The sequence below is a fragment of the Sciurus carolinensis genome, chromosome 10 (genome assembly GCF_902686445.1).
Source record: "Sciurus carolinensis chromosome 10, mSciCar1.2, whole genome shotgun sequence".
Classification (NCBI taxonomy): Eukaryota; Metazoa; Chordata; class Mammalia; order Rodentia; family Sciuridae; genus Sciurus; species Sciurus carolinensis.
The window spans coordinates 8,349,460-8,421,548 of record NC_062222.1 but is presented as its reverse complement, the minus strand read 5'-3'; positions in this window follow the sequence as shown (position 1 = coordinate 8,421,548).

The following is a 72,089-nucleotide window of genomic DNA, read 5'->3' as shown; positions in this document are numbered from 1 at the left end:
GGATGAAGATTATAATCTAGTGGTGACAAATGAGGGACATTTAGCAGATCTCCTCTGTGACTGTGCCCCAGGCTCAGGGAGGATACCTCTCACATGAGAATCTTAAGACTTTCTTCAGGGGAAGGTAGAAAATCCTTCCTATGCTTTAAAGACCTGCTTCCAGGGAGAAGGTGAGAATGGTTTCCTGCCTCTGTTGTTTTCCCAGACACCCAAGCACCATATTTGGAGATAGCATGTACCAAACCCCAGCATAAGTCATAAATATGATTTAAAACTTACTCATAGCCACAGTGATAAAAAGAAACAAGTAGAATTAATTTCAAGGACATAGTATTTAAACTACATATTCAAAATATTTTTAACATCTATTAAATATAAAGATAGTAATTTAAATTCTTTTTTATCCTAAGCTCTTGACATTGGATGTGTGTTTTATACTTACCATAAATGTGAGTTATGAACAGTCAGCTTTCAGGTACTCAGTACCCACATATGGCTAACGGATACCAGAATAGTGTGGGATTAGGGAAGAAGCAGTCCTGTCCGGGAGTGGTGTCCCCAGAAAGGCCATCAGAAGGCTGCATAGAGCAGCCCTAACTCTCATGACTGTCAGGTGGGGGCACGATATCCTTGCCAATCTCCCCCTGGCCATATAAAAGAAGAGTATAGGTTTTCTGGTTCCTAAATGACCACCTGAGGTATATCTGAGCTACATGCCAATTTTACAGTAGCACCAAGCAGAGGAAGAAGTGAATAGAGGGAAGTAGTGCAGGAAAGACTTCCAGGCAGCGAAGAGGCCTGGTCACTCCTCCTGGAAAGCCTAGTCCCCACAGGTACCAGCAAGGCTGAGATTGGCCCAGCAGGGCAGGTTGTATGCGGTCACTAGACTGGCTGAAGAAAGAGGCTCACATGTCAAAGGAATGTGTTGTGATGATTTCAGCAGCTGGAGGAGGTCAGCTAGAAAGTTTGGCCAACCATTCCAAGGAACTGCACAGACAGAGGAACTCGTCTGAGAGAAACCACCTGCCCTCAGGAATCCCACAGATAGAGCCACACAGGAGAAACCAAAAACTTCCCCAAGTCTGTAAAAGAATATCTTTCTTTTCTCTCTTATTCTTCCACCCCACATTGGAGGAGCCAGGAATGGGGGCGGCGGAGTGGGGAGACAGGGTGTTTAGGAAAAGCAGACCCCAAAACCAATCCTCATTCCTGCTTCAAGTCAGCAGAGCTGAGGTTCTGTCCTATGCTAGAAGGATGAAATAACATGAATCAGGATTAAATCTTACAATTAAATTGGACTTTTAAAAAACTAAAATTACCTCAAGATTCAGATGTTGTCTGGTATCATTGAAAGAAGTGACACCCTAGAACAAGGATGGTCTAGTAGAGAAATATTGAGAACAGCACTAGGGGATAAATAAAGCCATTTTATGAGCATATCCCAATGGTTTGTGATTCTCAATCAACTAGTCAAGTATTTTATCCAAAAAGTATCATGGATAAAATGTGTAAAATATAACATGTGTATAAAAGTTGGAGATGAGACCCAGGGTTTGGAAAATGGAGTGGGAGAAAGTCCTAACTGGACATGTGAAGACTCCACATAACAACTCGGCCACCAGAAAGGAGGAACTTTCACTCAAAAAGTGGGCCAAAGTTTTGATCAAGAAAGTGACAGGATTGGTTCCTTTGGGAAGACTGAAATTTTGGAGTTATTTTACAGTTTAAATGGAAGTAGGGGAATGTTGGAGGCAGGAAGATCAATTACCCAGAATATTGGAGGCAGAAAGATCAATTACTCAGAAGTTATATACGATGGGTAATGGATAAAATGAGTGGAAAGGAGAAGGCAGATCTGAGAAATGTTTCTGGCAGGGACTTTTCAAGGCACGATGACTGACTGTGAGTCGTACTCTCCTAGGAGACAGAGGACATCAAAAGAGCTCTCCAATATCAGGTTGAATGGGGCCGGCAAGGCTGATCATCAGGAAGCAAAGGTGAAGACTAGTGGCCTGGCCACAGGATGGCAGCTGAGTCTGAGAGGCCTGAGGGACACCAAGAACTGAGCCTGGAACCAAAGACCTAAGACAGGAGAGAGGTGGGCCACAGAGACTAGTGTCCTGCAGTCAGCCACAGGTCAGGAGAGTGGACAGGATGCAATGAATGAGACCTCACACGGGGAGCCTGAAGAAGCAGTCTTCCCTGCTGGCAGGGAAGCCAGTGTCCCTGAGGCCCCAGGAGGGGGAACAAGAGGAAGAGGGCAGTCCGGAGTCTCAGAGGGCGCAGAGACAACGGAGGGTAATGATCAGGAATAAGCCATTGGTTTTAGCAAATAGGAAGTGATCTGTGGCCTAAAGAAACAGTGTCAAAGATAATGGAAGAGATTAGGATGTGAACAGGATAAGAAGTGAAGGTGTTGGTGACAGAGAAGTTCAGGCAGCTGTAACTGTCCCAAGCAGGTAGCAGAGGCTACTCCTGAAGCTCCCAGGAGATGGAGCAGGGCCCCAGCAGAAGCTATGGACTCTAGAGTAAAGCTCTCCTTCAATCCAGGCTAGCCAGATATAAACAGGCCTAGAAGTGAGAACACATAGCTTTTGCTCCTCTTTCTAAAGTAGAGGAAATTCCATCTCATGCTCAGGCAAACTTTGTTACCACAGAAGCTGCCTTAAAAAAGAAGGAGAATATCAGATTGTATCAGGATCTGCAAATATTAAAATCTTGAGAACAATTTAAATGTCTTCCAGATTCACTAAATAGATGGGAAAAGTGTTTTACTCTAAGTATATTTCAAAAATTAAAACTTCCCTTTTATTCTGCTCAGATAATTTTAGATACTTGGTGCATATCAGGCTCTATAACCAAAGTTAAAAAATACGATGCTGGAAATTTAAAGAATTCAAAACAGCTTTTCCTTGGGTTAGAACAATTTGAGAGAAAGACTTTGTGTTGGTCATCTTTTTATCACTATGACCAATATACATGACAAGAGCAAATTAGAGGAGGGAAAGTTTGTTTGGGCTCATGGTTTCAGAGTTCTCAGTACGTGGTGGGCTGATTCCATTGCTCTGGACTCAAGGTGAGGCAGCACATCATGGCAGAAGGGCATGGTGGAGGAAAGTTCATCAACTCCTGGCAGTCAGGAAGGAACAGAGGGGAGGTGGTCTCAAGGAAGAGGCCTCCAGGACATGCGCCAAGTGACTCACCTCCTCCAGCCACACATCACCTGCCTGCAGTTACCACATCAAACTACCATGGACTAATTAGGTTGCGGCTCACTTGTGAATATTTCTGCATTACCAGTAGCTCTGGGGGGCACAGAGCATATCCAAACCATAACAGAGGTGAATCATGGATTATTTAATCCTTTACATTTTGACTGATATTAAAATATGCCTGTTTGAATATTTCAAAGGATCATAGATTTTAAATTTCATTTCTAGAAGGAAATGTTGTGACCAATATTTAAGTTTTTAAATATTAGAAATTACATTAGTTTTATATTCTTTATAATTTCTGTATGAGTTTACTTTTCAGAAGAATAATGTGACTGTAAATTGAAACCTAAGTAACATTTTAATGTATTTTTGCCTTCTGAAAAGCTAAAAGAATTAACAGATGGTTTAATCTTGTTAGGAGATACCTGCATTTGTATAAACTATGGCCATCCTTCTAAAACCATCCCATAGCAAAAGAGAATCAGTGCAAAGAAAGAAAATCCATCAGACATGTGAACTCATTTTTTAAATCCCTTACTTCTTATAATATTTAATGTTATTATTTCACCAGAGCTCATCTTAATATTCTTTGCAAAGAGATTTTATAAGGTGTAACTAGTTGTTCAAAGTGGAAAAAAAAAATAGAGCAAAGTCCAGTTCATTAGTAAGTGTGATACTTGCAGCTAAAAGATAACAGTGCACAAAAATGGGTAATTGCCATCTGTCTCATAAAAACACAGAAGCCTACGCAATGCCAACCAATATGTTCTGTCAAAGAAGTGACTTAAAATATGTTCTGCTAACACTAAAATGGCAATAAGCAATTTGAAGGGAAACTTACACTTGACCAAATTGTCCCTCACAGCCCATAAACACCTCCGTTTTTGCCCTTGGAGTTTATCAGGGCTGTGGTAGACATTTATTGACTTTTACTTGATCTCCTATTGCCAAAACACACCAAGGTTAACACGGTTACTCAACACCTTTGATGCAGCCAGGAAAATGTTTGACTGAAAAATGTGTGCAATTTAACAAAGCAAGCAGCAACTGCCTACAGGAACTTCCACAACCACATCATTTCAAAGTGTCACTGTTGACCCGGTGCTGTGACAGCTGGCTCTGTGAGCACACCCGAGATGTCTATTAAGGAGAGTCAGGTCGGATTTTAAGCAGAAGTTTATTTTCGGGCTGGGGTTGTGGCTCAGTAGTAGAGTGCTCGCCTAGCATGTGTGAGGCACTGGGTTCCATCCTCAGCACCACATTAAAAATAAACAAAACAAAGGCATTGTGTCCATCTACAACTAAAAAAAAAATTTAAAAAAAAAAGGAGTTTATTTTCACTCCTGAGTTATCCCTGGAATTTGGATCAAATATTTTTTGTAGAGAGCCTTGGAATCAAACGTGTTGGAAAGATAACACATGCATCTAATTCCTTCTCTCGGATACCTAAATAATTTGGAAAGTTTCCAAATGCTGTAGAATAATTCCTACAGCACTCTCCTTCTGACCTAAGAGGAATATACATGAAACCAACTCAAAACATGAGTCAGATACACACCAGAAGTCTGCTAAAACGGAGCATTTGCTTGCATGTTTGGTGTCTGCCAATCTTCAGCAAGTGACTTGTACTCATAACATAAACACACTGCCACCTTTTCATAGCTAATTAAGAAATCACAGAATTATTATTGTAAATTAATAACTTGAGAGAAAGAAAGAGAGAGCAAAGTTCAGGGGCAGAAGCAACAACAACAAAGATCTCAGAAGCTAAGAATTTGAAACCTTTGTTTTATTAACGTAATAAATTATCTGGGGTAAATCACCCTAAATTGTACTTCCAGGCAATACCCATAACTCAACATGATGTTGGGGTACAGTATTTCCACACTGTTAAATGTGCTCTTTTGTTGCTCAGAAAACCATTAGTGAACAATTTAGTTTACCAGTAATTAAGGTTGATTTAAATATTAAATGACCCTATGCCAGTCAATGAGAGGTAGTTTTCCTCTATCTGTGGTCATTTATTGCTATATCACATTATAAGCAGTTATTCCAATTTGACTGAAGAAATTTTAGTCTTTTTGAGTTATAGATTCTTTGGGGTAATGCGAGAAAACTGGCAAAATTGATATGATATGCATAGCGATCACTCCTCCTTCCAGCCTCACTTCCCATTAAAGCTTGACTTTGCAAAGAAGACCAATTTCTAAAGTAAATATTATCTTTGTATAATGAATAACGTAATCCACTACACACTAATTCCAACAAATATTGATAAAAATTCCTTTACCAGTTTTAGATGAAAGATGCTTCTACTAAGCCATTTCCTCTATTTGCTGATGCACTCAAAGTAAAAACACTTAAGTTCATTCCAAAGTGGGTATTTGATAACTCTGAGGTCAAACCCTGGCAGCATACCTCCTGAACATATTGGGTCAGGTTGAAATCAGTAAAAAATAATATATTCTGTTACTATATCAAAAGGTAACTGGCATAAGGAAAGTATTAATTAGGGGACTCATGTAAATAAAGTGTTATGAGAAAATTTAAATACTTATTTTTAGGCCTGGTCACAAATGTTAAAGACCTCATTTTAACTGACTTTTATCTGAACTCCTATTAGTCAATCACATAGTATGAAATAAAAAACAAAGAAAGAAGCACCAAAACAATGGAGGATTTTGTGTCTTCTCTATCCAAATGCGTATCTTTGATCCTGCTGTATTAATATAGAGTTGAGTTCCTTGGTTATTTTTCTTGGTTCTAAACAGAGTACAGAGAAATAAAATATAAAAGGAGGATGGTTTCAAAGTCAAATGAAATACATTATGATATATAAATACTTCAATATATTTTTATTTTAAAAGTACCTTCTCAGCTAGATCGTTTTCTAAAATGGCAATATACTCCCCACACAAAAATGCACACTCTGGACTTGGGTCTAGGAGATGTTTTAGCTCCACCTTGTACACTTCTTCCTAAAACTTGCAAAGTTGGACTCTAGAATAAAATAGGATTGATGCTGAGTTTCCCATTGCCTAATGCAAAGATAACATATTGGATAAACAAATGAATAACTTTAAAAAACTGACAAAAATTCTTCCGTAGCCAGCAAACAAGCTCGTCTCACAGGTAGGAAGAAAAGCGAAGCTGAACAGCACAGCACATGTGACTAGAAGCAGGTCAGGTAGCACGCATGGCTTCAGCCCCTCCCCGGAGTCCGCCACTAGCAGAGGAGTGTCTTGAATGGTTTAAGGATTTGTACTCATATCTTCCAATTTGACAATAAGCACATTAATCCATGATCAAGCATCCTTGGGAAAAGTCAGGAAAATTCTCAAAAGTCCCTAAATACCAAGGCAAGACCACTTCATGAACACAGACCAGAAGGGGGCCACCAAGAACAGCCATCTTAAGGCTCGGTGTCACAATGGGAAAGCCATCAAAGCTGGAGGAGTGGAGTGTGTTCCTGATCTAGGACATCTACTGGGATCCAAACACAGCCGAGTACCTCGTCCATGGAGATCCATCCCAGCTTCAGTCTGTTCTCTTCCCCACTTTTACAGTCAGAGGCCTCAGAAGAGAAGACTGGAAGCATGCAGTGGGAGAGGGAAAAACCAACTGGTTCCAAATAAAATAGATGACTTAGCCAGCTTTTCAATGGTAATGCTAAATAGCAGCAGGTGATTGAAAATGACCTTGATCCTTGCCACTCAAGGATCAAAAAAATGGCTGTGACTCTCCTGGGCCCAGCCAAGAGTCTCAGGTTGGTTCAAGGATGAGGACTGAGGCCAGCTCCACTCCCCACTCCGTATATTCTCCATTCTGGGACATTCGCCGCTCAGAGCAGATCCCTGTGATGGCAGAAAGGTGAAGTCCAACTTCATGTTCCAACGGCCACTGAATGTGAAGCCCAAAATCAATGTCACAACATGAACTCCAAAATCACTAAGGTAGGAAGTTGGGCAGAAAGGGAATATTTGATGAAATGTCAGAAGGACCTCAGGTATGAAAGATTGGCTCACACTTCCTTACGACAGAATCTGAATGGAGCTACTTACATTCATCATGAGCAGATTAAAAGAAGTGGCATAAAACCTGCACAAGTATACAAGGAAAAAAATATTTCAATAAAACACATTACCCAAGACGCACTGACTGAGTTTATGCCAATGTTTTGCTCTGTTAAAGATCTCAATAAAGAAATTCAATTAAGTTTTTGAAGGAAAAGGGGAATGTGATCGCTCAAATTTCAAATAATAGAACAACAAAACAAAAGACAGGGGTTATGTCAGAGCTAAGAAAATAAATTGGGAACCAAACACAATTTCTGATACAACAGGCAAACTAAATAAATAGCAGGAATCAGGACAGACATGGCTAAAATGAAATAAAATTAATGTTGTCTACAAAGCTCAAGGCAACCAACATGATCACAGAGAGAGAATGAGATTAAAACAACTGAGCTATGATGATGGATATGAAGGGTAACTAAGGAATAAACAGCATAAAGGTAATTTGTGTTACTTAAGCAAAGACACCTGACAGACAGACAGACAGACAGACAAACAAAAAGAATATGTATAATAGGGAAATGACGCTGATGGGCAAACTGAAAGAAACGTTTATCTGGAAAATTTGACGTGGAGTGATGGAGAGGAAAACAAATCACAATCTAATAGAGAAATTCAAGAATAAAGAAAGAAATCTTCCACCATTCAACTAAAGACAGAAGTTATCTATAAGAGGGGGAAATTAAATCAGCCTCAAACCTCTTTAATAGTATTCAATTCAGGTAGGAATTAAAGTACTATTTATGAAGTTTCAAGAAAAAGAGAAGTGGGAAGGGAGTGGGGATAGGAATGGAAAAGACAGTGGAATGAATCTGACTAAATTCCCATGTACACACATGAATCACAGTGAATCTCAACACCATATATCTACGAGACTGAGATCCTAACTAGAATATGATATATTCTATGCTTGTATAGAATAAATATATCTACTTATATAAATATATCTATGCTTGTATAAATATATCGAAATAGATTCAACTGTCATGTATAACTAAAAGGAACAAATTTTTAAAAGTAGTGAAAAAGTGTGCCAAATCAAAGTATTTTGTTAAATAAAATTTACAAGAGGTCATCATTTCAAACTCAGTTCCTACACTAGGCTGCATAGACCAGACCAGACCAGATTGGAATGACTCATGCCATGTGACCAAACTGAACTTAAAAACAGGTCAGTTTTCCAAACACCAGAAAATTCACAGCAACCAATCCAAAAGGCCCCGTCAACCCAGACCAGCAATATATGGAAGCGTCTGTCTTAACCGTATAGAAAAGTAACCCAAAGTAACTTGATGCTAAGCAATTGCTTTTGCACTTTGTGAATTCCTTGGTCCTGCTTAAGTTACCTTACAAAACTGACAGTTCTGTCCCTCCTGGAATAGTGCCTTCTGATGTCATAGATGGGATGCTGCCTGATTTATGAATCACTAAGAAAAGTCAGTTAGATCTTGGGCTCAATTTGTTGAAAATTTGTTTTTTTATAATATCTGGTTGTCATTTAATTATACAACTGGGGACATGTAATCTCTACAATGACTCACATAAAAATATAACACTGTGTGCCCACTTGGATAAAAATAGTACTCAATAAGGACATGGAACTAATCAAAAATGTACTGATAAATAAGTCAGAACTGGAGGATATTGGGAAGGCGAAGTTGGTGAGCAGTGAGGCATCCAGTGTAGAAACGAAAACAAAACCACAGGGACTGTGGTACGGAAAAGGATATAAATATTGTGGAGCTTTTCAAAATTAAAAAAATATAAGGAGACAAGAAGAAAGTGAACAATGCTAATTGGCTCCAAATTATGGCATTAATCTCTAAAATCGAAATCTTTAATTAGAATAAAACACAGAGTCTAAACTCTTCACTATTTTTCATGATTCTTCCAGATTTAGGGATATTTTTTAATAACTTTAATAGTTGCAGATGGTAAATTTTTTCCTGAAATTTAGGTCCCTTTCAAGTTCTTTAACTTTTCAGAGATAAATTGAAAGAGAACATAATATTAAATATATCATCTTTAATAGCATAAATATAATAATGTCATTATTTAAAAAATATTTGTTTGCAGGAACAACTCCCTTGTTTTAGAATTGCCTGTGCTGCATTCTGATACCAACTTTGTCCTGAGACCAGCAGTACTTGCATTGACAAGATGGCAGCAGTTTTGTTATAATCTGGATTACTGGGTGTGGCAGGCTCAGTGGACACTTCAAAAGTGGTGGGTGGCATCATTCATGATGTAGCCAATCTGTGATGGTTACATGACACTGGACCTATGCATTCCTTCATCACATTCAAAGATGGGGAAACCATATTTGTCTCTCATACCTAAAGAACACAAGTACATATTAATGGATCCATCCTTGGATGTAGAATTTAGCTAGGAGACCACCTTTTACTCTTTGGCTTAGTACCAAGCATGTCCATGATTGAACTAATTGCTATGTCCAAAGGCATGGGATTACCAATCAGGACTAAGCTAATTTTGCCCAAATTGTATATCAGTTACACACTGGCAGTAGACAGTAACAACTTTCATTGCCATAACTCAAAAGTGCAAAGGGGATAAAACAGATGTTTGGAAGATAATCAGTTTTCTACTACAGAGGAATTTCTAGGTAGGTTTACCATCTAACAAAAATCTAGTGATTTATTTCTTTCCTACATTGAAGTTATACTTTGTGACCAAAATACCTTTAAATCAAATTACTAGATATCTGTAACATATACTTTCTGAGATTATCAGTGCCTATAAAAATGCACAAATGTTTATAAACAATCTAAGAATCACCCAACACAATAATTTACCACCAAAGACATTATGAACATAGTCTTAAAAGTATTGACTCATTGTAAATAATGTTCCAAAAAGGGTTGATGTTTTCAAAGCTGAGTTTGAAAGCATAGTTCAAAGTTATAGTCTTCCCTCAATGCAGCTGCTTTTATGAATAGGAGATGTTTTCTAACACAATCGTGGGAAGGTGAACCCCATGAATAAAGTCCTGCTGAAAAACCACAGCCAGTCTATATGCAGGTCAGCTGAGAAGCAAACGGAAACAAACACACTTTTGACCTAAAATAAGAGACATTTTCAAGAACAGGCACACATGTCCCAGCAGGGATGGAAGGCGAGCTCCTAAATGACAGTGATAAATGCTGGAAATATGGTGGACCAAGTGGCCATATACAACATCCCCTTTGGGAAGATGAAGTTTTCAGAAATGGAAAAAAGACTTATTAGATGGTTCTGCTGTTCTTCCCCAGAATAAAGTGATTCGAACTTCATCATCTGTCTTCTGAGGTCTTTGAAGAGGAAAATCAACTGGGTGCAAAGAAGACCTTAAATTACCCCAGGATCTACAACTTCTTCGTTTAAAATAAGATAATAGAGGTGAAAGAAAGCAAAGAACAAGTTTTAAGAACTAAATAAAAATGCATTGTTGTATTTTAAGAATGACATTTAGGATTTTCTGCCAAAACTGTATTAGGAGCTGATAAATGACTCATTTTGCAAGAACAGAGATTCTCTACTTGGCTAAGTTAACAAGGGACACTGCCACCCAACTATGGAGTTGGGAAGGAATTTTACATTATGAGTGACCAGTTGGTGTATTTCAAGACAGATGGTTAGTGCTTCTGAGAACTGACGCTCTCCTCCTATGGAACAATGAGTGGCCTCATCACGGACGGCAGAGCTGCCAGCAGATCCCTCAGGAAAATTCTGGAAGCATCCATCCCCATGGCAGTTTTCACCTTATTACTCCATAGACACCATTTACCATTATTATTTCTTTCTGATTTGAAATTTAGGAAAATGATTAGGACTTGTTTGGTGTGAGAGTCTGTAGTTAATTAATTTCTAGGCCTCCATTTGTTTTTCCTTTATCATTTGAAAGGAAAGAGAAATGTCGAAAATGACTTAAAGCAAGGATTAAATTACCTTTTTTTAATAGTTCTGATTGTTAACCTTGATTTATAAGCTTTCAGAACATCTTCTTCTAGATGTTAAAAGGGGTCACAGAGAAACAGTTTTCAATTTAAACAGATTGAAAGCCAAGCGTACACTTAGAAGCTGGTTAATTCTTGGAATGCATTTTTCCATAGAAACTGCATAATAAGAATGTGCTTTGAGGGCTGGGGAGATATCTCAGTTGGTAGAGTGCTTGCCTCGCAAGCACAAGGCCCTGAGTTCGATCCCCAGTACCACACTAAAAAGACAAGTCTCAGAGACTCTTCCCTCCGATGTCAGCTCTTTTGGTTTTAGTTTTTTGCCAATGAAAACTCAGTGGTTTCACCTTGCAATGAAAACTACCTTGGCCATGAATTTCTGCTACATGAAAACCTTGTACCTACAACAGTGTCCTGTGTACAACAGATACTCAGAACATATTTCTGAATAGAAATATACTACTAAAGGGAGGACCGCATCACAGCTCTGGTGACATCAGTTTGCCTTTTATTCAGATTGTTAAACAGAGCATCAGTTGAACATAGGAGTGGGCAACATACCACCACAAACGTCCCTGAAAAGAAATGAAATGACTGTCTATTGAGAGAAGACACAAAGGCAGTGTGGCCTATCAATTTTGTGGGGAATACAATGATTAAAAATAAATGAAATTGAAAACATGAGGCTGAATAGAGTAAGCATGATCCTAAGAGTATTCAAGTTCAGATTAATACTATTTTGAAGCATATGTAATTAGTTTTACTGCTCATTTTACCAGCATTGATATAAATTCTAAAATCCTATTTCTTCTTTAACCAAAAGCTAAAGAAAGATCAAATGCCCCTTGTTTCTGCAATGATTGGTGATTAGAGAAGATTCATTGTATGACCTGCGCTGAATTATTCAGTCATTGCCTATAGTTTAACAGGCAGAGATCTTAAACTTCAAAGTCAAGGGTTGGTGCTCCCGCTACCTTTGTTGCCAGACCCTAAGGTGCTTGTGCTGGAGCTGGACGCATGGTAGCAATACCCTGTAATCAAGTGCTGGCAGGACACCGGTGACACACACACACGGCCAAAGAGACTTCAGTGAGGAATCAGTTAGCACAGGCTTCGGGAAAAACTCACCAGGATGGTTGACTCCCCACACAGGCAACAGCTTCTTTCTCTGAGCTTGAAGGAATAAAGGATAGTTCCCAGGAACCAGGAAAACTTGTAGCTCCAGGAGAGAGCTTCTAGAAAAAGCTCTGACTCTGTGGAGAGAAACAAGCAGAGGAATAAATACTCTAAACTTTCTGACCATCCCAATGGGAAGGAAGTCTATAAAGCCTCTCAAGATGCAAAGCAAGATGGTGCCACTTCACGGATGCACACAAGGCTAGTAGTTGAACTTAGTCATCCTGGTAGTTGAACTCAGTCATGGAATGAATGCAACTGGGGTAAAGCCAATCCGATCCCTGTTCCACTCCTAGGGCACTCAGGTAAGATGTTCCAGCACAGTGGACTTAGGGGTAGAGATCTAGAGTGACAGGAAACTGGCCTGCTAAAGGAAGTTGATCAAGGTAAAATTATATGAAATCAGGAAGCACATGGGCTTGGAGTGGCTCAGTGGGTATTGGACGAGTTGCTGGTGAATGGAAATGCCTAAACACGACCTGCCTTAACCAAAATAGTTCCAGATCCTATTCCAAATGCAACCTGCAGGTGGAAGAACTCAGCATCTTAGCAAGAATGAGAGGCTGGCAGCAAAGCAATCCAGACAGCAATAATTTTATGATGTGGGATTTATTTTTTTAATTACTAAAGTAATACATGAATACTTCTTACAATAAAATATATACATATAGAACTAGGTAGAGTAAAAAGTGAAATTTCCCTTCATCACCACATCCAGTAGAAAGGTTATAGCTTATGTTATAGCTTAACATTCTTTATTTATGAAATATTTGATATTTATGCAGTTGACACTGTCAAAACTTGCTTTTTTCACTTACCAAATAACATATCAGAGAATTTTTGACCAAGATACAAAAGCAAAACAAAAAACAAACTCCAAAACAACAGCAAATAAAAACCTTTGCCTGGATTATATTTAGCAAATGGTAATTCTTCCAGAAATACTCATCTTTTATATTTTGATGCCGTTTATTTAAAGCAATTTTAAACTTTTATACAGACAGCCATATCAGTAATTTCCTTGACAATTTAATTACGAAATACTTCCTCTCCTCTATCCTTGTTTATAAAAATTATTTTCTTGTACTTTTTTGCTTTTAAATTTTTACACACTTTAATATGCAATCAACATTCAATTTTTTATATATGGTACTAAGCCGGGGATACAACTTTAGACAGAAGTATTTCACAGACTGGTTCTCTAGTTTAAATCACTGCAATTATGGACAAAGTTCCCACATACTATGGATCTGTTTATCAACTCAAATCTGCTTCCTTAATCAATGTGCCTCCTTTGGACTCAGCATCGCTATCATTTAGTCCCTTCTTTCCCCACATCCACTATGTGTATAAGAGTTACAAAATTCCTATGAACTGAGCTGCTTATGATTTCCATATATCTCTGTATACCAAAGCAGTCATCAAAACACAGAAAATTTCCCCTCTTGACTATAGTGTGTAGGACAACATTGACAAAATAATGGAAAATTTGTAAAGCAATTTTTCCCATAATGTTCTTTTTCAATTTTAGGTTCTCTGGCTAAAATTATTCTTCTAAATGAATTTTAAAATCATGTTTCAGAAGAGCTAGCATTGGGATTTTCAATAGGACACCCATTGAATGTATAGTCTGATTTTTGGAAACTTTGATCTTCCTATTCAATAACTCAGTGTTCTTGCCACCAACTCGGTTTCCTTTCAGCCAAGAGCACAGAATGTATTTCCATTAACTGCATCCTTTTTAGTTCTTCAATAAACTTGATTCTTTCAGGCCCGTATATATGTTTCTCTTACCTTCTACCCAGTGGTGGGCAGGAATAGTTCACACTGGCTAGCGAAAAACAGTTGTTAAATTTCCAGAAATTTTGCAAACCAATCATTAAACACAACTATTAATAGAAATTATATAAAATTATAATTAAATACATGGCATTAAAAATGAAAATTAGAAAAAAAATACCCAAGACTCACTACTTGCCAATAATTTCACCACTTTGCTATTATCTATGGATTGGAGATTATTTGCATCTGTTAACTGGAAATATTCTACATTGGTGCTCCATGGCACGTCTCTTTCCCAGTTCTTCATCCACACAGTGACATCCCCTTGGCAGCTTGGCATCAACAATGAAGTCAACAGATACCACAAAGGAGGGCTTGGCTTATTGTCTATTAACTGGCTACATTTAAAAAGTGAAATAGAAAATATTAATAATCAGATTAAATTTAAGTATTCATTACATAGTGCATTTTCCAAAAAAATAAATAAACAAGGAAATATTCCTCCAGGATTTGAAAACCGTATTCTGTTTCAGCAAAGAAATCACTCATATCATTGACCAAAGAGTCATTTTCAACATATGTCTTTGTTGTTTCACATTCATATTTCTTGTTACTGTAAACAAATTATCAATCAACATGCATGTCAGAAGTACACTCATTCATCAGTTGCCATAAGGATTGGCCATGAATGCAAGAGTTTGGCAAAAATCAACAAAACCATCCTATGAGAATCAATTCCCTCCGTGGAACTTATAATAAAGAGAATTACATGTTTTATGATTTGCATATTGTGCACTATGCATCCTTTGTATTGGGTATTTTCTATTTTTAAATGTTGTGCTACATATCCCTTACATCAGTGAACTTCACAATGAACTTACTTAAGTGTATGCACACATGCCTTTATCAGACAGTGAAACATCTGCCATCACAACACTGACACCATTCCATCCTTCCCCTCTTTCACTTTACATCTATTTTTAAATGCTTTGCTCAAGTCTAAGTCTCTTGATATACAAAAAAAAAAAAAAAAAGGAAATATTAGTATCCACCTTTAAGTTTTTTTAATAAAGATACTTGTGTGAGTCAACTTTGTGTGGCTGTGACCAAAATACCTGACAAGGACAACTTAGAGGAGGAAATGTCTATTTTGGCTCATGGTTTCAAAGGTTCAGCCCATGGCGGACAACGCTATTACTCTGGGCTGCAGGTGAGGAACACATCATGGTGGAAGGGCCTGGTGGAAAAGCACAGCTTCATTCATGGCAGCCAGGAAGCAGGAAAGAAGGAGAGGGAGGAGATCACCAGGAAGATGAACCCTCCCTGGGCATGTCCCCAGTGAGCCATCTCCACCAGCCATGCCTCACCAGCCTACAGTTACCACCCAGTCAGTTCGCTCAAACTAGGTTGGGCTGATTAGGCGACAGCTCTCACAATCCAGGCATCTCGCCTCTGAATACTCCTACATTAATGGAGTTTTGGGGGACGCCTCATATCCAAACCATAACAAGATAACCTCCACAGGGCCTGTGTCTTTAGAAAACCATGGGTTGGAGTGTTCTCTTTGTAGCCATACTGCATAGGAGTAGAATTAATTAAATATTTTCATTTACTGCTTCACCTCCCCTTCCTCTTTACTGTTGTCAAAAATGCAATCTTCTTGATGCCAAACTTCATGCTAGCAAAGAAATTATCAGTAACAAATATTGAAGGTGACATGCCTTATTTCACTTAGCAACCAAACTCTTTAAGGATCCATTCTTTAAATTCTGAAGTGAGATGGTTGTCATAGTGAAATATATTAACACCTTTATTGAATTGAAAAATAAACCAAACTTTTTCTGACAGTGTCTAAGTCTGATTTGGCTGACTGGTCAAATCAAAAAGAACTGGGTTTGCCAAATAAGTTTCTTGACAGACATTTTCCAAAATTGAATGACTTAAATCTAAAATCCCAAGGTTTTTACAAAAGTATGTCTGATGTGTTTGCTAATAGAAAAGCCATTTATCCAAACTATTATATTGGTTAAGGCATAGTTAAATGAAGAACATTTCTGATTTCTGAATATGTCAGATTAAAATGTTGCCTCTAAGTAAAAAGTAACATATAATTAAATGTAAATAAATTATATGTGTCTTATAATGTAACTCTAATAATTATAAAAATTTTTTTTGCAAATTCAGTTATTTTTGTTAACAAAGAAGTAAAAGAAGGAAGCAAAAGGAGAAACCCATAACAAAGCTGTTTCCTAACTGACCGTGAAATATTTTTGATGATAGATCATGGTGATTTTGATGTAAGAAAGGATTCAAAGAATTCAGTGAGACTCTTCCTGAAAATCTCTTTCCATTCCCCTTTATTTATAGGTCACCAATATTTCTCAGTGCTTACACGTAAAAATGGGTAAACGGCATAGGAATTGATTTTAAACAACTAAAAGGAACAGGCACGAGAGGATTATAATTTAAAAAATAATAAAATTAATGGGTGTGTGTGTGTTTCAAACAATATTTGAGTAGCCGAGGTTCTTTGCTAATTTAACAGTGCAATTCTGAGAAACTAAATGACAGAAAATGTCATTTAAATGATTTACCACCAGGCAAGTTCCCTAAAATATGTTCAAGGAAATGTAAACATTCATGACTATTACTAATATGTTGCAATATTGGAGAAAAGTACCTTTGTGATACAACGAGGCTGTTCCGTTTAATTAGATCATGGACGTGGCGAGAGGTCTGAACTTGATCCGAGTATTGGGGACTGGGCAGCAGGATAGCACTTGAGAGTGGCAGTTGGGTAAGTGGAAGGTAATTGCACATTGCCAGAAAAAAAGTCTGCTTCTGACTGGAAAGAGATTCCCTTTGAAAATATGCAGGAACCCGTGCTCTGACTTAAGTGGCTTCTTGCAAATGTTAGAATTCATAGTAAAAAGCATTTTTCTCCAGCTCTGATGATGGCTAAGTACAGTCAATATACTCTGTGTAATTCCTCTACTTTAAGTGTTTCTTTTTCCTCCTTTCTAGGAATCATTCTGAAATATAAAAACTAGGTTGAATTTAAATGCAATTTCATGCCCTTGGGAAATTTTGTACTCAGACAAGAGAGCTGGGATATGTTATTTAACCAAAAAAAAAAAAAAAAGAAAGAAAAAGAAAGAAAAAAAAACTGGAGAAGGAAAAAGAAGAATCATTGTAACACTAGAGCCTACGCTTAAGTAAGAGCATAACAGAAATACTACTTTATCAAAGACTTTTTTAAACATTTCTCAATATCTCCAATCAACATTTACTGATTTACTGATCCTTAAGCATCTGACACTATGCCAGTTTGTTTGCATATGACTCAGAAGTACAATAAAGCAAAGCAGAAATCCAAAGCACGCTTTTGGTAATTATTGCTATTAGACATCTCAGAGACCACGCGGTTCTCTAGGAAAACTTTGAACCTAGACATACAAGTTTCCCTCAGATTCTCTTCGTTTGAATCTTGAAGAAATGTACTGGTTATCAATTACAAGTCTCCATGTTCCCACAATGCATTCATTCATTCACCAGAATGTCTTGAGTCCTTCTATGTGTTCAGTATAGGGCTCTAACTTTTAAGATATGAGTAAACAGGTTCCTGTCCTCAAGTAACTTGCAACATACTGGAAGAGACTAATACTAGGGAAGCCAGTGCCAGCAGAAGCATGTACTTGCAAACTGTGGTGGAAGCTGTAAGCAAGCCCTCCATGAGAGGACCAGTGCACACCCAGCACCCAGGAAGAGCTCCAGGCAAGCCCAAGTCCAAGCCGGAATCACACGGGGAACCAGCAACCAAAAGGACGCCGGTATGGCCAGAAATTAGAGGATGAAGGGAAATGTGTAAAGGTCAAGTTTGGAGGAACAGACAGAGAGCAGATTTTGCATGTTTCTTAAGGAATATGGCTTTTATTTAAAGACTACAGAGATACCATTACACGATTTTTTAAAAAATAAAGATGAAATATTCAGAATTATGTTTAAAAAATTAGTTTTCTCTTGGTATTGTAAAGACTATGTTGGAAATACTTTCATTTTGAGTAATATTGTTTGTAAAATATCATGATACACCCATACAGTTTAAAATATGACAAAACATATGTTCAATGCAATCTGGGCTCACAGGATAAAAAAAAAAATAGATAGAAAAAGAGTTCATGCTGGAAAGAGGAAGAAGAAATGGAAAACTAACTTAGATACAGAGATAGTCATTGAATAAACCAGGAGTTCCCTCTAAAATGGGAGTGTTTGGGATATCACTGAATTTCACATGTCAATCTGCTTCTCTCAAGACGGGCATCAAACTGAGTCAAGGGATCCCGGCATGGTGGCATATCCTATCACTCAGCAAAGAAAAACAAACAGAGAACATCTCTATGGTAAACATTTCAAATCAAAGTCTGTTGTCTTTGTTCATAAAGTTGAGAAAAATTAAAATCCAGAATTCATGCTTTCCACTTTCCTGTTCTGCCTAGTCTCCAACAGGAGATGCCTGTGTGGATGTAGGTTGCCTTGAGAATAGGAGTGTTAAAGAAAAATATATTCAATGATATTTGTGAAAACATAATAAGGAAAACTTTATTCTGGATCATCTCAATAGGTATAGGAAGCACTCACCAGGATTTTGCTTCAGGGGAGAAAGAAATGGGTTCAATTCCAAATACAGCAATGAAAAATGGAAATCTACAGCCAAGGAGCTGGTGGGGAGAGGTCAGTGGAAAGAAAATTTCCATGAGGAAATGTCAGGGGTCAAGAAGTTTCCACCTAAAACAACCTAAGAGAATTCTTGACAAAGACAGGCCAGCATGACCAGAAATCCCCTGGGAGATGATGGAGAAGGAGGAACTGGGTCAGATGTCAAGGGTGACTGGATAAGGGTGATCAATTGTCAGGGGTGGGAGGTTCTTGCTTAACTGTCTTAGCAGGGTTCTTTGCTAAAACTGGATTTTACAAGCAAGTGCACAATTAGGCCTAGGAGAAAGTTCAGGAGCTTGACTAAAATTTGGTCCAGCAAGAACTTTGTCGGAGAAAGAACACAAAAGTCAAAGTAGCTCCCAACCAAGATTCTCTTGAATCTGTAATTTACAGTTAGAGAGTTAATGGAATTCCATAGCCACAAAATGAAATAAAAACAAATCCTGAAATCTTCAGATAATTATTGCAGTCAGAATATTAATCTCTGACCTCAGGTTTAATATTGCCAAAAATGATCAGAAACTCACTGTTATCTGGGAAAGGGGGGGTAGGGGGAGGGAGAGAGAGATTGAGAGATTCAGAAACATAGAGAAAGAAAAGAATATCTCGGATTCAATCTCACCAAGAGACTATGACTCAAAATCCATGGCCTGGAAAAGTCACCACAAAAGGTTAATTTGGGCACTGTTTTAGTCAGCTTTATCACTGCTGTGACTAAATGATCTGACCAGCACAATTACAGAGGAGGGAAGCTTTATTTGAGGGCTTTCAGAGCTCTTAATCCATAGAAAGCCAGCTCCATTCCTTGGGGCTCCAGGTGAGGCAGAACATCATGGCAGAAGAGCAGAGGGAAGTAGTTCACATCATCAGGAAGCAGAGAGAGAGAGACAGTCTGTCCACTCTCCAGCTAGAAAATATATACCCCCAAACCACACCCCTATTCCAATCTCCCCCAGCCACACCCTACCACTTCAATTAATCCCATTAGGGATTAATTCACTGATTACAACCCAATCATTTCTCTGAACCTTCCTGCATTGTCTCACATGTGAGCTTTTGGGGGACACCTCACATCAAAACATAACAGCACCATATCTCCACCAAGTTCTGGAAACAAACATCTGTTCAAAACGTGTGTGTTGCGGCAGGGAGTGGGTGTGGTAGGATTAAGCGATAATTTGTGCATTCCTTTGAGGTCTGGAAATTTGCAGTGAGCCCCAGACTCACCACATCTTACCTGATTGCCTCTCTTCCTCAACCAATGCATCTTAGGCATCTTCGTTTCAAGGACTTTTTATAGGACCTCCTGACCTAACTGGGAGTTCCGTCTTGTGAAGTAATCTGCAATTTCCCAGGAGCAAGCAACTTTGGTCCAAGGCCCTGGGACAATCCCTACTGCCATTCACAATGGAATTGCTTAGACCCATGGCATCTGGCACCAATGAGAGGCTTCTCTTTCAATGTAGTTGTCAATTCTAGTGCTAACATGAGAATGCATGTCTCTTAAAATTGGGAAAAACCACGAGTTCAAGGTCAGGCTCTTCACAGTTCTGCCCGCTTTCCGAAGACAGATCAGACACAAAGAAGCACAATATTTGAAGCAACTGATCCACAGCTTCTACCTAAACAGAAACCAGCAGTTTAAGCGCACAGCCTCACATCCAGTAGAACACAGTTGCCTTTGAGTTTAAATCTTCCACTACAGACCTAGTGGAGAAACACAGTACACCTGGCAAACATTGTTCAGGACACTAATGACATAGAAGCCGTCCCGGAAAGATTCTTCTCCTGAACTGAATCTGTGCCTCAGAGGTGCTGTTTACCATGGCCTCTCCAGCCCCTCTGAGGTTCAGGGGCAACCCCAGTGTTCATGTAGGCCAGGCTGCAGCAGCCCTGCTGCACAGAGCCCTATCCTGGTAAGGGCGGCCCTTTGCTGAGGTGTTGTGTACTTCACCAGTTGCCACAGCCAGGAGGCGCCACACCTCATCTAGGCCACCAGGTGGTTGCCCCTGCCCATGGCCTGCAGCTTCCCTGGGTGCACATCCTGCCAGACATAGCTGTGCCCTGTGGACTTTCACCCCCACGCCTGTGTTTGAGCCCCACTCCTTTGCTGAGGACCAAGCATGTTGCTGACCTCCAGACCCTGGAAGAGGACCAGGTCTCTCCCTCTATTTAAACAACCATCTCCCAACAAAAATAATCTACTTCTAAGTATTGTGACCTTTAAAACATAACCAATTCCATGTAATTTAAGGTTCATTTGAACTCCCTTCAGGTGTTAAAAGCTAACTACATATCTATAAAAATTGGCTGCATTAGCAGATAATGTTTTGAAAGCTGCAAAGTCAAAGATGACCAAAGTCTATATTCAATAAACATCTCCAATTCAAAATCTCCACCTTGGTTTGCAGAAGCCAAATTTATACATATGTATTTTATTCTTCTAAAATTTTATCACCCGTTTATATTTTTCAAGATTCCTGGCTCCATTTTTAGAATCAAAAAACTTTTTTTTTTTTTTTTTTTTTTTTTTTTGGTAAAGGGCCAGACAGTAAATATTTCTGGCTTTGCAAGGCATGGAGTAGCTCAGTGTCATATTCATCTTTGTTTTTCATGCAAACTTTAAAATACAAAAACAGGCCATGGACCAAATCTAAAGCACGAGCTGTATTTGCCAATGTCTGCTCTAGATGCTGAAGTCTTTGAGATCACAGCCACAAGTCTGAAAGCCTTTCCAAACTCACTGGGAGCAGCTGTTATCCAGGGAAAGCAGGCGGGTGCCATTAAAGTGGGGGGTGAGCTGTGGAGAGCCCTGCTCCCTCCAGACAGGAGGCATCTCAAAGCAGGGGAGGAAGTGGGTAGGCAAGAGCAGGTTTTCCCCAGGACATAACCTGCTTCCAAACTTGCACATCATGAGGATTCTTTCAGTGGGGTCAAGTGCATGTCCCAGAGGAAGGTCAGAAGGAGGGAGCTGGCTGTGTATGCTGGGCTGAACTCAACAGTGCTCCTAAGACAGAACCAGGGAAGGTGGAAAGAGGCCAGGGGTTAAAAAAAAAAATAGGAATAAAGAAACTTTTCTATTTTTAAATATTCAATATCAGCCATTTCCTCCATTTCCCAATTCTCCCTGAAATTATTGTAAACTATAACTGTTTTATTTGCCTCTATTTTGTTTTTGCTCTCCCTTAAAATATGAATTTCTTGAGAGCTAGGACCACGTCCATCTTATTCATTGTTATTTCCCATGACTTTGGTGAGACTCTGAGTACTGCATCTGACATGCAGGAACCCCCAATGTACTGGACAGTGGAGGCGGAGTGAGGGACAGGATAGGTGTTTGATGGAGGTGTGGGGAAGACACGGAAAGTTCTGAATACCCTTAGACCTTTTGTAAGGGGACAGATAGATAAGAATGCTGGGAACACAAGGTTAGGAGAATAATTCCATAAAGTGAGTTTACTGTGCTGACCCTCCACATGCTTTCTTTGCCAAAAACAATCTGCCTGCATCCCTGCTGGGCCTGAGTGGACAGGATATGTCACTTTCCTCAGACAGGAGAAGGAAGTCAGGCAGTGAGTGCAGGTAATGAAGGATGGGGGTTGAGAGGGTGAGGGTTGGTTATCAAGAAGACAATGGGATGCCAACAGTTAACCTCCACACACTTCCCAGCTCAGTTGCTAGCAATTACCACCCCCCACCCCCCAACTCACTCCCCACCCCCACACCACCCCCTCCTGCTCCATCCTGCCCTTAGGCATCTGCAAGGAGCTGAAAGAGAAGGCAGGCGTTGGGGATCTATAAAAAAGTCACTGACTCCTGGCTCTAGAGCCCCTTCTCTTTGGAGAAGTCTGTCTCCATCACTTTCTTAAATGAAACTTGCTTTCTGCGCTTGCCTCAGCATTTTGTCAACACCAGGGGAACAATGACCCATTCCTCATCTCCAAGACTGGTATCATTTTCAGACTCCTAGAAAAAAAATGCCTTAGACGGGTTATAGAAAACAGATCTTTACTGCTTACAGTTGTTGGAAGTACAAGATCCAAGTGCCGGTGGATCCGGTAAGGTTTTCTTTGCATCAAATATAACACCTCCTGGCTGTGTCCTCACGTGGTGGAAGATACAAACACGTTTCCTTGGGACTCTAACAACAACTCTAACCCCGTCTTTGAGGGCCCCATCCTCATGACAATCATCTCCATAGACCCCACCTAGAAATACCACCATGTTGGGGATTAGGTTTGCCCACATGAATTCTGGAGGGACGAAATATTCAGACCATAGCAGATATATTAAAGTTAAAACACCTAGGAGACACGGATGCAAGGATGTCAAGCAGACAGTCAGAATCCTTTTGGGAACCAGGTGGAAGGAAGGGAGTTATCAATTCCAGAGTTATCTACATAGAGATAGGAATTTCACTGGCACAGTATACATGGACCTGGAAATACCGTGAAGAACTGAACAACTCTAAAGTTAGATGCAGGACGAGCAAAGGAAATGGGGAATGAGTGATCAAGAAGTGGAAGGAAAATCAGGAGGGTGCCTTGCAGAGGAAACCAAGAGGACGCAGGGGATCCAGAATTCACGGTGCTGGGCTGAGCTCCGCCGCTGGCTCAGACAGGACGCCAAGACAGCAGAAATCCTTTATTCGGCTTGGTGAAGTGGGGGGCACCCATATGTGAATGTAGTTTGATAATCTGGAAATGTGAAAGTCAGGTCGGCCAGCTTTTGTGAGTAGGTGGTAAGCAGGCAAGAACAAAGAGAAACAATCTATTAAATTGGGCAAAACTATCTTTTCCTGGTGCCACAGACTGAATGTGTTGTCCCCAAATTCTTATCTTGAAACCTGGTCCTGAATGTGGTGTTTTTGGATGTGGGACTCTGACAGGTGCTTAAACCATGAGAGAAAAACCTTTATGAATAGGATCAGTGCATTTCTAAAAGGGGCCCCAGAGAGGTGTGTTGCCCTTTCTGCTATGTGAGGACACAGAGCAATGACAAACATCCGTGAGCCAGAAAATGGGCTCTTTCCAGACAGCAAACCCACGGGCACCTGGAGCTTGGATTTCCTGCCTTCCGGAACTGAGAAAAACAAATGAGTTTGTGGTAAGTCATCCATTTATGATATTTTGTTAGGGAAGCCCCCGTTGACTGAGACACCTGGCATTAAGTTTCAGAGATGTGTTACAACTTCAGCTATAATTGTACTTAGAGATTATTTTATTATTGTTCTGGGCTTAACTTTTGAGGCAGAATCCTGGCCACCTCTAAACACAAGATCTCAGTTCATGGCAAAGGCTAATGACAGTGTATGGAACTCTCTGCTCCTAGCTGTTATCAAGCTCGTTTCTAGAGCTCCACATTTACACAGGCCTTGCTGCTTTGGTAGAACTATCATCTGCATGAGATATAGAAGTTCAGATAATAACAGGGAGCTTTGGGGTATGAACTGATTGCCTGTAGGGCCGAAGAAGGAGTCTTGCCTCTGTCCCTTGCACTGTGAACGGCACTGCACCCTTAGGTAGGGGGACACGTCTGAGGAGTTGAATGAAGAGGTAATGACATTCACAGCCTTGGAAACATGAGGACTGGTCTTTGCAGGACTCAAGATGCAGAAGCATCTGTTACCAAGGAGTTGTGATTTTGAGTATGCGAATTGATGTGTTGAAATATGCGGCACCAAATCCCCAAAGGAGACAAACACGCAGTATTGCACCATCACTTCAGAAATTCCACGTTAATAAATGAAGTTTTAAAGCAATGTGACTATTGAGAGTCAATAACCCCTTCCTACAGTGGTTGTTTCTTAGCTACAAATATGCAGCAAGATTATCATTGATTAGTTTCAGGTAAACATTAAGATCGTATGTCAACATAAAAGTCAACTAAGTAAATCAAATTAAAAGAAATGAAAACAAAAATGGAATTTGTCACCTGTCTACACAGATGCTTGAAATGCATAAAGCTTTTTTATCTAAAATTTCCATTTCTTCTATGAGCAGTTGCATTAAAGATAATAAATGGATTATGAAGATACTAATCACTAAATCCTGTTAATAATGGCCATTGTTTGAAGGTTATTAGGAAATATTTACTAGCAACTTCTTACTAGACTACCAGTATTCAACATTTCTAACTACTGCATCACTTTAACCCATCTATTTTCCCAACGTGAAAAACACATTTGCATGTGTGTACATATTCTTGACCTTTAATGAAATGAAAAGCAATTGATGGAATACCTTGAGGTATTAGAACTGCAGTTTCATCCAACCAATTAGTGAAGCTGTGCTTTCCATTTGCAAGGCCAGAAATGAGATCTTATTGACACTGTGTAGGTGGGAAAACAGATTACTATAGCTTGATGCTTATAAATTAGCAATGCACTTTGACATGCAAAAGAGAAACATGAACAACAATTTTTACTTGACTGACAAATTAACAATCACCATAGAAAACTCAGAATGTAAAAGAATAATACTATAAGTTATTGAGGAATATATCTTCTCTTCCTCCTACCTGATCAATTCTTCCCTTAAGGAAATGACGATTATTTGAAACCATAAGAAACCAAAGTTTTTTGAGAGAGGTGATACATAAAAACAAGTGAAATTTCAATTTACTTCTAATGTTATTTTTTTGCCAACAGCCCAGGTTTAAGAACTGAAACTGGCATATAAAGAAATGCTTGGTTTTTTGTCTCAAATTTTTTGTCAACAGAAAGGATGGGGGTGGGTGTGTGAGAGAGAAAGGCGGACAGAGATTGCATGACTTTTCACCAGGATGAAGTCCCAAAACAGTGCTGAAAGCTAGTACTTTCTAACTCAAAGTTGAATACAGTAGAAAGTTGGTTTCAAATGAACCAACAAGCAAGGGATAGCAAAGAATACTACAAATTCTTTGACTCCATCGATAATGATTAACTATACAACTATTATCCTACATTGTTTTGCATGGAAAATAAAAATTTTAAAGAATGATTAAATGCTCTGTGAAGATTAAATTAAAATGTATAGCTTACCCATGGATATGTTTGTGAAAGAAGGAGAGATGATTCACGTAATCAAGGAAAAGAGGGTCGAAATCAAGGAAAAGAAGGATGTAAGTATTGGTATGATGAAAATATTGCCGGGCTGGGAGTTGGGAAGGTGAGTTCAAACAAAACCTTTAGCACAGATCTCTACAAGCTATGTCATTGGGAAAATTCTTTAAACTTCCTCAGTTATACGAGTGGGAAAGTAAAACCCATCTCAGTGCTGCTGTGGGTATCCAGAAGGAGACGTGTGGGACAGAAGGGCAGGTTTTCCACAAGGAAGTTTCCTCTCTTCCACCCTTTCCCTCATTACTGTCCCTCCTCTGATGTTCACCTACATGACCAAAGTGAACCAAGCCTGAGAATTTGTCTCTCTCTTAATGTCAAATACTTGGGCAAAAAGCTGAATCTCTTCTTGATCATGGTGGTTTGTACCTGTGTTGATTTCTTGCCTGCTTTTTTAACCTGTTCCTATTTGAGTCCTATCATCCCTGGGAAGTGATTCTCTTGCTAGATTACTGTGTTGTTGCTCTCCATCTTTAAAAATGGTATTTATGCAGGAATAAAATATTAGAACTTTGATATGTATTCATATCCATAATAATATATCTTTGGAAATTTCTACTGCGTAATTTTAAAATTGAGGACAAATTTATAGCAGAGGTATACTCTAAATGCATAAGTAAATTAACATTGTTATAATACTAGAGGAGAACTTATCACATATTAAGCATCATTAGCATATTGATGTTGCCGCTTAATCTTCACAACAATTCTATGATCATCCCATTTTATAGATGCAGAAATGATCAAAAAAAGACAGTTAGAGGATAAGTAACGTGCCAAGTTCACACAGGTACTGCTGATAGAGTGTGGATTTGAACTCAAGAAGTCAGATTCCAGGTTCCAAAACCTGCATTTTTTTTTACCACCATATGCCAATTGTCTCTATGTACGAGTTATAACTGTTTTTTTAAAAAGGTATTAATGTATAAAGAAACTAGATGCATGCTTTGAGGGCAGAAATTGATCATTGCTCATCTATGGAATGGAGATTATAACAACAGGAATTCCAGAAAAGTTTAGCCAATCAGAAAACAGGAGGCTGGTGCTCCCTCTTCCAGTTAAAGCCCTAGGCGGGGGGCCTTTCTTCTTTCCTTCCTTCCTTCTTCCTCTGCTTTTTGGTAGTAACTTGTTCTGGTTTTACATATGGAATATTATCTCATGTCCCACAGTCACAAATTTGATTAATTTTTTAACATTCCCTTCTTTTTTCTTGTACTACATTTTTTCTGGGGACAGTTTTCTGTTTGACTTTGTACTTTCGTTAATGTAATAGCGTTTCTTCAAATATTTATTTTTTTTATTGACTTTCTTTTTAGACAATAGTCACAAGGTGAATTTTAGAGCATTGGGAGCAGATAGCTGGCGAGTTTCTCTCTTTTTCCGGTTTTATTGAGGTATGATTGACAAATAAAAGTCGTATACATTTAAATTGTACAGCATGATGTTTTGATATACATATGCATTGTGAAATGATTACCATAATCAAGCTAATTAACATATCCTTCATCTCACATAATTGCTTGCGGTGTGTGTATGTTGAGAATACTTAAGATGTATTCTTGAAGTTTTTAAGTATAGAGTTATTAACTGTAGTCACCATGACATATAGCAGAGCTCCTGAACTTACTCATTCTACATAATCAGAACTCCGTGTGCTTTGACTAACATCTCCCCAGTTCCCTCATTCGGCAACCCCGGGAAGTCATTATTCTACTCTCTACTTCTGAGTTCAACTGTTTTCACTTCTCTGGATTTCATGTGTAAGTGGGATCATGTCATATTTGTCCATCTGTATCTGACTCCTCTCACTTAGCAAAGCGTCTTACAGGTTCTTCTGCGTTGCCAGAGTAAAAAGATTTGTTACTCTTATGGCACTAATAGTCCATTATGTATTCTTAACATAGGCATGTATTGCTAAAACTTCTTCCTTAGTACTACTTTTGCTGTATCCAATAATTGTGGTATTTTGTGTTTCCATTTTCATTTATTCTAAATATTTTTATTTCCTTTTTTGAGTTATTTTATTCATCGGATGTTCATAAGTGCATGATTCAGGTTCCACATTTTTGCAAATTTTCTAATTTCTTCCTGTTACTGATAACTAGTTTCCAACCACAGTGGTAATGAAAGATGCTTGATATGACTTCAATCTTCTTAAATTTGTTGTTGTGTGTTTTACCAACCACCAAGGAGCTATCCTGAAGAATGTTCCCTGGGCACTGAGAAGAATGAGCATTTAGCTCCCGTTGGGTGAAATGTTCTGTGCGTATCTGTTAGTTCCTTTAAGTCAAGAATTGTTTAAAGACAACGTTTCCTTATTGATTTTCTGTCTGCATGATTTATCCCTTGTTGAAGTGGAGTATGGAAGTCCTCTACTATTATCTTATTGGTATCTATTTCTCCCTTCAGATCTGTATTTACTTTATTCATTTTAGAGAATTCAGTATTGGGTGCACATATATGTGTAATTATTCTATCTTCCTGGTCTGAATTGACCTTTATCATTATATAATGGCCTTTGTCTTCTGCGATGCTTTCTGTCTGAAAGTCTGTTTTAAGAGTAGCCACTCATACTGTTTTGGTTACCATGCACACTTGAAATTTTTACCCTTCACTTTCCACTTATGTGTCTTTAAAGTAAATCTCCTATAGGCAGGATAAAACTGGATCTTGTTTTCTTTCATTTTTGGGATTTGTCTATTTGTTTGTTTATCCATTCAGCTACTGTATGGATTTTGATTGAGGAATTTAATCAACTTATATTTAATGTAATTATGACTAGGTGAGACCTTATTATTGCCACTTCATTCATAGCTTTCTAACTGTTCTTCTGTAACTTTGTTTCTTTATGCCTCTCTTGCTCTCTTCCCCTGTGATTTGGTATTTTTTTTCTTTTCTGGTGGTGGAATGCTTTGCCTTCTCTGTCTCTGTGTTTTGTGCGTATTTTGTGTTTACCAAGAGGTTTTCATAAAGCACCTTAATCTGATAACCAATTACATGCAAATACTCTACTTTTACATGCCCCATCTCCACACATAATTTGTCATTGAAGATGCAAGTTTCACCTTTTTATATACCCATTAATAAATTATTATAGTTACACATTATAAATACTTCTGGCATCTAACTTTTATACTCGAGTAGATAATTTATATAACACTTTTAGAATATTCTATGAATGACAGAATACCTACTTTACTGGTAAACTTTATTCTTTCACATAGTTTCGTGCTGGTGATTAGCATCCTTTAATTTCAGGGTGAAGGGCATCCATTAGCAATTCTTATAAGGAAGGTCTAGCGGCAATGAACTCTGTTTTTATTTGTCTGGTATAGTCTTTATCGCTTCTCTAGTTCTGAAAGATGCTCTTGCTGGGTATAGTATTCTTTGTTGGCAGATTTTCTCCTTTTTCACTTTATCATCCCATTGTCTTCTGGTCTACATGATTTCTGCTGAGCAATTCTCTCAGTTTTATGGAGGTTTCCTTGTATGCGACAAGTTGCTATATCCAACATTCTCTCAAAGTAATCCTTTATTAAGTATTTATTTCAAAAAGTAAAAATAACTTTCTAAGGCCTAGCATAAATCACCTTATTCCACTGATCAAAATTATCCTCACCAGTAATAGAATATATTGAAATGGTGTGCTGCCAACTAGGATATGCAGGGCCTGAAACTAATCATAATCACAAGGACAGAAAGACCAGACAACTCAACACTGAGGAATATTTCTATCAAATAACTTTTATTGAAAAGACTCAAAATCATGTAAGAAAAAAAAAAAACAGAGGAAGAGGAATTGTCCCAGACTGAAGGTAATTAAAGAGAAATGGGAAACGAAGGCCACGTGTTCCTCCAGATAGTATTCTCTGTCCTCAAAGCCCTGGGAAGCTGATGGAAGGTAAGTGGGGCCTAAGCATCAGAGAGCAGTGGCATATCAAGGTGAGCCTCATCAGTTTATGATTCTACTGTGGTTATTCAGAAAAGCATCTATATCTTCAAATTGTGCAGAGGAAATACATTTTGCATCATTTTATAGGTTTTGTTACTGTTAGAGAAGACTTTTTAAAAAAGGAAAGGAAGAACTTTTAAAAGAGTAGTAGAAGAAGAAACAGCCTTAAAACCTAGGAGGAGCGGTGCACTGAAGGAGGCTGCAGACATGAGCACATCATCTCTGCCACGATGCCAGCCCTGGACGCCTCTGTGGACACTTCCGCAGACACACAACTGCTGGCTGCAGTATTCACAAACTCGTCTTCATTTGTCTGCCTGAGTTTTTGTTTTTTATCTCTTTGCATTTGTTTTTTTTTTTTTCGTTTTCTTGCTCTTTGTGCAGATGCACAGTAGCATTTGCTTCAAAATACAGAATAGCTGCTTTTGATTTGCTGAGCCTGACCACATGCGTGTGTCCAGGACAGGGGGTACTTTGGTTGTGACTGTTAGTGTTTCTGTTGTGTTTTTTTTTTTTTTTTTTTTTTAATTTTTATTCTAAGAGGATTTCTCTGCCTGCAACTAAATCCATGAGGTAGAAAATTGTCTGAATATTGGTTGGAACTTTGATAAGCCAAGGAATAATTTAAATTACCCAACAAATTCAATTCCTTTTGGAAACTAACATTGGGATCCTTCTTCTTACATAAAAGTATTTTTTGAAAATGATCCCACTTAGTGTGATGGCTAGTAAAACAAAAAACATTCTCACAAAAAATCACATCATTTTTTGCCTCCAGTATCAAGTCTGAAATCTCCAAATGGTCTTCATCTAACTTCATTTGTTACAAATGTCTTGATATTCTTACACCTCCCCCACAAAACATGAAATTTAAAAATTTATGTCTACTAACATACCCTAGCTTAGTAAAAAAGCAAGGAAGAGGAATTGGGGGGGGGGGGGGATTCAGTTTAAAATATAAACATGTCCATACCACAGCAAGTGATCAATCCAGCTAGATGGTACAGCCATTTGCTCTCCAGGTGATATCGAGTGCAGAGTTGTATTTATGGCCACCTGTCTCCATCGGCCTGTCCTTTACCCCCTTTGTCTTCAGCCTGCCCTTCTACGAGGCAGGCTTCTCCAGGACGAATCCATCTACCTGTCGCTGTGGACATTCCCAGGCCTCAGTACTGCCGTCTGGATAGAGTTTCTGCTGTTCCATTACTTTTTACCACGGGCGTGGATTCTACCTGAGGAATTCACCTTACTGTGGAAAATAAGACGTCAGTGCTCAAGGGAGGGTGCCCCTCTGGAATGGTGTGTTTTAGTCAGCTTTTTTGCTGCTGTGACCAAAAGATGTGACAAGAACAACTTTAAAGGAGGAAAAGTTTATTTAGGGGCTCACGGTGTCAGAAGTCGCAGTTCATAAACAGCTGGCTCTGTTCCTTGGAGCTCAAGGTGAGGCAGACCATCATGGTGGGAGTGTGTGGTGGAGGAAAGCAGGTCAGGACATGGCCACCAAGAAGCAGAGAGAGACTAAACTCACCTCACAAAATATAGACCCAAAGACACGCCCGAGTGACCCTCTCCTGCAGCCCACTCCACCTGCCCACTATCTTCACACAGGTGATCTTGTCAGAGATCAACACACAGATTAGGTCAAGACTCACAGTCCAATCATTTCACCTCTGAACTTTCTTGCATTGTCTCACATGTGAGCTTTTGGGGGACACCTCACATTAACCATAACAGGGTTCGTGGTGAACCAGTAAGTCCAGGGTCTTCATTTCCATCTTGTCTCAGTGCTGTGTGTGGTGACATGACATCTAAGTGATGATGGGCACAAGCACAGCAACTCAGGAGAGCAGAGCCACGTCCGGGATGTTGACTACCCAGTGAGGACAGCCCCTGCCTGTCCACATTGGTAAGGTCTAAGTTACACAAGCCACAACTGGGCTGCTACTTAAGACCTCTGCACTTCTCACAAAAGAGAATGTATGTGTGACTGTATAGTAACTTCATAGTTTTGTCACATGATACTTTCTTTTATGTATGAAATCTACCATAACAATAATGGAGGCAAGTATAAAAGCATCCATAATGCCACAAGAGACGTAAACTAAGATCATGATATGTTGTCCTTGATAGTTATACAATGCTATCAATAGTGCCATGCATTCTAGTTTATAATTTTTTTAATTTAATGTCTTCAACAGTGCTAAGTATTCCACTGTATGGAGTAATTTAATCTCTATAAAGAGACATACATTTCTTCAATAAATCACTTAAAAACATATTTTTATAAGAACCTTAATCTAATTTCAAACATAATTATATTCTTTCTCAAACTCATAGACATTGAAGTGTTAGTTATAAAACCTCAACTTTCTAAAAACTGTATTTAAGCAAGTGGTTCACCCATAAGAAAACATTACCACGGTAGGCAGTTTTTCTGAACTAAGAAAAGGCAGGCATTAAGATGACCTCAAAGTCGTTAGTTTACTATCAAGAATAAGATTGACAAAGCATCCTCAGAGAGTAGGGCCTTGGAGGTCCTGACAGAATGGAACATGACTTATTGAAAACTTGGGCAATCAGGGTAACAGGAAGCAGACTCAATCAAGTCAAGAATCAAAATCTATGCACGGTGCAAATGCCTGGCATTTATGAGCATAAATAGAGACCAGGGAGGAGATCCCCCTTCATATGTGCCTGTGGTACCATGCTTATTTCCTTTCCTATCTCTCAGATCTCCAAGGAAAGCAAAGGGAGTTTCCCAAACAGTTCTCTGCATCATCTGCTTGTGTTTTGCTCCTCTGTCACTTATCTTGTCAAAGTTCATGTAAGTAAGGAATTCACCATTGCTTCTTTAAATTTCAAAGTTCCAGTTCCGTGTGGTTACTAGTTAATGGCTATAGTTAACGGTTACTAGTTAATGATAGTTGGGCATATTTTTGCCCAATCTTAATTCTTCTTTTCTGAGGAACTTCATCATCAGTAGTCCTGACTTATTTATGAGCAATCAAGTTTTGGTAACTATCTACTATCTCTGGTGAATAGAATAATTCTTCCTAGCCCAGAACATCTCAATTTTTTTTATTACCCCAATTTTTTTATTTGTTCCTTCTATATATACATATGACAATAGAGTGTATTTTGACATTATACATACATGGAGCATAACATTCTAATTAGGACCCCATTTTTGTGGTTACATATGATGTGGAGTTTCACTGGTAGTATATTCATATATATAAACATGAGAAAGTTATGTCCGATTCATCTACTATCTTTAATTAGTGCACAAATTGCCTGGAGAAATTCAGCTGCAAACTGACTCAGTAGGTCTGATAAAAGCCTTAGAGCCTGCATTTCCCTCAAATTATTCTTCTTCTCCCAAGAAAGTCACTTTTAATATGAAGCTTATAATTGAAAATAAAAAAAAGAGGAGTTGTATTAGTAATACATGGTGAATCACAAATTTCCCCCATCTTTAGCAACATAATACAGCAAACATTTATAATCTCTTTACTCAGAAACCTGAGGGTGATAGATCTGGTACGCCAGGCTCAAGGTGCCTAGCTGGTTGGAATCAAGATATGGTTTGAGAGCTGAGTACTCTCAAGGCTCAACTGGAAGAGAAACTGCTTCCAAGCTCACTTGCCTGGGGGTTCTCAGGTCTCAGGTCCTCACTGGCTACTGACTGGAGACTGTCGTTCCTTGACAAAGACGCGGGATGTTGCTTCTCTCAAGGCAGTTTTGCTTGAGCGGTGGGTGGAGGGGGAGTGCCTCAGACAGAAGTCACTGCCCCTCTAAAATCTCTGCTGCTTTCTATTCCTGGGAAGTCACCAAACGCATCTCACAGTCAATGGGAAAGTACTGACAAGAACATAAATACCAAGGGATACATTTCCCCTCAAGAAAATTTCCAATAATTAAAAAAGAGAAAACAGTATAGCCAAAACACATACAGAAGGTTCATGAGAGCGTGGTGTTCATCTAAGCTGGTTCCCCAAGTCCACGGCAGGCAAGGATGTAATATTGGAGAAAGGTTACTCAGATAATGGGTTACCCAAATGCAAAACTATAGGTCCCTTACACAAAACCCACAAAGAATAAAACAAAGAATAAAAGCTCGGCATATTAGTCACAGAAAATAGGCAGAAAAATTGTTAGATGCTTAGGAAAAGTTTCAGAAAAAAAACTTAAAAAAATAGATCTTATTACTGTTGTACATAAAAACATTCTACCAAGGAAAAAATACACTGACTTAAATTGACCCTGTAACATGATAAAATGTGTTCATCAAAGAGCATAAGTAATGTGAAATAAAAAGCCACAGTGATGAGAAATAATTACAATAGGGATAGCTGGCAAATGGTTAATGCTTAGAATATACAAAGAATTCCTAGAAATCATTAAGCAAAAAATATACTCAACAGAAAAAAAGAACAAAAAATGAGACAAAATACTTCACAGAACCTCATTAACTAAGACAGATAAAAAAAGATAGAATTTTACTGCACATAAATAAAATGTCAATAAAAATATGAGGTCTGATGTCATGCCAGTATCATTGGCAAAATATGAAAACCTCAGTTAAGAAATTCAGACTGAGTTTTAAATTGTGAGACAGACTTTTATTTAGAAAGATTGAAATGGACATACATGTTAAGGTTTGGAAAACTTATCTGATAAAGGCATTTATTTTTAATTTAGATTTTGCATATTATATCCTGTTAGGGGATAATTATTATGTAACATAGTTTATAAATTACTGAAGAATATTTATATTATTCTTTGGAAGCCCAAATAAGTTATTTAATAACTATTAGATAATTAAACTTGGCCTTTATACTTAATTAAACTAATAATTTCTAAATTACATCTGATGTATATCATAATTAAAGTCTCTTGAGAGACCATTCTAAATAAAGTTCTTATGAATAGATCTACTTTAATTAAAATTTATTTTATAACTATTATAATCATTCCAGGATCATTATTTCTCATATTTATCAAATATTTCTTTTATCAGCAGACCAAAGAATAAGAAGATAGTGCTTAGTATAGGATCTGTAGATTAGTATAAAAACAACCTTTTCGTTGCCAGTCAACTGCCTTTTGATTCTTCCTCCAAATATTCAGACTTATCTCCTCAAAAATGTACAATCTTATTATGCAAACGGTGCATGAATATGTTCTGTTTATAGAAAGTTGAAGCCTGACACAAGGATTGGATCTCTTGACCACGGTGACTCAAAGGGTTCATACCTCCTTTCCATACCTCTGAGATGGGACAGACTTCAAGACTATATTAAAGCATGCAGGCCCTCTCCTCTGCTGGACACATCAGCAGAATCACCATCCTGGCCATCTTTAAGACATGGGTGGCCAGGGGATTTGATTTAGGAAAAGAAATGGGAGTTTAAGTCACTCTGTCACTTTCAGGCAGAAGCTTTAAGCCAGAGCAGATTTCTTATTCTGATAAGGTGGAGTAGGCTTCCACAAGACCTGCTCTCCAACTGTAAGCTCTCAACAACACTTAAAAAAAATTATCCAAAAGCTCCGGATTAACAGCAAAACAAACCAAAAAGGCTGATGAATTTTAAGTGAGTCAAATCTTCAAAGAAAAGACAATGCCCCTGTGGATTCTGTATCATTATAGCCCAGCCCTGAGTACCTATCACAACCATAGCATGACAGTTAACTCTGGTAGGAAATCTACTCTTAGTGACCTGAAAATCCAGAGGACAGAGCCTGGAACCACCTTATCAATAGAAAGCAAGAGGGAAACCCAGGGACAGAGAGAAGGCAAGAGAAACTCTAGGTTCTCTGAATAAGCCCTTTCCAAGTCTTTGTCTAATATTTAAAGCAAGACTGATCAACACAAACTCAACCCAGCTTATAATTAAACCTAAAATAAAAGACTGAGATTTGGCTGCAACTTACTAAAAATGTTAGAATTTTCTGATTGAATACAAGAAACTTATCTTCTCCTGAAATAAAAATACCAGTATCTTTGGAGCAATGTAACAGAATCCAGAGTTTCCACATCACAGCAATTATAATATTTGAGAAAACATTCAATAGAAAGAAAATTACAGTGAAAAATGAAAAATAAATAGAACTTCAAGGAAATTATTTACAAAGTCTGGCATGCATGCAAGTGGAGTCAAGAGAGGAGTGAGAAATGGAAATGAAAGCCTATTCTCATAATGACGGACAATTTCTAAGTTTGGTGAAAAACCTAAATTTACCTGTTCAAGAAGCCATCTGACCATTGAACTATATGCATGCAAAGTAAACCATACCAAGCTTCATTCAGAGAAAACAGGAAAAAACAAAAATAAGAAAATTTGAAGGCAGTCAGAGAAAATCAACGTATTATATATAAGGAAACAATTTTTATGGACTTTTAATCAAAAATAATAGAAGCCAGAAGACAATGAAATAGCATTTTTAAGTGATAAAAGATATATGCACCCCTCAAAAATCTCTGTAGTGAATAAAGGACAAATAAAGGCATTTTCCAGTAAAATAAAACTGAGGACTTACTAGGAATCAAATCACACTCTCCTCGAAAAAAGCTATAGGATGCTCTTTAGGTTAAAAAGAAACAGTACCAGAGGGAATCTTGGGTCATCAAGAAGAAATGAAAAGCACTGGAAATAATAAATATCTAGGTGAATATGAAGCTATAAATTATATTTTGCTTTTAATCTCTTTTAAATGCATTTGAAATTTTAAAGCACACAATTGTATTAGGGATTAATAACATGGAAGTCTAATACCTTTTGGCAACATACAGGACAATGGTCACAGGGGTATGAACATTATCTCTGTGATCAGGAGTTTTATACACTAGGTAATAAGGTTAAAATATTAACTACAAATATACTATGAAAGGTTAAGAATATATATAATTCTTAAAGCTATCCCTAAAAATTGCAAAGCAATATCTAAAAATCTCATATGAAATTTAATAAAATTCTAATATATATTCAAACAGTATATAGGTAATGAATAATAAAAGAACAAACAAAAGACTCAGAACAAATACATAAGAAATAAGATGGACTTAAGTCAACCACATCAATAACTACTTAAGTGTTAAGGAACCGTCGTGTGCAGTGGTTTGCATCTATAACCCAGCCACTCGGGAAGCCAAGGCAAGAGAATCACTAGTGCAAGGACTGGCTTTGTGAATTTTTTTTTTTAAAGGGCTAGGCATGTAACTCAGTGGTTCAATCCTAGTTCTGGGGGAAGAAAAGTTCGGGAAGTACTCCAATTAAAGGCAGTGGCTTTCAGAATGGAGGGGGAAAAGACCTGCTTGCATGCTTTCTACAATAGACACACTTCAAAAATAGAGACAGATATATTGAAATTAAACTATGGAAAAAATAGATAATGCAAGTAGGAAGCCTCAGTAGGCAGGAATGGCCGTCCTCAGGGTAGATGAGATGGAGTTCAAGACAAGGTGTTTGTAAGGGATACAGAGGGGCACTTTACAATGACCAAAGGACACGATAGAAGACAGCATACCCATAAGTATGTGTGTTCCTAATAACAAAGTTTCAAAATAAAGTATAACTTGACAGAATTGAAGGGAGAAATATGCGATGTTATAATCAGAGTAAAGGATTTCAATATTACTTTCTCAGAATTGAGTAAAGGATTTTAATACCACTTTCTCAGAATTGAATAATCATCTACACAAAAATCAGTGAAGATAGAGGATTCAAACAATACTACCAACATACGTGACCCAACTGTAGATGTGCATGTGTGTATGTGTTTTAGCCTTATATATGGCATTCTGTACTGTCACAGCCCTAAACTGCACAATAAAATTTTCTTCAAGTATACTTCCTATGTTCAATGGAAACATAGCCCATAAAACCAGTCTCAAAATATTTAAAAGAATTAAATCAGGATGCCATGCAATTTCTGACCATAGCAAAAAGTGCTTGAGACAAAATGGGAAAATGAGTGATAAGATTGAACAGACACCTCACATAAAAAAAGATATGTGAATGGCAGTAAGCACAAGAGATGCTCAAAATCATTAGTCATTAGAGAAATGCAAATTAAAACCATGATAATAGACATACATTAGAGTGGTTGATTTTTAAAAGACTGAGAATATGAAGTACTTGCAAAATATATGAAAAAAAATGAACTCACATTTACCACTAGTGAGAATGTAGCCCTTTTTATTTTTTATTTTGAGACGGTCTCACTAAGTTGCTGAGCCTGGCTTGGAAGTTCAGATCCTCCTGCCTCAGCCTCCCGAGCCTCTGGGATTACAAACATGCACCACAGTGCCGCCTGAGAAAGTAGTTATAAAACCACTTTGAAAAACTGGCAGTTTCTTCCAAATTGACCCAGTCATTCCACTGGACTTACTCAAGAGAAAGGAAAGCATGCATTCATGCAAAGACTTGTACACAAACATTCATAACAACTTTATTCAAAACAGGAAAGACAGGAAATTACCCAAAGTTGAATGAAGGGCTAAACAGAATGGGATGCATCGGCGCACTGTGACACAAGTCAGCACATATAGTTCAAAGCGGAAGCAAGGATGGATACCTGCCACAGCAGGTGAGCTTCTAAATCTGTGCTGAATGAAAGAAGCCAGACACGGAGAACATTCTGTGTTACTTCATTGATATGAACTTCTAGAGCAGACAAATGCATCCGTAACGAAAATCAAATCTGTCTGTCATGGGGAACCGCGGGAGTGGAGGGAGGGATAGCCTGAGACCGTCAAGAGGGGTGGATGCAGAGTTTCTGTACCTTGATTGTGGAATCGTCGCCCAGAAGCAGACATTGATCAAAGCTCATTTCACTTAATACTTTGCCTTGGCGCATTTTACTGCATGTAGTTTATGCCTAAATCAGGTTTGTTTTTAAACAGCCATTGTAGTTCCCCCAGGCCAGCCCTGCTGCCAGCAGGAGGCGCTCCTCCAGCCTGGCTCCCGGAGCAAGGACTCGGTGAAGCGCAGCAGCTAGCGGGAAGTAGCACCGCAGGCTCTGGGCTCCGAGAATCAGAGCTGCTTGATACCACAGCAGAATCTAACCCCTCCAAAAGACTCCAAATTTGTTTATTTGTTGTCTCTCATGCATGAGCCCAGGGAATTCAGGGCACCTAGTGGATTTCACGTCAATTCCACTCTTAACCTCATGGGGTGGTTTTGTGATGCGATGCACTTGTGTCTCAAATGACCTGAAAGGGAGATTCCTAGAAGCGTTTTAGACACCCCATCTTGCTCTCAAGAGGGAAGTTCCCCCCCGTAGGCGTTCCTACGTATGAGGCCAGTGTAACTCAATCCATCTCACGACTCTCTTCAAGAGTAAAGAACATCTACGAGGGAAAACTAAATTGTCACTGGGCAATTAGGGAGCCTTAACACTGGGTCACCAATTTCACAAAACAAAAATGTCCTTATTTTAAAAGCTGGTTTAAAGCCAGGCATGATGGCACATACCCATAATCCCAGTGACTCAGGAGGTCAAGATAGGAGGATTCCAAGTTCAAGTCCAGCCTCAGCAAGCAACTTAGCAAGACCCTCTGCAACTTAGCTAGACTCTGTCTCAAAATTTAAAATAAAAAGGATTGGGGAAGTGGCTCAGTGGCAAAGTGCCCTGGGTGCCAAAAACCTAAAATGCCAAACTTGAGTTGAAGTAGCATTTACTCCTCTTGCTTTTTAAAATGACAAGCATCTATCACTTTTTGCCACCAACCCCTTTCAGATGGGCATGCTTTAGCCCTAAATATTTATTTATTCACTGAAAACTTGAAGCATAATATACAAGCCATAGTTTCCCCTCTAAAATTCACCCAGGCCAGCTTTAGTCATTTTGATTCCTTCATTTCTTTTTATTTCCACTAGACTCTTCATTTAATTCAGATTTTCTTTCCACTATTGTGGTCAGATTTCCCAGTTCATAGTATAAAACGTCATTACCTCAGTTGTAGCAGACACCGTCTGGCTTCATCTCATACCTTGTGATCTTTTTATTTTTTTTTTTATTTTTACAGACTGCATTTTGATTCATTGTACACAAATGGGGTACATCATTTCGTTTCTATGGTTGTACACGTAGACTCACACCATTCGTGTAATCATATATGTACATAGGGTAATGATGTCTGTCTCATTCCACCATTTTTCATACTCCCTCCCTCTCATTTCCTTCTATGTAATGGAAATTTCCTCCATTCTTCTCTCACCCTTGATCTTGCTCATCTCTCACCTACTCCAAACACTGCACAGATTGGGCGAGAAGACTCTGGGTGTTTTCTGCTTGGTACTTATATTACTTGCTTTAATTCGCAGTTCAGTTCATTATTATTTCAACTAGATTTTCCATACCATATTGTGACTCCTCTGTCACCACTGCATACAGCGTAGCTGTTAGTCTAGGGTAACAAAAGCAAAGGTCGCTCTGGACTGGAGCAACCTTAGAGACACTGGTGTCTTTCTGCAGTCTGTGAGCCACAACAAAACAGGCCATGCCACACTCTGGCATGTCTCAAAAGTCAACATGTCTTTATGAAGACATATGGGTTCCAAGAAAGCCTTTTCTCCTCAGCTCGGCCTTTCTGAGTATTATCCAATTTCAGCCCTTTCCCAAAACAACACATTAATCTATATGATAGGACAGGAAGGTGAAGAAAATGTTACCAAGAGAGGAGGTATTCATCTTCTTCTTGTTTGCTCTTGGCATCCCATGACATTTTAATCATTAATAAATGGCCTTAACTGGACATTTAGGAATGTGCAAGCCTCTTCCGTGTCCAAATAAATTTTAATTGCAATTCAGACAATTATTACAAATTGATAAAGCAGAACATTACAGAGAGTATGATCCTGAGTCTGCCCCAAGACTAAAATAGTAAAAAAGCATCTGAACCAGTTATCAGAAGAAAGTTCACAGTCACCAACAGCCCAAGGTTATAGAACTTAATAATAACAGGTTATATAATAGTCCTATCAAAACCAATAGCAGCGGATAAAGTGCCATTCAAAAGGCAGCAGGAACCTACCAAAAATCAACTCCATTTCTTCTGAATTTAGCTTCAGGACATTTTAGAAATCCAGGCCTCAGTGTCAGCAAGGCACCTCATCAAACCCCAAATTGCTTCTCTTCTCCCCTCCCCTAGGTCTGTTAAGAGGAAAAAGTCAACCTGCACGTCATCAAGACACAATGTTAGTGGAAATTATGGCTCAGTGTGACTGTCTCTAATGGAGGCACAAGCACGCAGGACCACATGGGTCAGGAATTTTACCCTCTATGACTCCAAAGGGTAGTTCAACCATTCTGGAGAAAAACCCCAGCTACGAAGTCAGGTGTGTGAAGCATGGAAAAGAGACTGACAAGATTTCAGCCACACACTGCAGGCAATGCATCCCGTGAGGGCTGTCAGATCTGATGAACGCCGGAGGAAGGTCTGCTCTTTGCCTAAGTGCAATCTATTTTTATACTCAGCCTGAGCAAAAAGTAGGGATAAAGTTTAAAAAAAAAAATCCCAAGGTTTAATATCTTTAGTGCCAAGACCCTTATAACTTCACTTGCCAGCACCCTATAGTAATCACTGGAGTGCAGGAGATCATCATGCGGATATTTGGAGTTGGAAGAAAGTCAGGATACCATCCAAGAATAAGTGTTCCTCCACCCTGACTTTACGAGGTGAGTGTAACACTGACCACATCCCAAATGGGCCACACAAATATGTCTGAAAAGGACACTAGATATACAGACCCTCTTAAAGAATACTGAAAGACACCTCTTGTGAATATTTATGATATGCATAAGTTTTATATTTGTGTGTACATATATGCAAAAGAAGAATATAGAAACTTTAGTGGTATTAAGGCAATTTCTCTACAATGTCAATAGCACATAAACTTTTATTCCTTTTCTCTTTGAATTACACTCTACTTATTATTCACCTAAAAGCCTTTTTTTTTTTTAATTTTCCATTTTCCTACCCAAGAGAAAGAAATTTATTTTCTTCTACTTGATTGTGTGTTCTAGGAAGAAAAGCCCATCAGCCCAAGCCTGAAATGAATTGTGGTCAATAAAATATGGTGGACCCATTTATTTTTCTTCCCAGGGATTGATCACACTTTTGATCTCATCACAGTCAAGCAAAGGTTTATGAAATTCCAGGGTTTTACTTTGGATCAGAACTATGTGCACCCTAATGTGAATGCCCAGTTTTCTGAACTGTACAGTGTAAGCCGCTGGTTTAAAATAAGTTAGAGTCAATTGCATTTTATCTGAATAATCATTGATTAATTAATCCCAAAAATAGTTCACCAAAGAATAAGCTAGAAGATTGTTTAACGTATCACAAATCTACAGCTATTACAGCATATTCTGGTCTTTTAACTATGCTTTTAAAGCATAGTTTATTAGTTACCAATAATATATTCACAATTATAGAATTTTGTTATGGTTTTTTTTATTCCAAAGTTATTGATTTTTCTAGGAAAAAATGTCAGCACATGAACTAATACCATCATTTAATGACTTTGTTTTTTGCTTTTTAATTATAACAGTTTAGTTTTTAAAAATGGCACAATAGTTTGCAAAGATACTTCCATACAATTTGATACTCAAACATATAAGAAAATATTTCTGCTACATGGCAAAACAGACACAGTCACAATTTACTCAAAATGCTGGCTTCAAAATTATGGATTTTTAATTTTTTCACTAGATTTGTAAAATTCCAAGTGCTTGTTTAAAATAAAACTTTATTACTATTTGATATTTCTCTCCATTTTTCTCTATTAACTTTTTATTATTTAGGTGAAACTCTACAAAAGGAAAAAGAATATGTTATTGCAGGGTTACTAGAAGTTTGGTATTTATGTTTAAAAGAAGATAAACTTTCCACAAAAATTAACAGGAAAAAACTATGACATCTTAATATTGTGGTTGATATTTAAGACCACATTTTTCCCAAATGTTGCAATTTCATGAAATAGTTACTCCTCCGTTTCCTGGTTTTGTGCTACACAAACACCCCAATCCATCTGCTGGGGGCAGAACATCTCACTGAACTTCTGTCTTACTAATTGCATCTCTCCCAGTGAGGGCAACGTGCTGCAGAGACTTAAATGATCCACAGCCATTTCCTTCTGTGAATTCTCACAGCTCTTTCTTCAAATGCTTTCCCTTGGAAAACTCCACTATTCTTTGAAAAGTTTGTTATCTGCTATGAATTATCTACAGTTAATCATAATAAATATATATATTACTCCATAAATATGTACAGTGATGTTACAGTAGAACTCATAAAACTAATATTAATAAAAAAATATTTTTCAGCTGTCAGTTTGGGGTTTTTGGTTTTGTTTTTGCCTAATTTTATTGATTTGTATCAGGCCTAATTCACTTAAGCAGGTTCCAACAAGTTCCCATAGTAAATATAAATAACCTCTTACTTTATTGCATGTATGAGTAAAGAACTTTTCATTGCTTGGAGGAAAGCTATATTCAAATGCAAGAAGTAGACTGAATGTAAAACTTAGACCATTCACAAAAATAAAACGTGGCAATGTCTTAGCGCGGGACCTGCCGGGGAAAGCCAGACCTTACAGTGCCGAGGTATGATTCTCAAGAAATGGCATCTATGTTCACAAAGGTCCTGAGGGTCAAGGCCAAAGTTATCCTTCATCCACTCTGTTCTCTGCCCATTTCCTTAAGTCATCCACCCCAGTTTGCCCTTGTGGTCACTAGTCCCAATTGGAAAGTGCCTAGCCTGTAGTCTTCTTAGAATGAATATATTACAGCATACAAAATTTTCTTAAGAATGTCATTTGTCACCGCCCACAGCAACAATTGCGTGGGTAATTATTGGAGGGGCCTGGAAATAAACTACTTTTCCTATATTCACTAATTTATAGAGGAAGAGAGACTTTGAGAGAAAGATAGGTTTTGCCTAGAGGTTAGATGAAACTTTGCTTATCAGGATGAGAGACTTTGCTTAGAGGAAGAGAAACTTTGCTTAGAGGAAGAGAAACTTTGAGAGAAAGATAGGCTTTGCTTATAGAAAGAGAGACTTTGCTTATCAGGAAGTTTTTAGAGAAAGGGAGGCTTGCTATGCTTATCAGAGATCTATTTCTTCTTATAGTTCTGTTGCTTCTTCTTAGAGGTGCATCCCGCATCCTGTGAACGAGGTGCTATCTATCTGAGGGCTAGCTGCTTCTTCTAGCTGCTTCTTCTCTCTGCTAGCTGCTGCCTACTGCCGCTTCTGCTTACTGCTGCTTTTTGCCTTCTGCCCGCTTATATTCACTCCAGGAGGTGGAGGGTGGGGCCATGCTAGTTGAGATCAGGTGAGGAGCCAGCTGCCCTATCTCGGCAAAGGTTAAAATGAGCAGGCCCAAGCAGGAGCACTCGGGAACACCTGTGCAGCATTGTGTGCGTGGACTTAATTGAATACGGCCAATGATAATCACCTGAGTGTGCTTATGTTAATCAACCTCCTCACTGCTGATGTGATCAAAGCAACCTCCGGCTGGCCGCCAGGCACCATCCTGGCGCAGCCCACATGGCACAGCCCCCAACAGTCATTTATTTTTTAACCCTGATCAAACCAGTTCACTATGCACAACCTCTAAAATGGTAGGAAAGCCAAACTGGGTGGAGTCATCTCTTTTCTTAACAGAGATTTCTAGGACTTCTAGAATCTGGAAATGAGTGATAAGCTGTGTTGAGATGTTTAGACAGCAGCACACATAGATCACACCTGCCTGCCCATAGTCATTGCCTCCTCAGACATTTTAAAATTGTTTTTGGGTAGTTTTCAAAGTGCTTGGCTATTAAAATCCATGCAGGCCAATATTTTTCTGGGGTTTCCTAGTCCCTTTCTTCCTTACATGGGTCCACTCCCTGGTCAGCACACAAACCCATACAGGGTCTGGTCCCACATCTTTCACCGCTTGGCCATGTCAATTTGTGAACCAACGGCTCAGATAGGAAGGGGTAAGGCATGGTGGATTTATTGTCATACAGCTCTCTTTTTACTACCATTCTATCCGTACGGTTTTTGATGGAAAACTATAAGTTGTAAGGACTCAAAGAATGACCTCTCTTGGAATTCTACTGCTCCTTGGCTGTGTGGCACAACTAAATCTCTCCAAACTCCAATTTCTTCATCTATAAGAAATCTACTATTACTATCTTGCAAAGTTGTGATGAAGACTAAATAAGATAATGCCAGTAAAGAGCTGGGGAGAATAGCTTACACATTTTAAACATACAATAAATTATTTGGGGAAGTAATGTAAAAAAATTCAGAACGCATTCAATCATTTTTTAAGAGAAATGTCCAGAGGTTTTTTTCAAAGAGGCAGCAGTTGTGGGGGGTCTTCATTCTCTTCAGAATGCAACTAGGTAGATGGAAAGTCTCTCACAGGAAACAATTTGTCTATGATTTTCACACTTATATTATTCTTAGAATTCCTGGCTTATCAAAAAATGCAAGAACAGAATAGCATGTCACAGGTTAACACATCATCTGTAATTCTGGCACCTGAAATGATATGTACAGGACTTCCTCTAACAGTCCTTTACTATTAGATCCCACTCGAAGATTCTCTTTCTGACCAGAAATGTAGCCTTTGCAGAGAAAATGCTGAACTCTATGAAATAAAAATGAAATGATAATTTAAAAAGCAAACAGGAGATAGCAGTCAAATTTCTTTTTAAAATAGAGTATTTATTTCAGGCTACTTGTTGGTGACAAGGGGAAAAAAATCTCAACTCCAGCATATTTCCTGTCCCATGTGGAGAGTCTGCCCTACTTTGACACCACATTGAAAAGTAGGGGAGTACCTGACCCTTTAATCTACCTGGCACTCTTCCTGGTTGGGAAGGGATGAGCTACATTTTCCCTTCACTCTGATTTTTGATGACCCATCGTTCCCCTGGTGTGCATTTAAGACCAGTCTTCTTCTAGGCTAGAAATTATCTTTGCTCCACCGACAGGTTTGATAGTTCCCGATTGTTACAGGAATCTTATCGGAAAAGGGGGGAAAAAATGTACCCTGAAACAAAAAGACCTCGTGCTTTCCACATTAAAGTCTTTCTTTTATTTTCATTCTTCCAAACTCAAAACTCTAAAATTGATGGGTTCTTCAACTTCTGAAGGTAGCTAAGTCAGAGACCTTTCCTCCTAGGTAGTTCACCCTGGACTGAGCGGCCCGGGGAATCCCAGTGGCACAGCCAATGGTTGCCTGGGCTTTAAGTGCCTATTGTAATTTAATAGCAATAAGTTTAGAAAAATAGAAAAGCAATAACTAGAATTCTCCTTCCCAGGGAAGTTCAATTAATTCAATTGGGCATTCAGTTGCTAAGTTTTTGCCAGAGCTGGAGTCTCTAACCTTATTTCAATGAAAATAAGTAGAATTCCGTTAATTCCTTTTGGGCAGTACATTTTATTGTGCGAAGAGGCTTGCGTGCTTCAGCTTGTAACCTATTTCCCTCGATAGATGAACATTATTTTCCTCTTATTTTAATGCAGAAGCTTACGGCTAAGGTGTCAAATTTGTCTTCTATTTTCTAATTTTTTCCTTTATACTTCCCAGATGAAATACCTAATCAAAACCTGAAAATAGCCATTTTTCCCCCGATGATAATTCCAATTTCCCCTTTTATCCAGATTACCTCTTGTCCCTTTCTTTTTCCCATGAAGCACCAGTAAATGTGGCCTGGTTGTTGGTCATGAATAGTAAATACTGAAAACCAAATAATATTAAGACATTCTAAGTCATTAAGTGAATTCCCTTTAGACAAAGAATTGAATAAGGAACAGAATGCGCTGGTGTCTTGGAAATTGTGTGGTAGAAGAAGATTTAACCAAGTATATTGAGGTCTGTGGCGTACTAAACAGAAGGGCAAGTGACAAATTCTGTCCGCTCAGATCACCTTGCTCCTCCCCCCTCTCCATCCTCCCGGGTCTCCATCCGCAGCCTCCTCTTCCCTGGGCTCTGGTCCCAGGCCCCTGCATTCCTCAAGCTCAGGCAGCCGCCCAGCTGCCTGTCAACTCACACCCCCAACCCCTCTGCCAGTCGTCACACAGCTTGAAGTGGCTTGAAGTCTGGGTTTTTCTGATTCAGGAGTCACCTTTAACCACCTCCCTTTCTCACTCCATCCCCACCCCCAACACTCTCCCTTCCTTCCCTTCCTGGAAGTCAGAACAGAGATTCTTACAGACCTGCCATAAAGAAAAAGCTCAAGAGCAAGAGTTTGCCATGACATATTCAAACAGCTCTCCTGGGACAAGAGGGATGCCCTCCCATGTGGTGTTTGCTGGTTTCCTTCGTCTCCATGTTCCCACCACAGAGAACGGAAAGCCAACAGTGTGACCTCGCGCAACATCAATTTCGGAGGAGATGTGCAGTGGGCGGTCAACAGGGGCACTTCCAGCACACAGTTCCAATGGACAGAAACAACCTCAGGGCCATGGATATCAGCCAAATGCAGAAAAATGGTCAGGAAGTGATGAGTTTTCAGGGCCTTTATCTTTGTTTTTAACATAGATTGTTGATTCATAAAAGTTGAATTTTAATAATCTCTCTGTTTAATAAGCAACTTGAAAATTCCTGAAAATGTAATGGCTGGCTCTCATGAGCTAGGTCTGCAAAGCAGCACTCAACAGAACACAGAGACCTGCTCTCGATAACACCACACCATCACCTCTATGTGAAAATCGTCTCTTTGAACTTTTTATGTCAGAAAGTAATCCGTTTGATTAGCGAGGCTTGCCGAATTCATACACCCACAGACTTTTCTGCCTCGGTCTTGTTGGTTATTCCACACAAAAACATTCCCCACTCAATGACACCCCAGTTTCAGAGAGCTGACTCCCTCTCAAAACTGAGGTTTCTGGCCAAAGTCATCCCCCTAGAAAGTATTTCCCTAATTCCCCATTTAATGTTTTCAATCTCTGTCACTATATTAGTCATCTTGCCATCACTGTGACAATTTCTAAGATGCATTTTGCAGAGGAAAGGTTTACGTCAACTCTTAGTTTCAGAGGTTTGAGTCCATGGTTGATGGCTTTGGGGCCCAAGGTGAGGCGGAACACCTGAGGATGGAAGAGTGATAGGCAGGGGCAGAGGCCCCGCCCCCGACAAGGACTTGCCCTCAATGACCTGGCTTCCCCCAACAAGGCCCCGACTCCTAAAGTTTCCTCCACCTTCCAGAGCACCAGGCTGAGGACCAACGCTCTAACACATGGGCCCCCGGCAGATATTCCAAAGCCGGACTACAGCAATCACATCCCCTTGTTTAATTTTATCACAGTTTTGAAACTTTATTTTCTTTCTTTATTGTTGTTTCTCTCTGTTTGAGAAAGGACCATTGAACTTGTCTGTCTCTTTAACTGTGCAATCCTCTGTCCAATTCAGAGCGCGGTACACAGTACACACTGGGTAAATATAAATTAAATCAAGGCACCTACATCCCAACCCAGTTTCCCAGAGAATACATCATATGAACCTGCTTCATCCGCCCAGTCTAGCCCTGCATTTATTCTTCATATTAAACTATTTCTAGTGGTAAGTAGAATTTGATAAATTTCTTACAAATTGTAAATGGTTATAAACTCTCTAGGAAATTTTTTAAATCATTCTGAAATCTGGATTATTTTTAACAGATATTTATTTATTTATGTATTTATTTACATAGGTACTAAGGATTGAACCCAGTGCTTTACCACTGAGCAACATCCCCAGTATTTATTCATTTATTTATGTATTTTTTTTTAGAAATAGTCTTGCTCCTCAGATAGGACATTAATATCCAGAGTATATAAAGAACTCAAAAACGTAACACCAAAAAAAAAAAAAAAAAAAAACCACTTAACAAATGAGCAAAAGAACTAAGCAGACATTTCTCCAAAAAAAAAAGAAAATACAAATGGCCAATAAATAAATGTTAAGAAATGTTTAACATCTCTAGCAATCAGGGAAATGCAATTCAAAACTACATTGAGATTTCATCTCACTCCAGTCACAATAGTAGTTATCAATAATAAAAATAATAATGAGTGTTGGGGGGTATGTGGGGAAAAGTACACTCATATATTGTTGGGATTGCCCTCAGGATCTTTTCAAATACTGTGCATTTGGTAATACATGGTGTGTTTGCTAGGTAAACTAATTCACAGGTATAAAAACCTTACCAGCACAACTGGTAAGAATCTCTCTCCCCCTCTCTGGTTTTGAAATCATGCTTATTCTTTATGGCTTACAACAACAAGAAGAAAATAGTAAAGCATGATATTCCCAAGCAAACTGGTTTCTGAGGCTAACGGGTTAGTTTATGTGATAGAGGACGTGGTTAAAAGACCCAGATTCCAGAACCTCTGTTTTTCTTAAGATGGAACTAGGCCTGGACTTCTCCATCGTAAGAGAGCATGGCACACCTCTTCTTTAGCATAGATTATAGCTTCCTGAATCAGCTGCTGTTCATCTTAGTCCACAGTCCAGTGATTACTGCTGCAATCCCAGAGCATTCAGTCCTAGCCATCAACAAAGCACCTGAGCTTTGTGCTCAGGGGCGACTGTGGCAGAGAGGAGTTAAGCAGCCTCTTCCAGGACAGCCTGGGGACCACAGCACCAGAACTGCCCGAGCAGCATGCTCCTCCCTTTCCTCATTTCTGCCAGTAATTATAAAGCTACATGAGCTAAATGCTCTTTAACAAAGAATATTCTTCATTACAAAAAGACTTTTATCAGGTTTATGCCTTCAAAACTGTTTCAGTTGGCTTTTTCACTGCTGTGACTAAAGGACCCGACCAGAACAACGGTAAAGGAGGAGAGGTTTATTTAGGGGCTCACGGTTTCAGGGGTCTTAGTCCACAGAAGGCCAGCTCCATTCCTCAGGGTTCAAGGTGAAGCAGAACATCATGGCAGAGAGGGTGGCAGAGGGAAGCAGCTCACATGATGATCAGTAAGCAAAGAGAGAGATACAAAATATATACTCTCTCCAGATACAAAATATATAACCCAAAGCCTTGCCCCCAATGAGCCACTTCCTCCAGCCACACCCCACCTGTCTCCAGGTACCACTCAGTTACTGCCATCAGGGATTAATTCACTGATTGGGTTAAGACTCTCATTTCGCAGTTTTGTAACGCAATCATTTCGCCTCTGAACCTTGTTGCACTGTTTCACAAATGAGCTCTTGGGGGACACCTCACATCCAAACCATAACAAAACCATGAAAGCAAACTGACTTCATTTTTTCCTAATTTTAACATTCTACCTTCAGAGGCAAGTTTGCCGGCTCTCATAGCTAAAAAAACTTGGTTTTACAAACATTTTTCAAGATACACTAGGAACCTCAATTGTTGGTAAATTTTTAAAAATGGTTTTTCTTTTTTTGCCAAATTGTCTTGCCTGTTACAGAAATACAATTTTTCAATTTAAATAATCAGCACTGCAAGCACACCATTTTATAATAAATAACCTAAGGAAGAATCAATCCTCCATGACTACACGCGCACATTTTCTTAGCCTGAATAATGGTGAGAAATTTCACTAATAACAACAGAGAAAAACACATAATTAAGAAACATTTCACAAACACAGTCTAGATTACGTGGAATTGAAACAAACATATTTGAAATACTTCAGAACTTCCCAAACTATTTTTTTCTTTAATTTTTTTTCATTTTCACCAAGTATAAATTGATCATTATGTAAAAAGATCCACAAATAATACAAGCTGCCAGGTTGGAAGGCAAATAATATTGTAGAAATACCTAAATGGTTTCCTTTTCACTCACTTGGAAGACAATTTCAGATAGAAATACTGCCTTTTGGGTGTGCAGCTCCGTCTTCATCTCTTATGTATTTTTTCAGTATCACTCACTTTAATCCTGGGCCTGGAGTTCATTGAAGAGGTAATTGTCTGAAAAATGAAAAACTCCACCAACTTGGAAAAGTCAGTGGAGAAAAACTCTTACAAGTCTTGGGGCAACCAGGAACCTTAAAGAAGGCTGATACCTCAAGGATCCACATTATATGGAAATTTTATTATATTCTTTTTTTCTCTCTCTCTTTTTACAGACTGCATTTTGATTCATTGTAGACAAATGGGGTACATCTTTTCGTTTCCATGGTTTTGCACGATGTAGATTCACACCATTCGTGTAATCACACATGTACATAGGGTAATGATGTCTGCCTCACCCCACCATCTTTCATATTCCCTCCCCCCTCTCATTTCCTCTACATAATCTATTATATTCTTTTTTTTCTTTCTTTCTTTTTTTTTTTTTTTTTTGTGGTGCTCGGGATTGACCCAGGACCTTGTGCTTGCAAGGCAAGCACTCTACCAACTGAACTATCTCCCCAACCCAATCTATTATATTCTTGATAGCTAATGGATTGCTTTAATTGCTCCCACATTTCATGTATATTTGAACTTTCCTCCACTGAAATACATAATTTTTTGAATATCTTCAAAGTCCTGAGATTACCAAGAGCAAATAAGTACCATCATTTTGATCTACCATGTTTAGAGTCTGCTATATACCAATCCTGGGCTAAATCTTCCCGTGGTCTGTCCTTTTTGATAGTCATAACCACCCCACAAGGTAGATATTATCATGCCCACTTACAGTTAGGGATACCACAAAGACCTTGGCCCTCAGAATGCTCACAGGTAGTCACAAAATGACAATGGAGAGAACTTGATCAGCTGGTCATTCTCAGATACTCTGGAAAATTTGTTTTCAATTATTTAAAATTTAATATTAAATATTTCCTCCTTAGACATAGTGAGCTCCACAGTGAAAGAAAATGTTGTAACGAGTCCCTACGGGGATCCTAAGCAAGTCTCCAGAGGATTGAAAATGATGGCCTGAGTAGGAAAACAGAGTTTATTCCACTGGGGTGAACAGTAGACATTAACGTCTTCCCAACAGATCCAGAACCTGAGAGCAATGTGGGCTGGCAGGGGATTTGAGTTTGGACAAGATTCTCCTGCAGTCCATCTCTCAGGACCTTTCTCCATAGTTCTGTGGAGATTCTACCAAGCACATAGTCTGATGAGACAAAACATACACGCCAGTCAGGCAAAGTAGATCTACTACTCACAGACAGGCACCAAGAATAAGCAGGAGCTTGGGATCCATGACAAGCTGGTGCCCCTACTCAGGAATGCTGCCTAGGACAGAGAGTAACGTCTGACTATGCCCCACATCTCAGCGCAGCTCGGGAGTCCCAAATACCCTAGACCCACCGGGATCAAATGCTACAGAAGGAGGGCATAGGCCAGGTTGTCCTGGGACTTCCTCCTTATCTTGGTGTGCTTCATTCTTGGCACACTTTGCCCGGGGAAGCTGGGCTGTTGGAGGTCATCTGGAACCTGTCTTCTTCCCGCAACTTCCTTCAGGGTGCTCTTCCCCTGCCCAGTCCTTTAGTGGTGATGCTGTCCCACTACACATTGAACTTGGTCAATTGCTCCATTAGTTTGAGACCGCATTTCTTGGTTACACTCATGAATCCCAAGTTTATTCCTCTGGCCAAACCACTTTCAAAAGCCTACATATCACAGGGCCTATGGAATCTCCACTAGAATGCAGTAGAGTCCTCAAACCTGATAGTCTGAATCTGAATTCAGGTTGCTCGCTCATTATCCCTACGCCCCTGTGCTGCTCCTCAAGTGTCCTTCATCTCACTAAATGACATTGCCCACTCTGTGTGCACCTCACCCACTACATCCAATCAGCCTCCAAATCCTCCTGACCCTCACCCCATGTGCTTCCATTTCCTCTCTCCATCATGGCAGCCATCATTGGAATCCAATTTAATACCAACACTCCCAGTACTACTACATTGGTTATCCCCTAACCAAGTATAATTTGAAAAGTTTAAAAAGAACCAAGACAGGAGAATGCATGGGTATTAACCTTCTGAGCTTATTCTCTAAATTTTCAAGAATGCACCAGACTGTGACAGCATCAGAAGTGGGAAATACATATGCCTGTGTAGCAAAGTACAAGCAGCATGAGGAGAAGGGATTGTATTTCCCAAACTCTGAAAGTCCCAGTCAGATAGAAATGAGTATTTCTGATCCTTTGTTCCACACTCAGCCTATTTAGCAGGTACACATGGTACTCTCTTGATTACATTCTGAGTTTAACAGCCCCTAATGGATATACTAGAACTATTTATGACTAACTTCTGTGACATTGAAGCTTTGTTTTTAAAGAAGAGATTGTCTTCTCAGAACCTGGAAAAAGGAGATTTTGTGGCTTCTTTTTTTTTTTTTTTTTTTTTTTTTTTGTGGTGGTAGGGATTAAACCCAGGGCCTTGGGCATGCAAGGCAAGCACTCTACCAGCTGAGCTATATCCCCAGCCTTTCTGTGGCCCTTAATTACAAGGTTTTAGAGTGGTTATCAATATAAGGAGAGAGAAATTTTGAAATATGACTGAAAGCAGTGTTTGTAGTACATTAGTATAAGAACCAGATAACATTAAAGCAACTCTTGTTTCTATTTTACTGACTACAACATCCACAGAAGATGATCTGACTGGAAGGAACCAGAAAATGTAGACCATGGTATGGTATGAACAGAAATCCCACCTGAGCATAAACTAAGACAGGTCACACTCTGGCTATCCTAAAGGATGGCAAAATTAACTACCTGACCTTTGTAACTCTTACAATCTATTTAAATCATGTGAAATGTATGACACTTTCCACCCTTGCTTCAGGTCCTTGGAGATTGGAGTCAACTTTCTCTATAGCAGGCCCTCAAAAACTGGCAGCTGATGTTTGTGAAATCTCATAGCACTCTGCTAAAGAATCTGACTCTCTGAACATTTGCATTTGGAAATTCAATTTGAAACTGGACTTATTTATTCACTATGATCAACTGGGGTATTTGAAGACTCAGAGCTCTAATTTAAGAAAAAAAATCTAATTTAATTGTTAGAATACTCTCATAAAGTACTTAAATAAAAATTAGATCTTCATTTTAATTGAATGACCAGGAGAGAAAATAAACATATACCCTCTAGGGTAGACCATTATATTAATTTAAATACAATATTTAACAATTTAAGATATTTCTCATTTCCTACCACGGACGATGCATTTCCAAAGCATGCATTCAGGAGTGTCCTCCACTAACCATAGCTGTAGAAAATTTGATTTGATTAATGACTGATTTACCACAATCCAAAATTGGAATATTCTTAGTTAGATTTAACATTATGGTGTAATATGTCACAGTTCCATTGTTAAGCTGGTAGGAACATTAATTCAATGTTTAATATAATGCTAAATTAACTTTTATAAATTTAAATACTGTACTCTTAGAAACATTCACCTCAATATCTTGTTAGCATTTTATTGCTGCCATACGTTTTGCAGATGGTTAAAAGTCATAAAATACACAATCTTTTCTCCTTTAGAGACAAGAATCCAAATTTGTGTTGTGCATCTCCCCATTTCATGACAATTGAATGCCATTATTTTCTTAGAAAAAAATAACAATGAGAAATATTAAGGGTCCGGCTCTCCTTCAGTTCTGTATGCCTAGCATATGAAACTCCATGAAAGACTACAAATTATTGTTATCATATCTAATGATACTGCAAAGCTTAATTACTGCCATTGATGTGGGCATATAATGCCAGCTCATTTTCCCTTTGTCTCTGTTCTTTCTCCATTTAAAGTCTAAACCATATTGTCCTTTATCCTTTGACCTCAATCTTTTATTTTTGGATGAAAAAACTGAAGACCTCTTTTCACAACTTATATCTGTTCAAAATATTTAATCCTATTCCAAGGCTTTTCAAATGGGTAATAAGTTAGGAATTACCTTTTTCCAAGTAATTTAGATGCAAAAAAGTTTAAAAATGAGTGTACTATTGACAATCTTAGCAGGTTATTTCTTAAAACAGAGAACTCCTTTGTAAAATGCCTTTTGCACTTTGCTATAGATGACTTTTTCAGCTATTGATTGATTCAAGTACAACAGTCTTTTCTAGGTATGCCACTGCCTATTTTCCTATCTCTATAACTTCCTCAGTCTTTCTTCTAAATATCACACAATATAACTAGAGAGGAACCAACAACTCACAGTGATTCCCAAGACAAAATTAATTTACACTAAAGAAACACAAAATACACAGACATGGAATTTCCTAACATTAAGCTTTAAGCATTATAATATTCCATTTCATCCTAGTACAGGAACAAATCCATGCACATTTAAAAGGAAAAATTCTAGCAGCTTTTTAGTATTGACTTACTACTTTTATTGTAATGTATCCTAAAATAAATATAAGCATGAAACCAATAATAAACTTATTTATAGCTCATGGATAAAATATATGAAAGTCAAAAACAAAATTATTTATCTAATAAAATTTTTTAAATTAATGGTACTAGTTTAATATTTTAGAGAAATATTGCTAGATCTAAATAATGAGCTTTTAAGATGTATTACTCCAATATATTGATGGACCAATGTGAGACTGTATACCAAAATAAATTTTAAAATATCTTTTTGAAAATTCTTTACTGAAAATTGCCATTATACTTACTGCTAATGAACCATCACAAGTTGGCACGTGAATGTGGTACTCAATGATAAAGCACAGGTCTTTTAAATTTAGTATAACAAATACTTTTCTAGTGATTCTTTTACAGCTCTTCCCTATTCAAATTAATGTGAAACCTGTTTTAAAAAATTCCTTGTAGAGCTCTTTGAACTTCATCTGGCTTAAGTGCCTCGTTCTTAGATCAAATTTGCCTCTCTTCTTTTCTCATTAGCCTGCTTCAAATTGCTCAGTTATATCAAGCCATTTTTGTAGTAACAAATCAAAATCTGAATTGACTGACTTAAAAATCAAGTCATAGTTTATGTCTGCCAATTGTAAATTACTGCAGAAAATAAAGTTTTGAAGTAATCAATAAATACATTTACAGAAGAGTACCATAGATGTTGAATATTAGCATTTTGATTTTAGAATATGTCAACTAAGTCAAAAGTACCCTCAAATATCTGAAAGTAAAGTTGCTGTCTCCTCGGGTTTCTGAGCCCTAGTGTAATCATAGACAAGAAAGAAAATTCTAGAATAGGAAGGAGAACAGAGTACCTAGTTATAAAGTGTAGATCCACACACCAAAATAATCCAATAGGAAAATTTAATTATCATTGAAACCAAAACCCAAATACCAAACTGGCCACACTAAAATGTTTCTCCTATATTGTAAGTCTTTTTAATATGTTTTAATAAGTTTTTCATTGCTGTGACCAGAAGACCTAACAAGAACAATTTACAAAAGAAAAAATTTATTTTGGCTCATGTTTCAGAGGTTCAGTCTGTGGTTAGCCAACTCCATTACTCTAAGCCTCAGATGAGGCAGAACATCATGGCAGAAAAGTGAGGAAAAGAAAATTAGCTCAGGACATGGCAGCCAGGAAGTAGCAAGAGCTCTGCTCATCAGGGACAAAATATAAAATCCAAAGGTACATTCTGGTGACCTACCTCCTAACTACACCTTACCTGCCTACAGTTGCCACCCAGTTAACTCATATCAGTGGATTAATCCATTAATTGGGTTAAGACTCTCTCATAACCCAATCTTTTCACCTCTGAACATTCTTATTGCCTCACACATGAACTTTGGGGGACACCTCATTTCTAAACCAAACATAATACCAATTGACCCTTATCACATAGATTCATTCTAAAATAAAATCTGCTTTACGAAGACTCCTGTTATTCCCTGTTAATTGACAGTGTCCATGGAACAAACAGGAGAAAGGTCCTGCTTAGTCACACACAGCTCCTTCTAGAACCTGAGTGATCAAATTGTATACATGTAGTTTTTGCCTACCTTTGGAAAGTGTGAATTCTATTGTACTTTATTTTGATGCTGTATTTTATTAAAATGATATTATCATATCTTTGTATTTCAAGGGCAATAACAATACACATAATTGTGGTGTTTTGATGCTGCATCATAGTAGTGCCAATCACTTTCTCAAAAGACACAATCCCAATGCCATAATCCCAACTGTTGAAATTCCGAAAGTCTAAAATCATGTTCTGAAAATCACAATCCTGAAATATTAAAATCTAAAAAGTTGAAATTCTGAAAGTCAAAATCTCCAAAACTGCCATTCCCATTGCCGGGAGTAAAAGGAGGCTAGATACATGGGGTAGAAAACAAATTCTCTCCAAGTGTTGAGCCTGTTTTCTGTTGTTCTTGTGACAGTTGCATTGTGGTGGCAGAACGGATCCTCAGGAACCTGGTCAAGCATTATTTTGAGTGTGTCTGTGAGAAGGTTTCCAGAGATTAGTGAGTCCAGGGGACAGGTAGGAAAGCTTCACCTGTTCTTCCAGGACAGCCACATTTGGAGGGAGAAAAGCAGCTGTTTATCATTCTTCATTGAATCATTTATCTTATGGTCTAGGTATTAAGTGTCCCCAAAAACTCATATGTGAGACATTGCAAGAAAGTTTAGAGATGAAATGACTGGATCATAAAAGGTTTACCTAATCAGCGCATTAATCCCCTCGTAGGGACTAAGTTGATGGAGACTGTAGGTTGGTAGGGTGTGGCTGGAGGAGGTGGTTACTTGGGAGTGTGCCTTTGGTGTTTATATTTTGTCCTTATTGAGCAGAGCTCTCTGTCTTCTTCCTGATCCTCATGACCAAAGATGTTTTTCTCCACCACACTCTTCCTTCATGATGTCCTGCCTTACCTGAAGCCCCAAGGAACGGATCCTGCTATCTCAGAGCTCTGAAACCGTGAGCCTGCAAATAAACTCTTCCTCTTCTAATTGTCTTTGTCAGGTCTTTTGGTCACAGCAGCAAAAAAGCTGACTGAAACAGTTTCCAACATTGAAGGTATAGTGCGAAGGTTTTTAGAGGGTCCTAATTTGTTTTGTGTATTTTTATTTTTTATATTTTTGAAAATCCGAAAGGTCATTATCCCAGTGTTAACTTTGTGTATTCATATACATGAGTGTGGGGGGTCCTGCACATTCAGTGTGGATGAGGGAAAGGATTTCTGTGGGAGAACAGTGCCCGCTATTGATTAATTACCAAGAAACTTATATAATCAAATAAACACAAAAGCCAATAATCTTTTCAAATAGAAGGGGGTGTGATGGATCAGGCCATGCCATGGTCTGGCCCACCTTCACCTTTATTTATAGTCTCACAGGTAAAGGGGCCCAGACAGGGAGGAGCTTCTTCTGTGAGGAACAGGATGGGGTGGAGTTATGAAAGCCATTTGCTTAGAGAATTAGCATTCCCTCGGATGGTGAGCCAACTCTGTACAGGGCCACCTACCCCTGGCTATCTGAAACAGTCTCTCATGGCTGCCAGTTCCTGGGAGTCAGACCTCTGTATCCCATGGCTCAGCCAAGCCTGATCCTGCTAGACAGGAATGGCTTCCCACACATGAGGATGTTGAAACTCCCTCAATAAATGATGAAATGTCCCTTTTGGACATCTGCATTTATGAAAGGTAAAATTTCACAAATCTCAGCATCATGGGTGACTGCATACAGAGTGCTGACCCATCAGTTTTTGATTGATCTCATGGAAAACTTAGGTTGTCTGCCACAGTGTTTCAGATGACCACAGTTATAAAGCTGGTTGCAGACAATTACTAGACATCATTGTATGTGTTTATACATCTTGATTTTTGATCTATTTCATTAAGAATGCCATCTGTCTGCTACTAACTCTTACATCCATGTGCTACAGAACATCAGAAGCAATTCCTCCATATTTTGGTATCTATCTTTCAACCTCCTTCTATCTCTATCTCCTCCTACCCTTCCTAGTCTCTAGGGACCTCCATTTCACTCTCTTTGTCTATGAAGGTAACATCTTTCAGCTTTCCCAAATGAGAGAGAACTTTGGTAACGTGTCTTTCAGGAATGTAACCATAGAGCTATGGATGCATAGATTATAATTCATTATCCTTTTCTGCTGCTATCCTGAGCATATTAATGAAAACCTTGTTTCTAATGCTGGCACTGCCATTAATTTTCCATGACTTCCATGTTAGCCATTCTCATACTTTTGGGGAATAAAATTTTGCATTTCTGCTGTCACAGATGATTTGGTAAAATGCTGTTAAATGTTTCAGACAGGTTTGGTCCTATTGTGTTGTAATGTTTTGCCTTCTTCAATTACCTATCCATCACTTGGCTACTACTGATGTCGTAGTCATGAGATCCCTCACAGATTTCTGAGTACTGGAGGTGTAACTTGTGGTAGAAGCTAAGTGTTTGTCTAATAGGATGTATACTAATGGTAAGAAAATTAGCTGAGAGAAGGTGGGACAGTTGAGTTGACCTCAGATGACCTGCTGAAGTTCCACACTGCAGGTGGGACCCACTTCTCAAGGACAGAGAACACTTTCTCATTTCTTCAGTGGTAGCTGCTAAGTATTTAACAGAAAACATGCGATGCTTTTGCTCCATAGAGCTTGAAGATCTTGGCCTCATGGTTTTGATTTCAATCGGCAAATCTTCTGTAAAAAATATCCTTCCCAGTGCTGATGGAACTTCAACAAACATAAAAACCAGAAACAAAACAGCAAAAAGGACTTGTCATTTCTGCACCAATTGCAACCAAGCTACCATAACCTTCTATGTATTTGTCAGAAAAGAAAGAAGCTTTGCCATCTTCCCTGTAGACAAAGTCTTGTAGAACTGAATTGCAATGCACAACCAATGATGTATATATCACTTTGTCAGAATTAGACAAAGAACTTTGTCAGTTCTTTCCCAAACATAAGAGTTCTCGCCTTACTGTGATATATAAAAGCTAAGTATTCATAGGTGCTGATCACTTCAATTTTGTCTTTCCAAAAGAAATGTGAATCTCTGCAACAACTAATTTAACTTGAGAATTGTTCATTAATTATAGTTCAGGCTCTAACCTCAGTTCACAAAATATTTTAATACTTCCTGATAAAAGAATAAAGTCTCCATCCTCAGATGTATGGCCTAAAGATTTTCTTGAGTAGACCAAAGAAAGCAATACCTTAATGGTCAAAGTTAGAATCCAATTCATCATTAAAATTGACCCTAAGTTTTCTTTTACTGGTAACAATCACTGTTATCAGTAATGTTTTACTGTAACATACTTGATATATAAATAAGACCTCGTTACGTTATGCCTCATGTGTGAGGCAATGCAAGAAAGTTTAGAGATAAAATGACTGGGTTATGAGACTCTTACCCTAATCAAGCATTAACTGGGTGGTCACTGCAGGCAGGCAGGGTATGGTTGGAGAAGGTGGGTCATTGGGGGTATGCCTTTGGGTTACATGTTTTCCTTGGTGAGAGAAGTCAGTCTCTCTCTCTCTCTCTCTCTCTCTCTCTCTCTCTCTCTTTCTCTCTCTCTCTCTCTCTCTTCTAGTACCATGTCCCCTGCTGCATTCCTCACCCACACACTTCTGCCATGATCTTCTGCTTCACCTTGGGCTCTAATGAATGGAGTCAGCCATCTATGGATTGACACCTCTGAAACTGTGAGCCCCCAAAAGAACTATTCCTCCTTAAAATTGCTCTTTTCAAGTCTTTTGGTTGCAGCAGCAAGGGAAAAAAGTTGACTAAAATAGACCTCTTTCCAAATGCTTTCAAGTAACCAAGGAGCCATAATTGTTCATGTTCATGGTGGTGTTTAGAATACCAGAATTAATGTTGATGAACCAGTATTCATGTGTGAATGTCATAATTTTTCCCTAGAATTTCATTCTCATTAAATTGTACTTGTAATTGTACTATTCTATAATATCAATACCTTTTATTCATTTTCCCTTTATTTTATTAATATTTTATTTACAGCTCATCTCTCTAATAAAATAAAATGGGAAGCTTTATCTCTGCCTGCTCATTATTCTCTTTACCATTTTCTTTCCATTATGGTGATATTCTTGTTAGTACTGAATACAAACATCTTTAATTATTCTCACTTTAGTTATTATAGACTAGCGAGCCACCTGCTCAACACATAGTTTTTCATTGATTATCCTCTCTATGCATCAATTTCTGTGTTTGAATTTTCTCTGCAGCTGACTCTACCCAATACATTTCTTATTCTGTCAAGGGTGACTAAACTCTTCTTTGGTTTCATGCTTCGTGGGCTCATGGCACTTTTGCCAGAGTCTCTTTGACTATATTGCTATGTTGGAAAATAAACTCATTATTTCACACTTTTCTTTATACTTATTTAGTTATTTCAGTTAGTATGACTGATACTACTTTACTCCCTGCTTTTTATCTGCATGCAGGAGTTTCTTCTGACCAATGACATACCCTGCCTATCTTTATGCTTACAATAAATAAGCATAAACATGGTGATGGTTGATACAAAAATATCTTCAAATTATATGATTAGTATACAGTAAAAAGACTAGTACAAATAATTTCTTTAGCTAGTATATGTAACCACAGGCTCTTGAGTTATATTTAGCACTAAGAGTTGATAGACCTCACCTAATATTGGAGAAATAGGGTAGTTGATTTGTAATTATATTATTCCACTTCTCAAAAAATCCATATATTTGTGGGAGAGTCAGAATCATCTCACCTTATTACCCAAAGTGGTAATTAACAGTGATGAGAAGTTAATTTAGAGAGCTTCCACTTTACTTATTATTAACAGCCAATTATATTCAACACTTAAGTCATTTAACAATAATATTCAGTATCGCCTTTCTGTGCAAACTCTTCAGAGCTGTTGACAGGCAAAGCAAAATGCTTCCCTGCACAGTTTGCTTATAGACCCTGGAGTGACTGGCCACGAGGTGCCTGCAGAATCCTGGGAAGGTAGGAGCATTCTGGAAGCATCAGTTGGACGTCTGCCCTTCTCCCTCTCATAAGGTTCTACGACCATGATGCCAGCACACCTCAGTCCCCAGCCGGCCCGTCCAGCCTTTGATCTCCTCAACTCTGCCTTCCAAACTGAACCCTCTGTCACAGAAAGAGAATCTTCTCAAAATTCCTGAATCTTGACCTGCATTTTCAATTCCTTGACTTTGACCCTTGCTGATTCTAATTGTGTGTCTTTAGACATGACTCTGGTCACTCTCTGAAACACTGAAAGCAGAAGTTTCCCTGATTAGATATCAAAATTCACTATAAATAATTAAAATACTGTGATGTGAACACCAAAATATCATCATAAAACTTGCATAAGAACTGGGTATACAAGCTGAAAACACATGAAGGAGAATACAAAAAGAAAAAGTAAATGGTGGAAGACCTCAATGGACCAGCAATGCTCTAGTGAGAAGCAGAGAGGCACATTTTCAAGAGGGAAAAATGGCAACTGGTTACAATACGGGTCTGAGTTTTATAGGTTTAGAGGGGCTGAGTCCTGGCAGAAGTATGTTAGCTACAGCTGAAGGAGGACTTGGTAGTCAGGGGACGGTTGTAGGTAAGAAAAAGTGCAAGAAGTTCAGAGCCCACTACTCTCCCTTTCTCTGTGGGGTTTGTTATTTTCCATGTCCTTCAAAGGGTGTGGCTAGAGATCATGGGGACCCAGTACTGGGGACAGCCAGTTCAGCACTTGGTGCGGCCAGGTGCGAGTCCCTTCTGTGCTCTGCCATTTTCCCTTCCTGCCTTCCCTCCAGCTGAGGCCTGGGTTTCTATTTTATCCCACTACAATGACGAAAGCTCCAATTTACCACAGAAAATTCCCACACACATGACAGGAGGGCGGGTAGGGTAACAGTTGTGGATAAGGGAGGTTCCCTGGGGCCTATTTTCCATATCCTTCACAAGCAACATTCAAATCCAATTTGTAAAGAAAACAAACTATGCAAGCAGATAGTTGGCTGTGAATTTATTAAAAAATAATGCTAAATACATATAATAAAATTCACAAAAAGTAAGTGAGTCATGGCCAGAGAATAAACTATAAAAGTATTAAAAGGAAATAAAGGCAAATATCCTCATAATCTTAAAGTGAGTTAGGACTTCACATTCAAAACACAAATCACAAAGGAAAAGAATGATAGCTCTGAGCACACCAAAATTCTCAAACCCTCTGTATTTTACGTGATACTATCCTAGTTTGAATTACTTGGAAGGAAAGTCGGGACAAGGCACGTGCCTTGTACTGAATTGCAGTGTAGGTATTTGTTTTGGAAGTGACTTCAGAGAACATGAAAGAGGAAGAGGGAGGCAGGAAAGGAAGACAATGACCTAGGCACTGGATTATCTGGGCCCGATGTGATGGCAATGGACTGTTTCCCATACTGCCTCCCTAGATTTCTCATGGAAGGATGGGAGAGTGGGCACGTGTGCACTGTCCCTCCCCCACTTTGGTGGAAGGTCAACGTCAAAGGACGGACTTCCCCCACCTCTAGGCTTCACTTGCGTAATGACTGAGATCTCATGACCAAAGAAAACAATGTAGAGAGAAGCACAGCTCACGATTCGGTTGGTGTGAAAGAGCCAATGTGAGTCTGAGCTTGCACAGAGCTTCCAGCAGGTGGCCAGAATCAGACGTGGGCCCCTGGATCTGACTCCACACATCAACCACTACTCACCCTTCAGACCACTCCTTTCCATTACTGTCCCACTCCAAAACAACTGTCAAGAACTTCTCAAATTGGTGGCCAACCTCAAAAAGGTCCTGACACATAAGGTTTCATGAAACAATCTACAGCACCCAGAGCCAGCACTGAGTGCAAAACCTCCTTCTCTGCCAGTTCTAGAATACCTAGACTCATAACTTAGGGTCCTTGTCAGTGTCTGATATGTTATGAAGTTATGATAGTCATAACTTCGGTAGAGGTAGAAACCTTACTATATCTCTGACAACAAGCTTGGGAACCAGAAGCTCTAATCCATAGAGCCTAACGTCGTGGGGACAAAAAGCACAAATTCTAGAGTAGGGTCATTGCAATTTTACTGTGAAAGGTCAATCCCCCTTAGTCCTCAAACCCTTATATTCTGACTATTGAAAAATATCAAAACATATGGTAGAAGTCAGACCAAGTGAAATGCATCCTGAAGGACAGCAGTTAAGCCTTGTATGACATCATCCCCAGGCAGACAAGCTATGATTTCAACAGAACATTCCAAAGTTCTAACAGATGGCTACTGATGATAGATCTACTGTCGTGTCCAAGGATTTGCTTCAGTGGATCCCACATCAGTAAATCTGACATTCCCTAAAAGCTCGGGTAGCGTAACCTGAAAATAGTGTTCCGTGCCGCAGGTAGAGCAGGCAAATACAAATCTGGAATGGGCATTAACTTCAGTAAGAGTAAATCACTGCCCCAGCGTGCTGGTCTGCTTAACAATGTATAATACCAAAAATACAGACGTGGGCTGTGGGGCTGATAAGCCAGGCAGCACGGACCACATCGTTGGTGGAAGAAAGTTCATGCTCTGGACCCATGTGCCACCATGGCACCATGACTTGGATCCTAAATGTTCCCCAGTGGTGGGAAACTTTAGGAGGTAGGACCTCCTGGTAGAAGGAAGCAAGGTCACTGGAGGCATGCCCTTGAAGGGGAAAGGGGAGCCTCACCCCCTCTTCTCTCTTTGCTTCCTGACTGCCATGAGGGAGCAGCTTTGCTTCACCTAACACTCCCTTGTCATTATCTGCTGCCTCAACACATGACCGAAAGCAACAGGCCAACCAACCATGGACTGAAACCTCCAAAACTGTGAATCAAAATAAATCTTTTCCCCTTTAAGTTGGTTATCTCAGGTACTTCGTTATGGCAATTGCAAGTTGAGTAGCACACGAGTGTTCAACGCCTGGACCCTTAAGGCAAGCTGAGTGCAGAGTCCGGATGACACAGAACAGATGAATCACCTCACCCTGGCTGCTCCGGACTTCCTCCGAAGCGGATGCTTTTTTCAGGCATTCACACAAGACACAAAAGGTCTTTGTCTATTCCCAAAAGTCAAGGCAGCAGGTCCTTTCAAAGTTGTCCCTACCTATGATAGTCCATTAATTCTTCTCCTAAGCCCTTGTCTATGGAATCCATAAACTTTTCCTGTGAAAGCCATCTAGTAAATATTTTAGGTTTTCTGGTCTCTTTTGCAACTCTGTCTTTGTAGCACAAAAAGAGCTGTGCAGATTACCTACACAAATAAGCATAGTAAGGCTTTAATACATCTTTACAAACACTAAAATTTTAAATTCACACCACTTAAAATATTCTTTAAAAAAAATTTCCCTACATTTTAAAATATAAAAACCATCTTAAATTCATAGGCCATACAAAAATTGGAAGCGGGCCACATTTGGCTTGCAGGACATAGCTTGCTTATTTGTTCTTGATGAATGAGTTCAAGCATGAAACTTTTGCACAGGAAACTGTAGATAGTCTTACTTCTACTTTTCCCTCCATATAAAAGAGAAAACCAGGTGTGATGTTCACTGTTCTGCTAATGGAATGATTTCCCCTCATCAGTGTCTTTTACAGCTACTCCCGTGCAGAACTGTACTGTACCAGGATCCCATATTCGGTTGGCGCTAACATATTGGCCCAATTTCTCCCCAACTTCAGCAGCTAGCTGAAGGGAAATCTCCATGAGATGGAAGCTGATGAAGAGGCCTGAATATAATAATGACACACCTGTCCTTTCATCCTGTTTGGACCCAAATCCTAATAAGTAATTTCCAGCCTGCCATGAATTGTTCCTATACCTGGCAGATCTGTGACTTGGTGCATTTGACAAACCTTTCTTCCCATGGGCAGCTCTGACCTTGCTGTTGCTTGATGCATCATCAGAAGACACACAGTCACTACAAAGGCTCAGCTGTACCCCAGGAGATGGTAAGTCACATGGTGAGTATTTTTGTTCTGCTAAAGGTAGCAGCTTCCTCTGGATGGCTAGGGAAACAAGCAGCAATTCTCCCTCCGGCCCTTTCTCCACGTGGCACTGCTAGATCTGCTGGGTCATGTACTTTGAGTAGCAGGACAGTTTACACGATAGCTTAGATCTGGTGAAGAATACTGTCTTACATCGAACCTCAGTCAAAGCTGGAAAACTTCCAAGTAATCAAATAATCATTAAAGGGAATATGTCCCATATGGTACACACTGCCTTAAAATCCAAATATGCTCAATTGCACCAAGTCAAACATTGTTTGTTTTTCTAAAATTTAAGTAGTGCAAGTCAGGATTTGTCCTTTACCTTGAGGGAATATTCCGGGAAGCCCCAAATCATCCCCCTAATCTCATTAACTTGGCATGTCCCTCAATTTTTATAGGACTCATCTCCCATCCTGTTACACATGTATTTCAGAAGGGCTTCCCGGATGCTGGCCACATCCTTTTCATCGTATCTGGTTTTGTTTGGTTTTGTGCTTTGAGGACGCTGGGCAAGTGCTCTTCCACTGCACCACATCCCCAGCCCTCTTTCCATCATATCTGATTAGCATGATACAGTGGCCATGGTAATTTTGTTGAACATCAAAATTATCACAGGCACTGCAGACTGAATTGTGACAAGGAGTCACAGAGGTAGCCATGAGAAAAGAAGGTGAATGTGTACTCTTTTCCTCTCATAAAACACCTGCTTTGGATTCTGCTTACTAATACAGATTAAAAGAAACATGTTTACCAGATCAAGGGTCATATATCAGGTACCACAGCCGATGTTGCCTGGTCCAATAAAAATACCACATCTGGTGTAGCAGCAGGAATTGCTGATACAATTTGGTTAGGATTACAGTAGTTTACCCACAGATGCTATGATTTACCTGTTTTCTATAAACCCTGTAAGTGAGCTGAATGGGTATAGGTTAAAGCCACTGTGTCTCTTAAGTTTGAAGAAAGTGTTAATCCCTGAAATTCCTTTAGGGGACTGTGGACGGAATGGCTTGTGGACTCATTTGCATGTGCTATCAGTGAGCTCCATTCTTTCCTATGCTCCAGGGTCATGACAGCATTCTGGATCTGTTAGTATCAGTGTCATTTGGAACTCTGTATCCCCCACCCACCCAAAGTCCAGGCATATCCTCTTCCCCCAGTATGCAGTTAACCTGATTAACTAGTTCAAGTCTCATTGGAGAAAATGGGGTATATTTAATATATATTCTTACAATGATTTTACAACCCCCTCCTCAAGGTGACCCTGATTGCAAGTTGGTTTGAGATCTGGTTCTAATTTTGAAACAAGATAAGAGACTAAAAATTCTCTCTATGCCACTAACAAAGAGATTTCCTCCTGCTGGTTATTGATTTTATTTTATTTCACTATTATATTCTTGAATCTACAAGTCAAGAAATATCCTAGTTAACTTCTCTCCCTTCTCATCCTAGGAATGCCATGGTCTGTCATAGCCAGAGATCCCTGTAGGTTAAGGCCACCCAATGGCCATTCTAACCCTGCAGCTCATCTGGTGATTGTCTACGTCTGACTCACCTCTCACGCATAAGACTCTCCTCATGGCCGATGATTTTCCACCCACCTGTCACTGCCCACCCAGTTCCGTGCAGTCTACTTGATTGTCAACACTGGCCCTCGGGGCGACCAACACTGAGCATCACAATAGTGTGTCCCACCTGAGTTCACTCGTCATCGCTTCATTGAGGGAAGTGTCCTCTGGGCTTCCTTAGAAAAGAAGTGGATTTTCTGATCTCACGTAATGAATCCATTCTAACAGTGTCTCCTCCTTCGCCGCCGACCCCACCCCACACGCCAGCAAGACAGTCACCGCAGCTCTGACTCATGTACTGAAGCCCATCGTCAAGCCCAGGCTTCATGGAGTTGTGCTAGCAGCACATAAGACGGGCGTCCATCGTCCTGGAGGAGGAGAGTGTCCCTATGTGACAAACTCTCCTTTCCAGCCTTTCCTTCTGCAGCCGGCCTCACTTTGTTCAACACTTTCACCATCCCCTCCTGTTCACATTCTGCTGCCTGTGAATGCTAATCAACTCCTACAAGTCTATCAGTTTTAAAAACTCCTTTTCATCCTAGAGTTGGAAACAGCCAGAATAGCTTCCCACCTGGGCTAAGTTCTGCCATGACTCTGGTTATTGGCTGAACCCGATGAGGGAGCAGGAGCACGGACTCTGGAGAACCTCAAGCCTCAGCTCTGGGCTTCTGCATGGAAAAGGAAAGGGCATACACAGCTCTTCCAAGAAGGAGGAGCGGGATAAAGGACCAATGTGGAATTTGGGCATGGCTGGGAGCTCAGAGTCCTCAGGCAAATCCATCCATCTGTATCCATCCTAATATCAGAGTCCAAATACCTGCCTGTTTGTTTTCTGACTTTAACATAATTGGGCCACGGGGACTGGCACACCATGTCCTTTGCAGTGCTTAGAGAATTAAGCTCTAAATAGTCTTTCCTGGGTTATAAAAGATCACAATCTACTTAGAGAAAGGAGTCTACCATTCTCTTAATTTCCTCCATGAATTCAAGCCCTTAACAAAACCATGTAAATTCAGTCTTCACAACTCCTATTGTCCCTATTTCATTCAACTACTAGTGGTGACACATAACCTGATCCTTCAACTGCCAGTTGTAAATGACCCTCACATATCACAAATCAGAGCTTTTGAAATAGCATCACCTCCCCACTTACCAAAAGCTTCACCCCAGCACGGCCATCCTGTGGTCTTCCTACCTCACTCACCCACACAGTGTGGTGACAGTTGCTGCCCCAGCAAGGCGTGATCAGTGCTGGTATCCCATCCTCAGTGTGGCTTCCAGGTCACTTTATCGTCAACCAGAAACTTGCACTTGTCATTCATTGATTGACAGTAGCCCTTGGAAGCACAATCACTTAGTTAACTTCCTGACTGAAGAAGCTCCACACCCTTAAACAAGGCCCTGAGAGACATGTGGCATGTGCTTGGTGGGCCAAGGCGGGGGCACTGTCCACCATGACTGAACTCAAGTCAAACAGGGCCAAGGGAACATCATGTGGGACACCAGAAGTGTTTACAATGAATGCTGTTAAAAATGACAAAGCTGAATGCTAAGTTGGGATAAAATATTGCAATGTATTTAATAAGAATCATCCAGAATAGGACTCTCCAAACCAATAAGGGACTAATTATAAATGAGATAAACTGGAAACTAGAGAAAATAAAATGGAAAATACACATACAGAAAGATACTAAAAATCATTATAAACCAAGAAAAGTATATAAAACAGTGATTTTCCATCATCCTCATCTGTCAGATTTGACGGAGAAAAAGACTGGCATTGTCAAATGTTAGATCAAGAGGTTACTATGTGCCAGGTATGCTCATACAGATTTTACACATGATAAATTTATTACACTCTCAAAACATCCATTGAAAGTAGGATCATTATTATCATTTCCTTCTAATAATCTAAAATTCAAAAGGAGAGAGATGGTTGAATAAATTATGGTGTATTAATACTATTAAATACAACACAGCCATTTAAAATGAAGTTGATCTACAAGCATTGGTGTAGAAAGATCTTTAAGATATGTCAATAAATGAAAATTATTGAAAAATATGACTTATTATTTCGCCACTGATTTGAAAAGAGGAGGAAAAGGATTTGAGGAGGGAGAGCTGTGCTTGGTCGTACAGGTGGATGTAGGCCGATGCACAGAAAGAAACAGCGTTTTGTACGGGTTACCTCTGGGAAACGCAGTTAAAGTTTGGGAAAGAAAAAGAAAAGGTAACTTCATGTTCTACTGTGCACATTTTATATTGTCTGCATTTTTATAAATAAGTATGTTCATGTATTATTTTTATAACCTAAATATTAAAAATATCAATGACATCTAGCTTTTGATAATGAGTCTGTTGAGAATGAGCCCAGAGAGAAGACTATAAAGGTATCAAATGCAAGCCATTACTTGTCTATGTGCTCTGCTTATTTTTTCTTCTTTAAAGGGAAACTCATAAAGTCTTTTTCAGAAAGCTTATTTACAATCTCAGACCTATTTATTTTATTCTTGTTGGAGAAATTTTGCTATACTGCACATAACTGTTTAAGGTTCAACCATATGAAATAGCCATTTTTGTGGGTTAGGATAGCTGATAATTAAATATTTTAGGTTCCAACTCTCTAAAATATCACAGTCATACCAGAATTAATTGCAGTAATATTACTTTCTATCTCTCCACTTCTAGAAAAGAAAAATTCAGGTAATTAATTTCTTTCTCTAAACAGATGCTAACTAAATTTTCCAGCTTTATCTTTGTAATTCATATGCCATGATATTAAGAAAGCTTCTGATTTTATCTTTTCAAATTAAAAAGTTTATAAAATTGCATGCTAAAATAGAGCATCTGGTTTTATTTTTTCTCATTCCACCCTACCTTAGGGACTCCTATGGTCATATCTAAGGGCACCTCCTGTGTCCAGTCCCTTGCCTTTATTATCCTGATTCCTATAATCATTCGATCCCACTGATATTTCCAATTCATTGGCTATTTTACTGTCCCACACTGAGTGGGCCCCCTTTTCTCCTTACTCTGTTTAAATTCCATGGACAATCTCTCTACTTAATTTTCTTGCAAATTTGCAAAATTTCCTTGGTCGTTTCTTGCTCATACTCCACTGGCTGAAGCACAACCCAGGTTGAATCCAATTTTCATCCTACCTAATGCCCAAACCGGAAAAGCAGCTGCAAGTGACTGGACAGAAACATACAGCATGCTGAAGGGCTCCACTTTAAATTCATGACCACAAACCTCAGCTAATGACCTTGCTTCCCAATTCACTGACCAAAACTGGAACAACAGCGAGGTGCTCCCGTTACCTAGACCCCCACCTGCCAGTATCTGCACCCAGCGTCTAACCTGCCTTCTGCTTGTTTCTGTTAGTGAGCTCTCTGCTCCACAGCCAACTGCTCCACCTACCTGCTTGGTCGCATCCCTTCCCAAGGCATGCTCCCGGCCCTTTTCATCCACCTCTTGCATCATTAATTTTTCTGCATTTCCTGGATCATTGCTACCAGCAGAAAAATATATCATTGTATTTCCCATATTAGAACAAAGCAAAGCAAAAACTTCTCTTGCTCTGACTTTCCTGCCAACCACTGCCTCACTTCTTTCCTTTCTTTTACAGCAAAATTACATGAAAAAGTAGTCTACATTCTCCCCAAGTTCCTTTCCTCTTTCTTTTTGTTTTTTTGAGTTTTTAATATAGGCTTTATTTTTGTTATTTTACTGATGGGGAAACTGACTTTGAGATATTAAATATCCTGTCATATTGTCAATTTAAAAAAGTAATTTAAACTATTAATGAATAAGTGGCATTAATTTCAGGGTAGACAACTGAGTTCCTTATGTGAATACTAGGAAAAGCATAATAGGTCTTAAGTGCTTTAAGGTAAAGCTGCTTCTAACCTGTAGGATCACACATCTTAAGAATGCTAGGCCCCTCCCTCTGGCTGACTGTCTTGTCTATTGACTTTTTGTCTTTTTCTATCATGTCATTTGAAGAGCCAATATATATGGACAAAATTGAAAGTGATCAAATTACACCTTTTTATCTGAAGAAATACCTGTCCTTATTCACTTACTCTATCCTTGAGTAAAAGCTATTTTTTTTAAAACATTGAATTCAGCCAGTTATTTTGTAGTTGTTGTTTTTTAAATTTTTTTTTATTTTTACAGACTGCATTTTGATTCATTGTACACAAGTGGGATATATCTTTTTGTTTCTATGGTTGCACACAATATAGATTCATACCATTTGTGTATCAAGAGATATCACAATACCAGACCTTAAACTATACTATAAAGCAATAGTAACAAAAACGGCATGGTATTGGCACCAAAATAGACAGGCAGATCAATGATACAGAATAGAAGACACAGAGACAAACCCACATAAATGCAGTCACCTCATGCTTGACAAAGAAGCCAAAAACATACAATGGAGAAAAGATAGCCTGTTCAAAAAATGGTGCTGGCAAAACTGGAAATCCATATGCAGTAAAATGAAATTAAACCTCTATCTCTCACCCTGCACAAAACTCAACTCAAAATGGATCAAGAACCTAGGAATTAGATCAGAGACCCTGCACCTAATAGAAGACAAAGTATGTCTGAATCTCCATCATGTTGGCTTAGGACCAGGCTTCCTTAACAAGACTCTCAAAGCACAAGAAGTCAAAGCAAGAATCAATAA